This window comes from Thamnophis sirtalis, unplaced genomic scaffold (assembly GCF_051295495.1).
Source record: "Thamnophis sirtalis isolate CommonGarterSnake01/CBP01778 unplaced genomic scaffold, rThaSir2_p1.2 scaffold_2, whole genome shotgun sequence".
Taxonomy (NCBI): domain Eukaryota; kingdom Metazoa; phylum Chordata; class Lepidosauria; order Squamata; family Natricidae; genus Thamnophis; species Thamnophis sirtalis.
In genome coordinates this window covers 139,763,734-139,830,909 of record NW_028261382.1, presented here as the reverse complement: position 1 = coordinate 139,830,909, position 67,176 = coordinate 139,763,734, and the positions used below count along the sequence as shown (strand labels likewise).

General features: G+C 38.4%; 2 protein-coding genes and 1 pseudogene across 2 annotated transcripts in view; 1 reads left to right on the top strand and 2 right to left on the bottom strand.

Annotated features, from left to right (window-relative positions):
* Nucleotides 1-18,446: 18,446 nt before the first annotated feature.
* LOC106554954 (NADH dehydrogenase [ubiquinone] 1 beta subcomplex subunit 9 pseudogene) lies at nt 18,447-23,620 on the bottom strand (annotated as a pseudogene).
* Nucleotides 23,621-25,092: 1,472 nt separating this feature from the next.
* On the bottom strand, nt 25,093-30,679 carry LOC106554952 (DGAT1/2-independent enzyme synthesizing storage lipids-like). The gene is made up of 6 exons (XM_014073701.2): nt 30,424-30,679; nt 29,043-29,210; nt 27,756-27,949; nt 27,015-27,075; nt 25,281-25,420; nt 25,093-25,194 (listed from the first exon to the last, which is right to left on the bottom strand). The coding sequence occupies exons 1-6, from the start codon at nt 30,677-30,679 to the stop codon at nt 25,093-25,095; spliced, it is 921 nt and encodes a 306-aa protein (XP_013929176.2).
* Nucleotides 30,680-53,882: 23,203 nt separating this feature from the next.
* The window catches only part of LOC106538782 (DGAT1/2-independent enzyme synthesizing storage lipids-like), a 21,372-nt gene continuing 8,078 nt past the window's right edge, over nt 53,883-67,176 (top strand). Inside the window, exons 1-5 of the mRNA XM_087707054.1 lie at nt 53,883-53,906; nt 56,695-57,011; nt 59,877-60,041; nt 62,063-62,256; nt 66,736-66,796. Of these exons, the coding sequence (XP_087563180.1) occupies nt 56,705-57,011; nt 59,877-60,041; nt 62,063-62,256; nt 66,736-66,796 (727 nt within the window). The 5' untranslated portion in view covers nt 53,883-53,906; nt 56,695-56,704. The remainder of the gene's footprint in view (nt 53,907-56,694; nt 57,012-59,876; nt 60,042-62,062; nt 62,257-66,735; nt 66,797-67,176) is intronic.

Here is a 67,176-nt window from a genome sequence, read left to right as displayed (position 1 = left end):
TGGGCCAGGTCCAATTTTGCAAAAATCTTGCCCTGGCCCAAGGAGTGCAGAACATGCTGCACCACAGGCACCGGGTAAGGATGTGCCTGAAGGGCCTTGTTCAGGGTCGCCTTGTAATCGGCCAGACCCTCAGGGACACATCTGCCTTTAAGGGCAGGATGATGGGGATTTCCCAGGGGGCATGGTCGATGGGTACCAGGATGCCCTGAGAGACCAGTTTGTCTAGCTCGGCGTCCACACGAGCCCGGAGGGTGAAATGAACCCGTCGTGCCTTCACCCGTGGCGCCACCATGGGGTCCAAATTTAGGGAGATTGGGTTGCCCTTGTAGCAACCCAGGGTGTCGGAGAAGACGTCACCGAACTCTGACAAGAGGGAATCTAGGGAGGAAACAAAACGGAGAGAGTTAATGCCGGCAATGCTGAGCCCAAAAGCCCTAAACCAGTCGAGCCCCAGGAGAGTAGCTAGGGGGCTTTGGACCACCACAAAGGGCAGGGAGCCGTGGAACTTGCGAAATTTGACAGGGAAGTACCCGCAACCCAGGATGGGGATCGGGTTGCCCTGGTAGTCACGAAGGAGGCAGTCAGCAGGGGCCAGCTGGCTAACAGTGAGGGTCGGTATTAATGACCTCAAGGTGTACCAAGACATAATTGTGCGGGCGGAGCCCGTGTCCAATTCCATTTTGCAGGGCGGCCGGCGAGTAAGATGCGAAGATGCATCTTACCTGGCCGCCATAGGAGGAAGAGGCAGCGGAGTCAGGCTGCCAGTCGGGGAGAGGAGGTTTGGGGTCGGAAACCGCGTAGCACCCCAGGCGGGTGGAAGCAGACCCCGGAGGCTGGCATCAGTAGGCAACAGGCAGAGCGGTAGAAGCTGGAGGAGGGGACCTCGGGTTTCGAGAGTCTCCCAGAGCAGAGCGGCAGACGTTGGAGATGTGGTCCTTCTTCCCACATCGGTGCAGAGGGCCGTACGGAAGCAGAAGGAGGCCCTGGGATGGCGACCGCCACAGCTGAGGCACATGCCACCATCCCGAGGGGGCATGGAGCGGAGGCAGTCAACAGAAGCAGTGGCATCGGCACACGGATCGAGCACCATCATCTGGCTATGCACAGCCGAGTTGGGCAGCGCCGGCAACGCTGACGGAGGAAACCGGCGGACATCCGGGGTGGACTGGCTGGCCATTTTGTAAGTCCAGGCTTCGTCCATCGCAATCTTCATCGACAGCTCGGTGCGGGACAGAATTTGCCGGTGAAGGTTGATATCAAGGAGCCCATAAATAAACTGTTCCAGGAGAGCGTCCTCAAGATCAGAGAATTCACAGTTTATTGCGGCAGCCCTCAGTTCAGCCACGTACTGGCTGATGGATTGTCTTTGGATACAGCGCCGGAAAAATTGCCGGCGCGAATACTTGGAAGGCGTCAGCTCATAGTGTAACTTGAGCTGAGCCATGAGGAGATCCAGTGGCATAGTGTGCACCGGGGTTGGTGCCGAAAGAGCCCGGGCAGTGGCAAACATTTCGGGCCCGCAGTAGTGCAAGAAGGTGCCCCGTCGTCTCCCCTCAGGGAGCTCGGAGAGGTCATGAGCTTGGAGGAAAACCTCGAACCTCTCTAAAAAAGCATCCCAAGATTCGGCCTCTGACCTGAAAGCGAAGACTGAGGAAGGAGCCAGGGCAGGGACAATGACGGGGTCCGTGTCGCTCATCCTCGTCGCCAGTTTAAAGTATGAGGCGTGAGGTAAAAGTTAATGTTTTTATTAACAGGCAACAGCAAGAACAACTTCAGAACACGGACAGCGCTCGGGCCGCCTGACAGCTATTTTTATATGACAGCTGTCAGGCGGCTGGCCAATTGGCGGCCAGTGATTGTCCCGCCAGCCGGCAGGCACGCCTGGGCCAATCAGGAGCCTGTGGCTCTGTCCCCGCCTGCTGGCTGCATCGAGAAGACGCAACACCCATCACTTACAATTCATATCAAATCACATATTTTAAAATCAAATATATTTATATATATTATTGTGATTGTACCTCAACCTTCATTTGACTATAATTGTTTTTACATCCTTTTATATGAAATATTCTAAGATCGCACATCATGACGTTATGACGTGATCCCCTACTTTCAACCTTTTTAGTATTTCCAGGAGTCTTCCCCAATATCAAAGTTCAAAGGCTTCCTATCATGCTTCTTTAATTTTCAACTTTAGCATCCATAGAGTGTCACAAAGAATACTTTGGCTTGCGCATTAAAAAAAAAAGCTTCAAATTATCAGTAATCTTGGTAAAATCTATATTTTGGAAAATGGGTCAGCTAATTATGTTAAGCAGTTTGCCATTAATTTTCAATATTGGTGAAATATTGATAGGAGGCCTGATGATTTCATTTTGAAAGGCACTTTGGAGTGTAAATGCAACACTTTTTTGTGACGCATGCAAACATCTGTATTTGTTTGCCAGATCTGATAGCAGATCTGGAATGAAATTCTCTTTATAATAACATCCTGCAGAACAACATGATTTGCATTCATGATTTGTACAGATAATCCTTGACTTATGACTAAAATTTAGGCAGAAATTTCTCTTGCTAAGCAAAACATTTCTTAAGTCAATTTTATCCCATTTTACGACCTTTCTTAGCTTGTTGTTCACTTAACAAGTAAATCACTGCAGATGTTACATTAATAACATGGTTGTTAAGTCAATTTGGCTTCTTCATTGACTTTGCTTATAAGAAGATCTCAAAAGTGGATCCAGGACACTGCAACCATCATAAATATGAATCATTTGTCATCTATCTGAATTTTATCATGTAACCAAGGGGACACTGAAATAGTCCTAAGTATGAAAAATGGTCATAAGCCACTTTTTTCAGTGATTTAGAATGGTCCCTAAATGAACTGTTGTAAGCCAAGGACTATCTGCTGCATTCATATTCCTCTTCTTCTGAATTAAATCTTACAAGAAAATCTACAAAAAAAACCAAATATACCAATATTCTTGAAACACTAAAAAGCTAATCAAAAGGCATAAACATTAAATAAACAGGCTGCTCATAAATCCTTAATAAAATCTAGATTTTTCTGGAATCTTTAGAGAGAGATATACCTTCTGTGGTTAATTGTAGTACTTATTGCTTTAAAGCCTTCTAATTTTATTTTATTGGTAAGTTAACTGTGTGCCAGAATAAAGATTTAATTTTATTTGATTTGACTGATTGTGAACTAATGTTCTTATTTTGTCATGGGGGGAGTATTGTTACATGATGACAACATTGAAAAAATATTTTAAAATAATGTACTTATTCATCTGTAATACAGACAATAATAATCTCCAAATTAGAAAATGAAGTAAATTCCATTTAATTTACTTCTGTTATTTCATCTTCAGTTTCTCCATTTCTATCATTTATATCTATGTTGTTTGTGCAGCTAGTCCTCATTTAGTGACTGCCTCGGTGACAGTTGTTCGCAGTGACGACAATGACTGAAAAATAACTTTGCAACCAGTTCTGGCATTTACAACCTTTGTAGATTTATAAAGGAAAGAAAACTGAAATAAGATCGTAGGCACAGTCACAATTTTACTTAGTGACCACTTTGCATAATAATTGAGTTGCCAGTCCTAACTGTGGTCATTAAACAAGGACAACTGGTATGTAGAAACTTTGAGTTCTAGTTCTGTCTGTATAGTACATTCCATACTTTTAAGGGATGTCTTTTAATCATTTTATGCTGTGCATTGTAATGAAAGTGAGGATACAGTCTCATTCTGTTCTCAAGTAATTTATTTCAGTAGAGCTAACTGTTAAATGGAAATAGATCGGGTTCTGTGACTTTTGCACCATTTCAACATTGTAAGATAGAAAGTAGAATGAATTCATTTTAAATTCAAGGAAAGAATACTTTCTAAATTCTACTCAATTAATTTTATAATTTTATGATAATTTTATACTATACAACCCATTACTCATGGATCATCATTTGGAGATGTTTTCTTTCCCAAACAGAAAAACAGATGTCAAGTTTCAATTCATTTTGTATTTGAAAAGGTTGGTTTCAGTTGCCAAGAATATGATAATGGAAGTTGATGTGTGAGGGGTCATTATTCTTCTCTCTCTTTTTATTTGATTTAATCCTCATTTGTAAAGGGGGTTGTGTTTTGTCAAATTTGTGCTTGTGTGTTCCTGTTTACTTTGTTCTGTTTTTATTCCCACCACTTCCTAAAGAACTAACAATTATATATCTTGCTCTTCACCTTTAGAAACCACAAATCATAATTGCAGAGTTAGTTTTGCACCTAATAAGTCAGAAGCAATTTCTCAACTCTTGAATTATGCAAAAGATTGTATGGGTTCTAGCCACTGAATGTCAACAGCTCATTTCCCACCTCCTACTGAAACAGATGCTCAAACACCATTCATTCTATTTGGCATGACCATAATACTTACTGTTCTGGATTACACTTCTTCATGTTATTTGATTATATAGATTAATAAAGGCTGGTTCTGATCATTAGTTGCCTCTTGACTTAGCTGAATACCTGATATCAAATTAGTTATCACAATGATTAAATGTTTACAGAGTTTAGTATACCAATTTAATGGAAGGTAAATAAAAGGTAAGGAAAGAAGTTCATAGTAAAATGTCTGTGAAAATGTACATAAGGTGGATTGCTGCCATTTCTGTATTCTAATGATCTAAGTGCCAGAGCCAACTGTAATAACATTGCCAAAAAGGTATTAAGGGTTGTTAACCTAATTTTGCGTAGCTTCTTCTCTGATAATATTGTACTGCTAACTAGAGCATACAAAACATTTGCTAGACTAATTCTCAAATGCAGGTCATCTGCCTGGAACCTGCACTGCATATTGGGCATTAATACAATCAAGCGAGTCCAGAGGTATTTCACGAGAACAGTTTTCCACTCCACTGCTCGCAACAGAATACCTTATGCCACCAGGCTTGAAATTTTGGCCTTAGACAATTTAGAACTATGCCACCTTCAGTCTGACCTAAGCATAGTACACAAAATTGTCTCCTACAACCACTGTTCCCTCTAAGGTGCGCGCCTGCGCGGCCACGCACGTCGCAAGAAAAGCCCGCGCAGCAGATTCTATCTGCCGCGCAGAGTTTTCTGTAAAGCAAATGTGGGGAAGTCCTTTGCAGGCAGCTAGAACTGGCCGCCTGCAAAGGACCTCCCCAGACTTGTTTTGAAGAGCATGGCTCTTCAAGTCCTTCCTGCGAGACCCCGCCCAGAAAATGCGGAGAGCGGCAGAGGAGAGTGAGTGGGTGGGTGGGGAACTGGTTGACGCTCTCGTTTCACCTTGTTTCTCCCCCCCCTTCCCTCCCAATCGTCAATGCATGAGTTGGCCTGTCTCCGTTCATTTGGGCTTCTGCTCGGCCGTCTTTCTCTACCCGCCTCTGCCTAATAATTGCTGCCTGGACTCGCTTTGCCAGCAAAGGCAGGATCGGGCCTCGCCGGCTGCTCCCGCCTGATTGGCTGGGCTGGATGTGGCCCACGGACCTAATTTCCTTTCCTGTCTTGAAGGAACGGGGGAGGGGGAGGAGGGGGAAACACGTTGGTGACGGCTTCATCCAACAGCCTCAGCTCAGCTGAGCTCCGGACTGGGTTTTTTGTTTTTTGGAAAAAAATATATGCTGGCTTGTTTCTTCGAAGCCTCTCCGTCGAACTCGGCCTGATGGACTCTTGGTTTGTGAGACAGGGTGTTATTGTGAGCTCAGGGAAGAGGGGAATCAAATTACGCCCAGGGTTGGGATCGTATCTTGTCGGTGGGCGCAAAAGGCAGATGCATCTCCACGCAGCTGCCCCACCTCCCCGGGGAGCAGCAGGAATGATAGGCAGCGCCAGAGTGGTCACCCTGGCCGGAATCTTCGGGCCCATCTGGGAGGCATCCGGGTGGAAATCTGGATTTGAACCTCTCCTCCTGTTTTCCCCCTCCCTCTTACATGCCCCCTTGGTGCAGCGGGCTACTGCCGGCGAAAGGAGTGGGGCGGGCGACATTGCACAACTGGGTAAATTATAAACCACAGATTTTAATCCTATTTAATTTTTAATGGTATCAAATTTAGCTATAAAGTGGCTTTACCTACTTTTTTTCCCTGGGCCTGCTAAATTCTGGTCCCTGGTGATACAATGAGTTAAATGCATTCTGGCCTGGATTTCCTATTGTGCAATTTGTGTCATGGACTTAATCATTTTAAATTCCATAAAATGCCAGTACACATCCTTTCTGCCAAGAGATCAGAAAAAATGCTCGAATCTTCTGATATTTAAATGATTTATAATGTTGTTTAGATATATAATTTGGATTACATTTGAAAGCTATGCATTCATTAAATACTACAGAATACAAGCAGTTCTTTCTTTTTTGGTTTTAGAAAAGGATAATTCCCCTTTTAGCCAGGCTTTTTGAATTAGATTATGGTGATGTTAACACCAGTTTTTAAGTAGATTTCAAATTTTTTAAAAAAATCTTTTAGCTGCTTTGAATACCTTGGAGATGAAAAGATGGGGTACAAACTTAAATAACAAAAAAACAGTACATTCATTTTGAAAAATAAATGCAAGACTTGATTAATTTCATATCTTTATTTAAAATAGTTTTGGCATGGCCTATGGTTTTATCGATTCAGTTGGAAATGATGTGGATGTTGTATCTGATTCTGAGGTATATATATTCTTAAGTAACATAACATATAGCATATAGTCCAAACTTGCTAGACTATTTAATTGATCTTACTACTTTAAAGGGGGAGAGTTTCATGATAAATTATTTTATTACATTTATGTTGCATTTATATATTATATTTATTACATTTATATTTCACATTATATATTTGTATTGTTATTTTAGTGTTTATTGTCAATTTTGATAGATATTATATTGATATATCAATACTGATTTTAATCATACTAAATAACAATTACTGCTATTATTTATCAGCATTAAATATTTACAGTTTTTAATATTGAGTTAGTTGTATTTTAGAATAATAGGATTATCTTTTAATAGGATAATTGGCAAAATCTAATTCAAATGTGATGGGTTGCATTCCAAAGGAATGTGAGAGGACAGGTTGCCTGCAAAATGCCAGGACCCAGGACCCTGTTGGTGCCATGTCTCTCTCTAGCCAGTCTAACAATGTAAAAGCTGAGCAGAAGTCTTTTTTTTTTCAGGGTGAGCGGAAAAGTATAGTGTTTGAGTGGCACTTTTCATGCCTGGCATTCATCGGGCTGAAACCTCGCTAGCAATCGGCGCTTGACACTTGGTATGTTGCGCAAATGTCCAGCAGACGTGACAGCAGTTCAAACTGTTGCTCTCTTAGGTGCTCAGGCATGAAACTGTGCCGCTCAAACACTATACTTTCCCGCTCACACTGAAAAAAAATTAGAGGGAACATTGCCTACAACATCCTACCTGTCAATGACTACTTCAGCTTTAACAATAACAATACACAAGCACACAATAGATGCAAACTTAAGGTAAACCACTCCAAATTCGATTGCAGAAAATATGACTTGGAATGCATTACCTGAGTGTGGTTTCTTCACAAACCCCCAAAACTTTAACCTTAGATAAGGTGACCAGACGTCCCGATTTCAGCGTGACGGTCACGCTTTATAACAATTTGTCCCGTGTCCCGGGCCGTTTTAAAAAAGTCCTGATTTTCTGGCTTCATGTTGAAAGCCCAGTGGATTTGCTTAAGAAATCCTAACCGGGGCAAGACAAAAGACACCCTGTCTAATCCCTCTCTCTGTCTCAGTACTTTCATTGAGGATATTAAAACGTTAAAGCAACAAAACGGACCCACCCCGCGCCCCTTTTACTCACTTTTATAAGAAAAAATGACCAAGTACCATAGAGCTGCAGGAAACAGAGCTGCCTAGAGTAGTAACAACTGTTCCTTCCTGGATTTCCCGGATGGGAGGGGCACGGAAGTTGGAGGTCGGCTCATGTGGGAAAAAATGGTGGCTCCTATTTTTCTTTGAAAAATATTTCCCTGGGACTATTTCACCATTTTAATTTGCTCAGTTCTTTGTATTAACATCTATATCATTCTGGATTGACTTGGAGTTCCTGCCTACTGGTAAGTGGTTTTTTCTTTTATTTTTTTAATGTATTTTAAAATAATGTAGGTTTTTAAAAATGTGCAGCTGCTGTTTTTTTATTCAAAACAATATGTGTAACACTATGATGTGCCATGGAAAAATCATTGAATTGATATTTACCAAGAAAGCAAATATGAAGCCTTCCTGTGGAGCAATTGTCTCAAATATCTGTAGTAGCAAGAATGATTGTTGTTCCCAAAGTAAGGTTAAAAAAAAAAACCCTGAAAGAACAAAAGGTTTTTTTTAGGGTATTTTCCTGATCAAAACTATAATTGTTTCTGCATGACACCCTTAATCACAAATAGCCAACTACACTTCATTCTAAATAGTTTTATTTCCTTTATTGTATGTGATTACTCAAGTCCAAAAACTGAGTTAATTGGATAAACTCAGCTCCACAATTTACTAAATATACAGTTACAGGATTTTCATGTATAGTATGCTGTCTCTTAGGGTTTATTGAACATAGGAGAATAATATGAGAGGGATTTGATGTAAAATAAGCTCTTTTAATGAATTCAAAATCAACGCAGCAGACAAGACATGGGAGTAAACATAATACACACTTTAACAATATTTTTTTTTCTTTTAGCCATCAAATACTGCAGCAAGTGTGTCAGTAATAATAGCAAGACAGGCATAGGATTTTCCAGCCAGGTTAATTTTACTTTTTTATGGTTTTGATGTTGTATTTAATTTTATCTGTATTAGAAACTTATGAAGGCTGTGCAACATTTTGAGGTGATATAGAGTATGTAAAGGCATGAATACAGTAGAACCTCTGGTCAAAACCATAATTTGTTCCATAACTTTGGTCGCAATACTGATTTGGTCATGAATCAAACCTAATTTTGGAAATTTGGCACTTACAAAAAAAATGGTGCAGAAGGGGAAATCGGGGGGGGGGGATATTTTGGTCAGAAGCGTTCGTGACCAGAGGTTCTACTGTATAACATTTTCACTTAAGACTTAAGATTCACTTAAGATATAACATCTTCACTTAAGATTCACTTAAGTGACCAAAGTTACAATGGCATTGAAAAAAGTGACTGATGACCATTTTTCACACTTAGCGACCATTTTCACACTTAGCGACCGTTGCAGCATCCTCATGGTCACGCGATCAAAATTTTGATGTTTGGCAACAGATTCGTATTTATGATGGTTTCAGTGTCCTGGGGTCATATAATCACCTTTTGACAAAGTCAAATGGGGAAACCAGATTCACTTGTGTTACTAACTTATCAGCTGCAGTTATTCACTTAAGAACTGTGGCAAGAAAGGTGGTATAGTGACCAAAGTTACAATGGCATTGAAAAATGTTGCTGATGACCATTTTTCACACTTAGCGACCATTTTTCACACTTAGCGACCATTTTCACACTTAGCGACCGTTGCAGCATCCTCATGGTCACATGATCAAAATTTTGATGTTTGGCAACAGTTAAAATTTATATTTGTAAATTGTAGTTATGTTGAAATAAAAAAATTACAATACTATTTTTGCGTTGTATGAAAATTTTTGTTGCTCCGTATAAAATTTTTAATCAAGCCCCCCCTCCCCATCCCCGGTCAAAAGTGTCCCTCTTTACCAATCTGAAAATCTGGTCACCTTAACCTTAGACTGTCTACTGTTGATCTCACCCCATTCCTAAGAGGTCTGTAGGGGCGTGCATAAGCCACCAATGTGCCTACCATTCCTGTCCTAATGTTCCCTTTTATTTGTATCCATTTCATGTATTCAAAATCATGTTTATACTTATATATATTATCTAATACATGCTTGATGAAATAAATAAATAAACAAAAAGTTCTCATTTCATACTGCAAAATCATCAACATCTCAGGTAGGCAAGATCAGGTAGATTAGAAGTTCTGCAGAAACTAGTGGGCTGGCTTGTTACAATTGGCAAACTGCAGACTCATCATGTTCCTTTTTTCCTTCTGTGCCTCTTCCCTTTTGTTTGTAGAGACTAAGGGAGATGACATTGATAGAAATATGTAAGAGCTATTATCTAAACAAAGAGAGATGAAATATTCTTTAAGATTGGGGAAACAATAATAGTTGGAAGGCAAATGCCTCCCTGAGTCACTAGGATAAAAGAAAAGGAAAAATAGTACAATCAGACTTGTAATATTTTATTATTATAGCCAATCTCAATAAAGTGTAGTTTTAGACTTCCATTGGAACTGATTTTCTGGTCTGATCTGCCTGTTGGGTCTGATACCGTTTAAAGCTGATTATTATTATTATACAATTGTATCACAGCGGCCAGTTGTTTCGCCGGATTTGGCATTGGTTACTAGTCGGGCCTCACCCAGGGGCCTAGGACGTCATAACGTATTTTCGTAATATTCGTGCAGATCCAAGCAGTGCGGCTTTTTGCATTTGACTGATGGTGATTTTGTCAATTTTTAACTGTTTTAAATGTAATTCCAGTGCTTTTGGAATAGCATCCAGTGTGCCAATTACCACTGGAATTAGTCCTTTGCATTTTCCCACAATTCTTTCCAGAATTCAACTGTGGCCTGCTTTTCTGTTTTTTCACTTTTGGTGTCACCATTCACATTAAAACTTTGATAAAAACGCCGTTGGTCTGATCGAAATTGCTGATTTTGTTTATATTGGATGATTCATGCCTCATATCTTTCAATTTTTCTAGCTGTTGCTGTTATCTGCTGTTTTACAATCACTACAGCTTCATTGATGTTTCTTGTATCCAATCTATATCTTCTGATTAGCCAATCTATGATTTTTTGTTTTTAAGCTGTTGCTCATTCCTTAAGTTACTAGCATCTGCTCTTAATTTTTTGACTTTTTGTTCTAATTGGATTTTCCACTTTGGCTTTGATGCTTTTTCTGTTGTGTGACTAGGTACTTTGATTTTAATGCCTAGTTCATTAGTGACTATTACAGCTGCACTGTACATTAACTGGTTCGTTTCCAAGATGGATCCCAATTCAATTGTTGAAAACACTGCATTAAACATTGTTTTTTTGGTTTTGCAATTTGCCTGAATTTCCTCAAGTTCAACTTCACTAAACACTTTATTCCGTATAATAAATCACCTTTGATCTGCTAGTCGTTGTTCACCAACATTTGAATCTGAATATTGTTGTTCCCATAATTCATACATTCGCTTTAAATAACCTCTTTTTTCTGGCTATGCGTGTAGATCCAAGCAGTGCGGCTTTTTGCATTTGACTGATGGTGATTTTGTTAATTTTTAACTGTTTTAACTGTAATTCCAGTGCTTTTGGAATAGCACCCAGTGTGCCAATTACCACTGGAATTACCACTGCTGATTTGTGCCATAGTCGTTGAATTTTGATTTTTAAGTCCTGGTATTTTGCAATTTTTTCACGTTCTTTCTCGGCGACCCTGCTATCACCTGATATTGCGATGTCTATGATTGTGACCTTATTTTTCTCAACCAGAGTGATGTCTGGTGTATTATGCGCCAGTATTTTGTCCGTTTGTATACGGAAATCCCATAAGATCTTGACTGTCTGATTTTCGGTGACTTTTTCAGTCTGATGTTCCCACCAGTTTGTTGCTGTTTTAATATTATAATTTTTGCACAAATTCCAATGGATCATTTGTGCTACTGAATTGTGCCGCAATTTATAATCAGTCTGTGTGATTTTTTTACAGCAGCTGAGGATGTGATCAACAGCTTCATCAGCTTCTTTGCAAAGTCTGCATTTGGCATCATTAGAGGATTTTTCAATTTTGGCCTTAATGGCATTTGTGCGGATAGCTTGTTCTTGCGCAGCCAGGATTAGTGACTCTGTTTCTTTCTTTAATGTACCTGTTGTTAACCATAACCAAGTTTGTTCACTGTCCACTTTATCTTTTATTTTTTCCAGAAATTGGCCATGCGGTGCTTTGTTCTGCCAACTCTCCATTCTTGATTTTATCACATCTTTTCTGTATTCTTGTTTCATCTCTTTGGCCTTCAGTAGATTTTTGTTCTTTACTTCGATTAATAGATGTTCTTGACTTTCTTTTAAATAATCAGCCAGTCCATGTTTTTCTTCTTCAACTGTTTGCTTCACTTGTAATAATCCTCTGCCACCTGATTTTCGGGGCAGGTACAGTCTATCAGTATTACCACGTGGATGTAAACTGTAGTGCATTGTCATTAGTTTCCTGGTTTTTCGGTCCAAAAGGTCCAAATCAGCTTGTGTCCAGTTAACTATACCAGCTGTGTATCTTATAACTGGTATTGCCCAGGTATTTATGGCCTTGATTGTATTTCCACCATTCAATTTAGATTTCAAAATTTTCCTAACTCTGTTGGTGTACTCTCACCTGACAATAGTTTTTACTTCTCCATGCTTGATGTTATCCAACTGCAGAATGCCTAAGTATTTGTAGGCTTCATTTTCATTGCATTTAATTAATTGGCCATTGGGCATTTCAATTCCCTCAGATGCAGTGATTTCCCCCCTTTTTATGGATACAGAGGCACATTTTTCCATGCCAAACTACAATGAAATATCGGTGCTGAATACTCGGACTGTGTTTGTCAATGATTGGATTTCTATTTCTGACTTTCCATAGAGTTTCAAATCATCCATATATAGTAAATGCGAAATTTTTTCAGCTTCTTTGGCTGTTTGGTAGCCTAATTTCATTTTTTTAAAAATTACTGATAGTGGGATCATTGCGATGATGAAGAGAAGAGGTGAAAGTGAATAACCCTGGAAAATTCCTCGCTTGATATTAACCATTCCGTAGATCTCATTCCCTACTGCCAACTCAGTTCTCCATTGTTTCATTGCCTTTTCAGTAAAGGATGTAATATTTTTGGTAATGCCAGTTTTTTCTAAGCATTTTATGATCCAACTATGTGGCAGTGAGTCAAATGCCTTTTTGTAATCAATCCAGACCATATTCAAGTTCGTTTTTCTGTTCTTACAATTTTCTAATATCATTTTATCAATTAGGAGCTGATCTTTTATGCCCCTGCTCCTTCTTTTGTTGCCTTTTTGCTCTACTGGCAAGATGTTGTTTGTTTCCAAATAATCCATCATGTTATCTGCAATAATGCCTGTGAGTAATTTGAAGGTTGTTGGCAAGCATGTTATTGGTCTGTAGTTTTCAGGTGTTGTTCCTTTAGTTGCATCTTTCTGAATCAAGTATTTTTTCCAGTTGTCAACCATTCATCAATTTGGCCCTTTTGTAAAATTTCATTCAGTTGCCTGGCCAATATTGCATGTAAACTGGTCAGATATTTGAGCCAGAAACCATGTAATTGGTCCTTTCCAGGTGATGTCCAATTCTTTACCTTTTTTACTTGATTTTTGACCATCTCAGTTGTTATTTCTAATACTTGCATTTGTTTGTTGCCAATGCTTTTCTCAAAGTCATGTATCCACTTTGCTTCCTTATTGTAGTCCTTTGCATTTTCCCACAATTCTTTCCAGAATTCAACTGTGGCCTGCTTTTCTGGTTTTTCACTTTTGGTGTCACCATTCACATTAAGACTTTGATAAAAATGTTGTTCATCTGATCGAAATTGCTGATTTTGTTTATATTGGATGATTCGTGCCTCATATCTTTCAATTTTTCTAGCTGTTGCTGTTATCTGCTGTTTTACAATCTCTACAGCTTCATTGATGTTTCTTGTATCCAATCTATATCTTCTGATTAGCCGATCTATGATTTTGTTGTTTTTAAGCCGTTGCTCATGCATGTTCTTTAAGTTACTAGCATCTGCCCTTAATTTTTTGATTTTTTGTTCTAGACGGATTTTCCACTTTGGCTTTGATGCTTTTTCTGTTGTGTGACTAGGTACTTTGATTTTAATGCCTAGTTCATTAGTGACTATTACAGCTGCACTGTACATTAACTGGTTCGTTTCCAAGATGGATCCCAATTCAATTGTTGAAAACACTGCATTAACCATTTTCATGATAGGGGCCAAAATTTTCTTAGGCACAGTTTTTAGTGATGGTAAACGTTGCCTTTCCTCATTAAGCAGAAAATGCTCCATGATCTTATCCTTCAATTCTTTTTGTTTTTGAGTTAGTTCGTCAGTTGGTTCAGTGATACCTGGTTCTAGTGGTGGTGGTGTTATTTCCTCCCCGAGAGCTTCTTCTGGGAGTTCTACTATAATGTCTTTAGTTGTGTCTTGAATATCAGTTATTTCCGCTTGTGATATTGTTTTTTGGGTTTTGCAATTTGCCTGAATTTCCTCATGTTCAACTTCACTAAACACTTTATTCCATATAATAAATCGCCTTTGATCTGCTAGTCGTTGTTCACTAACATTTGAATCTGGATATTGTTCTTTCCATAATTCATACATTCGCTTTAAATAGCCTCTTTTTTCTGGCTCTGAGTTGTAGTAACAGGCCATTATGGCACGGTTTTCATCTGCACTATATTTTTGTCGTTTTGTTGGCTGGTCCACTTGTAGCCCACTTGTCGATGGATGTCCAGGGACCCCAACATCCGCCGCGGCCCTTGTTAACTCGCGCGACGACTGATGCGGTATGGAATTCTTATTCGTTTTTTTCACCATATTGTATGGGTTGCCGGGGTTTTTTTTACGGGACCAGATGCCAACCTGACCCCAACCCTCCTCCTTTCTCATCCGGGCTTGGGACCGGCAACGGCGGAGTTGTTGTTGTTGTTGTTGTTGTTGTTGTTGTTGTTAATATTGTTGATGTTGTTGTTGTTGTACAATTGTATCACAGCGGCCAGTTGTTTCGCCGGATTTGGCATTGGTTACTAGTCGGGCCCCACCCAGGGGCCTAGGACGTCGTAACGTATTTTCGTAATATGCGTGCAGATCCAAGCAGTGCGGCTTTTTGCATTTGACTGATGGTGATTTTGTCAATTTTTAACTGTTTTAAATGTAATTCCAGTGCTTTTGGAATAGCACCCAGTGTGCCAATTACCACTGGAATTACCACTGCTGGTTTGTGCCATAGTCGTTGAATTTCGATTTTTAAGTCCTGGTATCTTGCGATTTTTTCATGTTCCTTCTCGGCGACCCTGCTATCACCTGGTATTGCGATGTCTATGATTGTGACCTTATTTTTCTCAACCAGTGTGATGTCTGGTGTTTGTATACGGAAATCCCACAAGATCTTGACCATCTGATTTTCGGTGACTTTTTCAGGCTGATGTTCCCACCAGTTTGTTGCTGTTTTAATATTATAATTTTTGCACAAATTCCAATGGATCATTTGTGCTACTGAATTGTGCCGCAATTTATAATCAGTCTGCGCGATTTTTTTACAGCAGCTGAGTATGTGATCACATCTGATTTTCGTGGCAGGTACAGTCTATCAGTATCACCACGTGGATGTAAACTGTAGTGCATCTGCACTATATTTTTGTCGTTTTGTTGGCTGGTCCACTTGTAGCCCACTTGTCGACGGATGTCCAGGGACCCCAACATCCGCCGCGGCGCTTGTTAACCCGCGCGACGACCGATGCGGTATGGAATTCTTATTCGTTTTTTTCACCATATTGTATGGGTTGGCGGGGTTTTTTTTATGGGACCAGATGCCAACCTGATCCCAACCTTCCTCCTTTCTCATCCGGGCTTGGGACCGGCAACGGCGGAGTTGTTGTTGTTGTTGTTGTTGTTGTTGTTGTTATTATTATTATTATTATTATTATTATTACTATTATTATTTTATTACATAATCATTACAACACAATGATTAATATTCATCCCTCTTGATCATACCCCTCTCTTCCATATATGGAGCAACCATTTATCTTTTTTTCAAAATGTCATCTTCTATATATGTCTCTAGTTAGGTACTAAGTTTCTTCTTTAGTTTGCACTATGTTATCTAAAACAAAACATGAAGTAGACATTGACATAGTATCTATACATAATTCCAATCATCAAGCAATTAATTCCTTATGTTTCCTATGATTCTTCCAACTCTCTTTACACTTTAGATCCTAACCCCACCCCCATCATGGAAAGTCTATATTATTTCCATTGATTAAAACATTCTAACTCTGTAGTTTTCAACCTTTGTCATCTCACAACACCCATCTTACAATTGGGACTTCTGGATCTTAAAGCCAGATGTCCCATGACGTCCGACACATGTTGTATTCTGTTGTCTGGGTTAATAGACAGCAGGTCTTCTATTTTCTTTCCCAGTCTTGGCACCTTTAACATGTGTGGTCTTCAGCTCCAGAATTCCCCATCCAGCATCTTAAAAGTTGCCAACACTATACTATATAATGCCCTTCCAAAGTATCTTTTGAATATTATATTTTTCAGTTCATAGTTTTGTTTATAATAATTATTTGCTTTACCTCAAATCAGTATGTAGGCAGAAGAATACACTATCAGAGAAGAAATATCTATATTATTATTTCTCCCACTTCTTGAAGGTGTGTGCTGATGTTTTTCTTCATAACAGCTATTAAAGATAAAGACAAAATTGCTACTTTATGAGTCAGAGCATACTTTTCATACAATGACATGACAAGCAATTATCTTCAGTTACATCACTTCTATTATCATTAATATGATAGGAAAAGGAAAGAGAACCTTTTAAAATGATTAGTTAGATTAGATTCCATTCTCATTTTGAACAGCATCATATTTTAAAGTAATTTGTGAAAAAAATAAAATAAAACGTCTGGCTATATAATAAATGGCTTACCTGAAATAAATGACTTGCATTGAAGTTTTCTGAGTCTTCTGGAGAGAGAAGATTCTATAATTAATTATTTACTTGGAGGCAGATAATCAAACCTTCCAATCTAATAAGCTGTTAGCTTGGCTTTTTCTCCCTGAATTGAGAATAAGATATTTCTTTGAGCTGTGTTGCATGGTTGAGGGACTTCAAGAACATCATACACTTTTAAAAAATGAATAGGGAATAGTCAACAAGTAGTGTTATTGGTTGAACATCATTGATCTCACAATAAAATATTTCACAGCTACCCCTGCATGCGATACTGGGAGGGGTGCTGACTCCCATCACTGACCAGTTCCAGGTACAGCATCAGGTGGGCAGTTTGACTGGGGGGGTGCACCTGTCAAACCGTAACACAGGTGTCCTAAGGCGAGCTCAGGGAGGACAGAAACTTCCCACGGAGCAGAAGGGTGAAAGCTTGCTTGATCTTGATTTTCAGCACAAATACAGACCGTGAAAGCAGGACCTCACGATCCTTCTGACTTTTTGGGTTTAAGCAGTGGGGGTCAGAAAAGTTACCATGGGGATAATTGGCTTGTGGTGGCCAAGCGTTCATAGCAATGTCGCTCTGGCGAACCCTGACACAAACCTTGAGAGTCATAGAACTCTGGTGAAGGAACTCCTAAGCTATAAAGTTTGAGGTCTAATATTGAAGGTCAGATAGTGGTAAAGCTTCACATAATGCTGCAATCTGCAGAAATGTTCTTTCTGATGAAACATTAGCAAATACTTTTCAAACAACTGAATCATGCTAAAACCTAGATATGATAATGAGAAACTGGAAAACAGAAGAAGTTAGTAGGAACAATTGACTGGGATCAAAATCAATGATACCTGGTTTGAACAAAATTTGCTAAAAAACAAGAAAGAATCTTACTTAACTAACCACATTTAGCCTAAAATCCGAATGTATAGGCATTCCCTTCTTTCACTGAAAAAATATGTGTTTGTGAGTTTCAGGACTGATTGGATAAAATATAGACTACAAGAGCCTTCTTATGTACCCTCTCAATTGTTTTCCTTTAGTAGCAAAACAAGGATACAAAAATATCAATTTTCATAAAAGGTGTACTTTTGTAGTTAACAAGACAAATGGAATTCCGCTGGTGCATATAAACTTTCAGCTCTTCAAGGTAACCAATGTCAGGAAGCAGCCTAGTGATTGCAACTTTATTGTTGCAAGGTACAGTAACAGACTCTTGAAAGCCCGCCAGAGTTTCCCTGTGTCCTTCTTACACCTGAAAGAATCAAGGCGGAGTTATTTTGAATTTCTTTCTGACGCCTTCTTCTTTCCCAGGACCAACTTATCTTTAATTTTCCATTACTTGCTTCTGCACGCCTTCTTAAAGGTTATCTCTTTCTTCCTCTAAAGAAAGAAGATCTATAGTCCTCCCACTTCTCTTTCCTCAGGTTGTATCTTCAAAGACGTTTTGCACTACCATTCTGAAATTAAGTAACCCTGGGCAATAATAACCCTTCTAGTTAAAGGACATTATCCCTGTCCTAAAATGCAATTACCATTAAGTTTTCAAAGAATTATTCAAAGATTGTACTTAAAATTTAGCTGCCTGTTTCTCATAACTAACAATATCTTCTTGAATTTCCCTTGGAATTTGCATCTGTTCATCAGCTTCCTCACAACTGATCTCCTGTCAGCTTCTTAGTCCATTTCACCTGCCCTTTCCTAACAGGAACCATGCTACAGTACAGACCTTCTAAAAGGTTTCTAGAATCTTCTGTAAAGTCTTTTTGAGAATTTTGTTACAAAAATGTAAGAGTCATTCATTGCCTTAATCCCTTTTTTAATGATAGTATATAAGATCGCTCCACATTTTCCCATGGCCTTGAAAGTAGTCTACAGTATATGATAAAAAAGATGATTATTATCTGACAATGTATAAAGAAAATTATGTATACAGTATAAGTGAATAAGTAAATCTATAAATAAAGCATAAACTTCTTTATAAGCATATAAAGAAATTTAACTGAGAAATTAAAAAAAAGAATCTTTCTTGAACTCAAATAATCTGTTCAGAAGTATGATTCAGTTCCTAAAGTAACTCAGAAGGACCAAAAGGGACACTAATGAGAATCAAATGTCTATGAAATGTGTTGACTTCTGGAGAGGAAGACAGAGTTACGTATTGAGAAATTTATGGATGCTGTGGACAGAAGCAAGAATAATAGCAGAAGATATCAAGATCACGTGAAGTGTTAATACCACTTTATAATGCCTTGGTAAGGCCACACTTGGAATACTGCATTCAGTTTTGGTCGCCACGATGTAGAAAAGAAGTGGAGACTTTAGAAAGAGTGCAGAGAAGAGCAACAAAGATGATTAGGGGACTGGAAACTAAAACATATGAACGGTTGCAGGAACTGGGTATGTCTAGTTTAATGAAAAGAAGGACTAGGGGAGACATGGTAGCAGTGTTCCAATATCTCAAGGGTTGCCACAAAGAAGAGGGAGTCAAACTATTTTCCAAAGCACCTGAGGGTAGAACAAGAAGCAATGGGTGGAAACTAATCAAGGAGAGAAGCAACTTAGAACTGAGGAGAATTTCTCCCCCATCTCCTTTAGTCATTTCCGTATCATGTTTGTAACTGTCTTGCCTACTAATGTGTATGGTTGTACTATTCATGCAATACTCTGCCTTGCCATGTCTCTTCATTGGTCTTTCATGTAGGTCAATTTGTTCAATCCAGTAATTGTCAATAAAGATTCTCAATCATCCAGATCATGGTTGTCTTGGACTTTCTTGGGGATTTTTTATATTGCTTCTTATCTAAGAAGTTTCTTCAGCCCTAACTGACAACTGCAAAAGCTTCTTGGATGAGAAGCAAAATGTTTTCAAAAAGAAAAAAACAACAAGAAGACAGTCTAGTTGTTTTTTTTAAAAAAAGCACCTTTATAATCGGTAAACTTTCATGGTACACTAGCTTCAATGCATTTTCTTCACTGTCCATCAGTGAAGGGCATTCTTCCAATGCCCCTTTTTCTTGGTGTACAGGTAGTCCTTGACTTATGACCACATCTGAGCCCAAAATTTCTGTTGCTAAGCAAGACAGATTTTAAATGAGTTTTGCCCCCATTTTATGCCCTCTCTTGCCACAATTGTTAGGTGAATCACTACAGTTGTTAAGTGAATCTTGTTTTCCCATTGACTTTGCTTGTCAGAAGGTCACAAAAGGGGAGTACAAGGTCTGGAAACAACCATCATCAATATGAATCAGTTGCCAACCACCTGAACTTTGACATATGACCATTGGGATGCTGCAAAGGTTGTATGTGTGAAAAATAGTCATAAATCACTTTTTTCAGTGCTTTTATAATCTTGAATGGTCACTAAATGAACTGTTGCAAGTCAAGGACTTTCTATATTTACAACATTTCATGCCTACCTATGCTCTTTGGTAAGTTGAGTTTCTCACTGCTGCATGGATGAAGAACACAATTCATTCTAAACCATTTTTTCAATCCAAGGCTTTTAGTTCTGCTTGAGCCCATTCCATTATTCTAATTGTGTATTTAATGACTGGAAATGTACAGATGTTAATTGCCTTGATGGTATTCAACCAACTTTTATTTTATTGGTCCTATAGAACTATGGCTCTGGTTGTTCAGCCAAGACCCGAAGTGGACATATGTGTAGCCATTTTTAATTGTAGTCATTTCTTATGCATATTTTTTTCAATATGCTGTATGGGGATTAACGGTGCTTCAAGCTCACCACATCTGGTAGCAAGAAGGGAGGTAGGAGAGATAAAGGGATTGTTATGGCTAGGTGGCATTCTTTCCCGTGAGAAAAGTGGAAGTGCCTGCAGTTGGCGTAAGGTGTAGTTTGGAGACACCAGACTGATGGACTATGAACTAATTAGAAAACGTGACTCTGGGAAGGATATTTCTAACTTTTAATATACAGTATACATTGGGTGTAATTCCAGAGGCTGGCCAGATTTAGAATTACACTGAGACCTTGCCAATTTGATATATTCCTAATAAAAAGACTTCGTTTGAATATGACTGCTTTGGTCTATTCTTATTTGGGACATGTTACTTGTTAGCTTGACACCTGAGTCCTAGCCCATTTTTCACCAGATGTCCAAAACTTCAACACCTAGAGTGTACCTTGTTGTCCTGAGTGATGACCAATCTGGTAAGAATTTCTGAAAATTACTTCTCATTATATTGATTATTATTACTGTGAACTTCTCTGTCAACATCTGACATATCTATTGATATCTGAGCCAGGCCAAATATTAGTGCTTTCAGATCAAGGGAAGGTTTTCTAGTATTGGATTTGGTATAGAATTACTCAGCCAAGAAAGTAAGAGTAAGAAATATTAATAATTATAGAAATAGAGCAGAATGAAGAAGTCCTTGAAGCTGAACGCTTGTTCATCTATTTCCAGTCCAGTCTGCTGCATTACCAGTTCTATTGTTTCTTGCCATCTAAGTCCAATTTGAGAATAGATTAATATATATTATAAAATTACTGCTAATATACTCAAGAAAGTTAAGTACTTTCTTCAGTAACTTATAACTCCTCCAGCTATATATATTAGATATGACTGGAATACAATATTGCACTAGTGAATTTATCAACATTTCATTGTGCAACTAAATTGAAGAATTATAATATGCACATCAGAGCGCTTTTAAAAAGTTTAACTTCTGGAAAACCTATATATAGTATCATTCCCAGAACATTAATTTTTCTGGATGTTGCTGAGAAAGGGAAAGTTCTGGAGCATTAGGACTTCCACATCCATTGTTAATAACAGTGTAATTTGTTTAATAAAAACCATTCTAAATCTAATGTGTTGTATGGTGGCACTTTTGCATAATATCATTATGAAAGAAACTTCTTTTCAAATTTAATGAGTGGAATTTGGTAATCCAAGAATAGATTGGTAATGAGTGATACCATAATTGTATGCATAAAATTAGAATTGGGAACCATTGTTCTTTATCTGAATTTTTTTTTAGTATGTTCAATTTTTCTGGACATTTTGTAGTCATGTTACATTATATTATTAAATATTCATTATTTTCCATTGTGTATTTCTGTACAGTATGTAAAAAATTTTTGGGGGGAGGGTCTCATTTGTTTAGAAAAAATGAAGCCTTGGATGTGCTTGGTTAGAAGCAGGAAAACATTTTGAATGTGGGATAATAGTTAGTGTCCTATTATAATACTAGGACTTCAGTGCTAAAATATTCTTGTTGTTATTTACAGTACACTTGTTAGATACATATATAATCTGTGGATTACCAAGCAACTAAAATAAACATTTTCAGTTTATTTCACTTAGTCATTTAAAAATTGATGTGGATTTTAGTATTATTTTAACTATAGTTAAAATAAGAGAATTAACATTCTCAGTTAATCTCTCAATCTAGCAATATAACATAGAATTTACATTTCTATATTTATTTTGGTGTTCTTTCAAACCCAAAAATCTCACCTCCTGTGAGAAAGTAGGTAACAGTAATGAAACAACATGGAATAGCTAAGTACACTGTGGTAGAAGCTACAGTAAGCTTTTTCTTTTTAATTCTTTTTTCTTCTTTAAATTCTTCTTGAAAAAGAATCTGTTATTATGGCACATTATTGTATTGGAGTAATGTTATATAATACTAAGTTAAAGGTTCTCCGCGCACATTTGTGCTAGTTGTTCCCAACTTTAGGGGGCGGTGTTTATCTCCATTTCAAAGCCAAAGAGCCAGCACTGTCTGAAGACATCTCGGTGGTCATATGGCTGGCATGACTTAATGCCAAAGGCGCATGGAACTCTGTTACCTTCCCACTAAAGGTGGTTCCTATTTTTCTACTTGCATTTTTCATGCTTTCAAACTGCTAGGTTGGCAGAACCTGGGACAAGTAATGGGAGTTCACTCCATTACGTGGTGCTAGGGATTTGAACCACCAAATTGCTGACCTTTCTGATCGACAAGCTCAGCATCTTAGCCATTGAGCCACCACGTCCCTTATATAATACTAATGTAATAATAAAATAAATAACCCCTTAACACATACCTTGGAGAATGAAAGTTTCAATTTTTTAAATTGCCCTTTTATATTTAATAAATATTGCAAAGGATAGACAATGAAAATTCAATGATGTAATATGTGAACCAAGCTAGACCATTGACTGTTAGCTTAGATAAAATGAAATATTACTTTTTTTTAGGCTAATATTAGAATTTTATTGTGTTTTCTAGTACAGTAATACAGGAAACTCACAGAACTATTTCGTGGGATTAGATAGACCTTTAAGAAAGGAGCATTTTGCAATGGGTATCTGTGAGGCTTAGTTATGTACTGCCAGCAGAAAGGAGGCAGGTGTCCCTTTTACAAGTGGGAGGTAAGTCTTCAGTAGTAGGACCACCGGGTGGAGTTTCTTCCTGAAGCTGCTGGACCTCCTTGTCACAACTTTCCAAGCACCGCTTCTTCCATTGTTCTCTCTTAGTAAAGTAATCTGGGTACATTGCTTTCTCAGATGGATGCCATATTTCTAGGATCCATTCAGGTGACTTATAGCACTTGTATCTCTCATAGCCTGTGCCACCTGGAAAGTCGGGAAAGATGTACAGCTGAGGATGTTGCCTTTCCCAAAATTCTTCGGCGGCCATCAAGAACTTGGTTGCTTTAACCATGTCTTTTTCATCCTTGTGCTCATCAAATCTTGCTCTCATCAGACAGGTGTAGTATCTATACCTATCCCGGTAGACACACCAGGATTCAAGGTGCCGCATGGCTTGCTTGTAGCAGCACCTTCTGCTGATACGACAGGTAGCCCACCATTGAAATATGACTTTTCAAAGGAGGAAAAAAAGGGAAGAGATTGCTGAAGTGATGGGCATCAGGAGAAGTTACCTGAACTTCAGGTACAAAAGTTTATGGGGGTCCATCTGACTATTTAAGGGAGATAAGAGTTTTGAATGATTTTAGTAAACCTCTTAATTATTTGAGTATATATCCACCTGTGTTTTGAGATAGTTGTACAACACTGAGCAGTAATATCTGATTGTAATTGATTGCATTAGACTATGTACTGGATTTTCTGTAAAAATATGTCTATTATCCATCAAATTTATTTATATGCCAAGAACCCAGTCCTAAAGTTAAACTTGATAATACAAGTGCCCTGGAGAGAATATTTTTTTCTGAGTCTTGTATGTGAAATAGCTTGGTTGTCTTATAATACTTATATTTTGACCCTGCTAGATAGGTACACATGCCCCTTCATTTCAGGTAGCAAAATATTTAAGGACAATCATGAACTAACATTAAAATCAAGGTTTCCCTTAATATGAACAAAATAATAAAAATAATTATCACTCACAAAAATTGTCTATTTATTTATTTATTGAACAATACTGGCAGATTCAAAGACTCTATTATTACCAATTTATTATTGCCATCAGTAATAATAAAACATCAGCATAATGAAACAATCCCCAGCATAAATTTTACAATCACAATAAATTTCTAAAATTAAAGAAATTATTATTTAACAATTTTAATAGTTTTAACATCATTTTATTTAAACAAATATTTTTTTTCAAATTGCTTTTTTGACTGGACTCTTTCATCTGAACATTGCCTTGGTAGCAGTTTTTTTGTCTTTCAAGGCCATTCACTCTCTCCTCTACAAATGCCTACCTTCTTGAAGAAAAATTCTCAATAAACCTTAAAAAATGTCAAGTCTTCCATCAGGCACATGGGATATGACTTCCTAACCAGCCACCACTCTTGTAGAGTTTAAATATGGCAGCAATGTGTACATGAACAAAATAACGACTCCACTATGTACTAATGTCAATGTACACCATCTTCAGATGAATGTCTCATCTGCTTCAAGGGAAATACAAGATGTGATATGTTATTATTAATAACTATTATTAATATTATTAATATTTTAATATATAATAATAGATTATTATATCTATTATATGTGTTGGTCCAAAATCATGGGCAACAAGCCCATGTTTGCCATAGATGCTGTGAGATTCCAAGCCCAAATGAATTAGTCACCTAAGTCATGGAGAATGAAATCCTTCAGCATTGTTGCCTGGAAGACTTCAAAACCAGCTGAACTATGAATTCCAGGAACCCATTTAGTTAAATGTGTATGTAACACATATAACAACATCAAAAGGCTTCATTTTAACTGTTTACAAGTGTATAAGAGTAGCAATATTTCAATAATGCATTAGGATATAGAATTACAATAAGGATAAGGCTGTCATTGTTCCATTGTATTTTCATTGGAATTATTCATTTTTCTTGTTACGAAACCGTGCCAACAGACCACTTCTTATACATCCTGGTTGTTTTTGGTTTTTTTCTATTAAAGTCTGTAAACCATTTTGTGCCTATTAGAAGAAGAAAACACAGATGTAAATTTCTCTTGATTCCTGAATGCTTTTGCTTAATGATAATCACATATAGATCAGTTTACCTTTTTCACCAGCTCATCAACAGTTGTGTTTGGATCATATGGTATGGGCTTTCCAATATGTGTGCGCCATTTCACTGGAAACCCGCCATACAAAATGATTATTGGCCATCGAAGATATTCATATAAGATTTTAAGTAGTTCTATATGATGAGAAAATTGCATGGTAAGTAAATAAGAGGTTAGGTTCAGATGAACAGCATTCTGAAGTTAAACTATATGATTTTATGGTTTTATTGTCTTTTATGGTTTCTACTTTGTTAAAATTTTCTTCAATAAAAATATTTTAAAAGGTGATGTAAAATTACAAAGGTTCCTAAATTATCAATGCCTATTATATCCTTGATAACAACTATTAAATCATCATTCTATATCATTCTATGTTCAGCATACAATATAACTGTGTATATGAAAGCATCTCTTTTTGTTTTTATTATTTTTTTTCATCTGGAATGTCGGAAACAAATACAGAGAGACTTAAGGCTATCTGTCTACTACTGATACATTAATTCTCAAAACAGAAGAGAATAAAACCAAATTTATGATGGTGGCCAAGTAGCAAAAGAGAGTTTTGCTATTTGGCCCAGATTCAGAGACTATCCTTTTTTTGGGAGAGTTTCGAGAAAAAAATCCACCAGTGAGGTCCTTGCAAATAAGCAGTTAAGTGACTCCTTGGTAGTGCTACTGATTGCTCCAGTTTAAACTTCCGTATTTCCTTTCTCCTGATCACATGACCAGGGTGAAATTCTATGCTTCACAGTGCTACATTTACAAAAAAAATTACATAAGGAGAGAGCAAAAACAGACACAATCATAAAAGCATCCCCCTTATACACACAGACATATTTCTGCAATGGAGTTTGTTCTGCGCATGCACAGAACCAAAAATCAAGATGGCGTCACTGACAATAGAACTGATTCAGGTGTGTGGGGGGCCGAGTTACTACCTATTCACCCGAACCGGTCCGAACCAGTAGAAACCCACCTTTGACCCAGCCTAAATTACATCTTCACGCAAACACACAGACACAGAAGCAAAATATGCACTTAATACAACCATAGCTACCAGCACATCTTGTTAGTTTACTACACAGATAACTTCAGTAGCTATGTTTCTAAAGAATTAGAAAAATTTCCAAGGATGTTCTTCAGGCTTCCCCTGCCTTGTTTAGTGAGCATATTTCAAATAATAAGCTATTTAAAATTTGGGTTCTTAGACTGCATACAATACAAATAGCAACATAATCTAGAAATACGCAGTTTTCCAGTAAAACAAGTTCAAGCAGAAAAAAAATGTTGGTTGTGGAATAATATCAGAAATATTATGTATATGCTTCATTGTACTAGTCAGCTTTAACCTCAGAGGATGGGTGAACTTGTGAGATAGTTCTACTATTACTAACATCCCTTTGTTTGTCATTTATTTGTTTTATGTTTTATAACTTTTAATTTTTATATTATAATTGCATGAGTCAGTTGCTTGTGAGATGAAGGGTTAAATTAGAAAAAAAATAACTGGATACTAATGTTTTAATTTTTGTTACTGATAATAAGGAAAGTGTATTTATAATGATTTTAGATATTTATTGTTCCAGTCTTGGGGTACACCACCCAGACTTACTTGCATTTGAGATGGGTGGCTAAAATAAATATTTGAGTGTTTAGGAACATTGACGTAGTTTATTTTTTAGAAAAACAGATTATAAATTTAGAAAACATGTAGTATGTTTAACTTACTTATTCTTCCAAATGTCCTATACCCCTCACGACCATTCTCTGTAAACATTGGAATTATGGGCTAGGGAAAAAGAAGCAAATAAGCAAATATCAACTTCATTTACTGAAAATATTTCATTTTAATAACTGGTAATTTAAAAAACATCATTTGATTCTAAATATATAGCCTTTCCTTAATTACTGTAGCAGCTTCCTCATGTTCTTTATTTACAAAATTATTAAATGTATATCTCATCTTCCTGCCAGGAACCTAAAGTGACCTACATATAGAATCCCCTCCTTTGATTCTCTCCTTGTTTTTTGGGCCACTCAAATTCTCTTAGCCCAACCCACCTCACAGGATTGTGGTTGAGGGGAGAAGGTATGTTGGATATGTTGCCTTGAGTTATTTGTAAAAATAATAAGGGTGGGATACAAATTAAATAATAAAGCAACTGTCAGGGAATTAATAAAAATACAATCTGATGGATGTTGTGGAATATACAGTGTGATTTCTCCATGTACAAGCATGGTGGGCAGTGGTTAGAATGGAGTACTGCAGGCTAACTCTGCCCAAAGCCAGGACTTAGATTCTGATTGACTCAGTCTTCTATTCTTCCACGATCAATAAAATGAGAATCCAGATTGTTGGGGGCAAATATGCTGAATCTGTAAACCACTTATAGAGTTCTGTAAATGAACTATGATACAGTATGTAAGTCTATATGTCATTCCTATTGCTAGGTATTTGATAAGACTTACCACTCTTGCTTCTAAAGCAACTTTGGCAAAACCTTGGCGTTTACCCCATAAAATGTTATAGGTTTCATCACTAAAGATGGCTTCTCGTGTTCCTCCTGGTGAAATAGCCACCCAATATCCACTCTTCAGGGCACGAAGACATTCTTCCTTTGAACCAGTTATCATTTTCAAATTATTGCCAAGCATTTTCAAGCCTGAAGGAAAGAAATAAAATGAATTAAAAAATAAAATTAAAAACCTTTTTGAGAGCAGAATGCTGAACAATGTAATAAGAAAGTACATTTTTTGAAAGACTAAATTGCTTTATTTCTGAAATAAAGCAATCAGCAATACTAATTTATTTTCTTAACTTTGTCAGTGATGGTCAACATGTTTTAGCTGGGAAGTAAATGAGAAACCATCTAGCTGGCATACAAGAAATAAGATCTAAGAATTGTTTTATTTCAAATTGAATTGTTTTCATTTTGAACAGTAAGTCATTTAGCAATGACAATAGCAATAGCAACATGCTATTTATTTGGAAAAATAAATAAATAAAAAACTTTTAAAAAAATAAATAGCAACAAGCATTATATTTTAGTTTCTGATAACATGAGCTATTTTGCTGAATTGTATTTTAAAGTAACTCTGTAACATATATATTTAGAAGACATAATGATTAGAAGGTAGAACTCTTCAGTTGTAATCTATTGTGAAATTTCCTCTACTCTAAAGTTTTCAAACCATTATGTTATAGAAAAGTATAACCACATATACATATAGTAATATATCATGTGTTATAATATAATTATATGTGTGTATGGAATGGATGTGTATATAGATCTTTTCAGACAGCTAAAAAGAGACTTCTCTCTTAGTACTGGCCTATGCATGCTGAAAGTCTTCCAGAAGACATGGCTTCATGAAGGTGGCTGAAGCAACATATCTTGGGGGCAATTCCCTAGCTCTCAGGGAGAAGGTTGAGAGGAACCCTAACCCCAACCTTTAGCATTTACCTCCAATTAATTTCACGCCACCTAAATTGTTTTATCAAGGCAAATTTGATATCGCCTTTCTTTCAAGATAACAAATAAAATCATTTTCATAGCCTCAGTTGCTTGCTCAGTGTGAAAATATATTACAGAATATACCAAATCCCCAAAATACTTTAAGCCTGAACTACCTCAAATAAGTTTTAGAATAAAATAAAGCAGAAGGACAATATATTGTCAACTTCTTAGGCAGACCATATATCTATAAATGCAATGATACAAATAAGTTTTGCATTTTATTGCTTAAATTGCTTACCTGGCAACTTAAAGACAAAATGATCGACCACTGTATAGCAACACAATTTGTTCTTCAGGAAAAAGATCCTTGCTAGAAAGAAAATATAATCTATAGGAAGTGTAGCATGATAATAAATAATAAGGCCTGGTCCATCTGGTAGATTTTCTACTCCATGTAATTCATACCCTGTTTTTAATACAAAACAGAACAGAATATTGTCATTCATATAATCAAATGTATCATAAGACTTTATTATACCAAGAGGTTCCAAAATATCTATAGATAATGATTATGCTTGATGTATTATTAGATCACAGTTGTCTCTACTTCTATTAAAATAGCATATTATATTGTCTGATAGAATTATTAAATTGTGTATCACGATTTTTATGGAGAACAGGGAATTGGATAATTTAATGACCTAAACTACTTCCGCTTGCCAAATAAGTAACTCTAAGTATCTCTACTGTTTTTGTTTTTTTAATTAAAAACACACAAATAAGTTATTAGACTTTTGCTGATTAATAAGGACAATTCAAAATTTTGACATTTATTAATAGGAAAAGCTTCACTTGTTTGCATGGCATGCTTGCTGGCATGCCATGGCCCAGTGCTGGTCCATGGAGGTGGGTTGGGGACAGGGGTGGGTTCTGGCTGCTGCTACTGCCAGTTCGCCCAGGAATGCACTGCAAGCATACACACGCACATGCACTTGATATGTGCGATGCACGCATGCACAGTAATAAAAAAAGCTTCTGCACATGTGCAGAATCACATGTGCATGCGTGGCAGGCCAAGTTACTACCTACTTGGCTGAACTGGTCCAAACTGGTAGGAACCCACCCCTGGTTGGGGACCCCTGCTCTAATGCAAGAATAATTAATTCTGCAGTTTCAGTTTGATCAGTGACAGAAGAGCAAGCTGCTCATATGAGTATTTCTTTTATAAAAAACCATGTCCATGTTGTATTATATATTGTATAGATAATAGAAATATGTACATTTTTACTCTAAATAAACAAGCCAGTACCTCGTTATTACCATTCAATTAAATCACAGTATCCAGACTAAGATCTCCTGAATAACATGTAATTAATACCAGAATATGTTGTGCTAAATATTTTTAGTAATGATTATAGCTTTGCTGAAGTTGTAGCTCAGGACAGTAGAAACTAGTTAATGCAGTAGATCATCTAATTAGTAAGTCATTTAAATGTAATATTTAAATACGGGTAGTGAACATGTAGACATATTGCAGAACTTAAAGCAGAATTCTCTGAATTCAAATCCCAGTATTCATATTTCAGTGAATTTAAGAAATGGCTGATGGCAAATACAAATATCAGAAATAGGACCCTTTTCCCAGAACAAACAAACTCAAAACAATAAACATTTCTTACCATGCCATATTCTTCCAAAGTAGTCCCAGAGATATCCCAAAATAAAATAGTAGCTTCTTTGGGCATCTTCTTTAGCTTTACCAGACATCTCATAGACCAGGACAATGAAAACAGATAGATAGATATAGAAAATAATCCAAAGTGGAACTGCAAATAATGCCACTACAGGCCATAAGACTGTGGGAATAAAATATTTCTCCAAGCTCAAGAGAAGCCATTCTTCATATATGTATGGCAGACTTATTGTGGAGTTCATAAGTACTGGTGTGAAATGTGAAGTTTATTCTCTGATGAGAAAGGGAAAAAATATCAAAGAACAATATTAGAATAACAATACTCAACATAAATATTGAGCTGCCACAAATCTTGCAATATGAAGTTTAGGAATATTATGTCATGTGTTGCCTTCCTTCCTGGAAAATGAAAGCAATTATCTGTGAGAATGGTTGAAATCTTGCAAGTGCAATTTCTCAAGATCTCAGTGCTTCTTTATATAATTTCAAATTTTCATTATTTTGCAAGCTTTCAATTAAATTGGACAGTACATAGGGATAAAAAAATAGTAATAGTGATCTAAGCTGAGCTACTCCAAAAACACTCACAACTATGGGCCAGATACCTACTACTATATATTTGGTCCCTGTCCTAAAGGGCTAATTAAATTAATCTAGAGAATAAAGTGGCTTGCATTTTACGGGATTGTATCTGAAAGTTAGGAGTAGATTTTGGGAGATTTGACTATAATTTTAGATAAGTACTGTGCTAATACATATGCATATTAAGACAATTTTTAAAAATCTAATGCTGGTTATGAAATATATTAGGACAGTCAGACATGGACTTCAAAGTATAAATTGATTTGCTTTCATTTTATTTCCTTAAATAGTAAGCACTGAAAAATCATTAATTCATACTCATATATCATGTTTCAATTTTCTTGTTAATTACTTATGTTACATTACATTATACAATTAAAGAGCATTAAACAACATTAACTTGATCTTAGATAACTGAGGAGGAAAATACTCAGGATAACATGCACAAAACCTTAAATCCATAAGTGTTAGCAATCAGGTATTTGATTAGTTTGTATTTATAAATATGTAGCCAAGAGCGAAAGCTAAATATTGATGTTTCTTTAATTAGCAATTAATTTCTGCTATCATATTTGTTCATAATTGGTTCAATAATATTAAGATCAGAATACATTAAACTATGTAGCTGAACTTTGAATTATATGCTACAAACAAAAGATATCAGTTTTTTTCATGGCAACTCAAAATATAAACTTACAGTATATGGGAAAATAATACTGTGTATAACAGCTTTCTTCCACTCATTGAAGACCTTTATTGAAGTCAGAATGGAGAAAGAGGCAAATTCCTAACTGGAATGCTGTTGTCAGACTTTAAAAAAGCTGAATGAGAAATTGTCCAATGAAATAAGTCACATGTTGATGGTGAAAACATTTCCCCATTTTTCTCCATACATTTTAACTACATCAGTAATTCTGAAAACACACTTGCAAATTATTTACTTAAAAAAAAACTTTCCCAGGTTCACCATAATGTTTACAATCCTTTCCACCAAATTGTACAATTTTATCCACTTTTGTAAAATGCAAGAGGGACAATACCAATTGATATATATTTCATTAAGGATGGAATAATTGTTGTTATATTTACTAGCTATACACTTACTTACTTACTTACTTACTTACTTACTTACTTACTTACTTACTTACTTACTGGACTAGCAGTGATAATGTTACCTAGTTTGGGTAATGAAACATCTGCAAGAATATTAGAATTTTAGCAATCTCATTACTTTGTTCATTTTAAGATTACTTATTTATTGCTTATTATAATCTTGTTATCTTAAACACTATTATGGTTCAAAACTTCAACATAACAATTTAAAAATATTACCAAAATCTGGGTAGGTGATTATTGTCCTCTTCTTTTTCAAAGCCTTTTAAGTGGATTAACTTGTAAGAGCTGTCCGAGCTTGAAATCTTTTATTTGTTAATGGGTTTACACTTTTGTTTCTTCTTTTGTTCATCTGTCATATGTTGAGATATTTCTGCTGACTGTATCTTTTGAGTTTAAAACTATCTGGCTGTAGGTGTGGTTTACGCCTCTAATTATTGTTTAACAACCATATCACTTCCCTTGGCTGCAAGAAGATAGTTATCTATTAATGGTCTCCCACAATTCCTTGGATTGTTGCTCTTTTTGTGCTGTGACTTCATTCTTCTGTATACAGATTACGAACATTTTATGTAATTTCTGAAATATCATATACAAAGAAATATTTACATAAATATGCATTTTCTATAAACTCCTCCAAAGAGAGTGAATTTTGGAACTTCAATTTATTTGCAATTTCAAAATTTAATTTTATTTCTATAAGGTTTTCAAATTCACTTTAATAGACCATTTTGTAGAAAGGGTTAGTGGTTACACTAAGGTGACCAGATTTTCAGATTGGTAAAGAGGGACACCTTTGACGGGGGGGGGGGGGGGGGGCTTGATTAAAAATTTTATACTGAGCAACAAAATTTTTCATACAATGCAAAAATAGTATTGTAATATTTTTTTATTATTTCAACATAACTACAATTTACAAATATAAATTGCAACTGTTGCCAAATGTCAAAATTTTGATCGCGTGACCATGAGGATGCTGCAACGGTCGCTAAGTGTGAAAGTGATCGCTAAGTGTGAAAAATGGTCATCCGTCACTTTTTTCAATGCCATTGTAACTTTGGTCACTATACCACCTTTCTTGCCACAGTTCTTAAGTGAATAACTGCAGCTGATAAGTTAGTAACATAAGTGAATCTGGTTTCCCCATTTGACTTTGTCAAAAGGTGATTACATGACCCCAGAACACTGAAACCATCATAAATACAAATCTGTTACCAAACATCAAAATTTTGATCACATGACCACGAGGATGCTGCAACGGTTGCTAAGTGTGAAAATGGTCGCTAAGTGTGAAAAATGGTCATCAGTCCCTTTTTTCAATGCCATTGTAACTTTGGTCACTAAACCTATACTTATACTTGCTTTCTCATACATGCTTGACAAACCAAAATCAATAAAGAAATAAATAGCCCTGCATTTGGTCTCTATCCAGAAGTCATTCAGTTTAGCTTAGTTTAATCCAAACCTGCCAGCAGAGCCCATATTGCTAGTGTCTGGACGGTATGATTAATAAAAGGAGCGTACCACCTACAAGCCAGAGCACGTTGAACACTTTTGCGAATCTCTCAGCATTTCCTTTGCCAATAAGGACCAAGGAACCATGGAACAAAGTTTCCTTGCTAGCCATCCCCGCACATGCTTGGTGCAAAATGGTTAGGCAAGCTGCCGCCTGAGCCCGGGAGCCCACGCCCTGGAGGTTTCCCTTTTAAAGGGATGGTGAAACCCAAACCGCTCATCCTGGAAGGGCGACGCGTCCGCACTTTGCCCTGCCGTGCGCCTAGGAGGATATTGCAAAGACGGGTAAGCGGAAAGGGAGGAAGCTCATAGCAAGGCAATGTCTGGACCAATCGTGCTCCGGCCTTCTGCAGATTGCAAAGTTAGTTTTAAAGAAAAGAAAAGGACTCTAGGCATCCCAAAAGCAAAAAAAAAAAAAAAAAAACCGCTTTCACCCGCTGTTTGGAATTCAGAACTGCAGGGAAAGCCCAAGAGGCTGTGTCGGGTTGCTTTGCAGCCTTGGATTGAAACGAGGCGTGGATCGGTGGTTTGCAGCAGCGAAGGGAGGTTGTGAGTATTTTGCAGGGCTTCTCCCAGGAAGTTGAGCGGCTTTCCCACGCCTGGATTCCTCTGCTGACCATTCTCCTTCCCCGCCTCCTTGGAGGGACCAAGGAGTTTCCAACCCGCCCGCCTCCTTGGAGGGGCCGAGCACAGTTAGGTGGTGGATTCAATGCAGGCTGGGAAGAAACTCAACATTAAACCTTTTGCTTCTCTCCGGATTTCTTGCAGTTGCGCCGGCGTTTCTCCCCAGCCAGACGTCTCTAGTAAAGCTGCTAGCAGCCCAAAGTACTACCTGCCTTCCCCCAGATAGGGCCATTGCATGTTTTACTTAAGGTGGCCAGATTATAACACGGGGCAACTGACGATAGTTTGAGCGGGCGTGGCCGGCGCAAACTACCGTCAGTCGCCCCGCGCTCATCAAAACAAGTCCGGGGAGAGTAGGTGTTGGGCAGGAAGGCTTCTGGCGGCTCCTGGGCGGCGATCCCATGCTACCCCGCCCATGCTCGTCACTTACTCTGGGTGAGTTCAGAGAAGCAGTGGCCCCGGGAGTCAGGAAAGCCGGGAGAGGCTGGGAAGCGGATGGAGCCAGAAGGGGTCCCACGGAGGAGTCTCTGGCTGCTGCGCTCGCCTCGCCCGTTGGCCCCGAAGTGCGCGAGGGATGCTTTGGCGGAAAGGTGCCGCTTCCAGACCCCGGCGAGGGCCATACACACAGGTGGCTCTTTTCGGAGAGGCGAAGGCTTTCTCACGGCTTGTCCGGGTGGAAGTGGGGCTGGAAAGGCGAGCTCGCTCCCCCACCCATCCGCCCGCTCACTCGCTACACTACCCCGCCCATGCGAGCGGCAGTGGATGGGTGGGGGAGCGAGCAATCGAAGAAGGTGCCAAAATTAAAAAGCGGGATCTTTTGAGAACGGCCCAGGACGCAGGAAAAATTATGAAAAAGCATGCCTGTCCCGCCAAATGCGGGACATATGGTCACCTTAGGCTACACTGAAATACTAATTACATTCACATAAATTAATATATAATATAATGTAAAGATTTGTTCATGATATACATGTATCTTGCATCATTTGTATATGATTCTGTGGGCGTGGCTTGGTGGGCATGGCAGGGGAAGGATAATGCAAAATCTCCATTCCTACCCCATTCCAGGGGGAAGGATATTCCAAAATCTCCATTCCCACTACACTCTAGGTCCAGCCAGAGATGGCATTTGCAGTTCTCCAAACTACTCAAAATTTACACTACCTGTTCTCCAGAACCTGTCATAACCCGCTGAATTTCACCCCTGTTTATGTGGTGATTCAACAGAACTCTCGCGCAGGCACTACTGTTAAACCAGACATTCCTATCCTGTACCTGTCCATTTGGTTTTTCCACATTTTACTGGACAGGGCCCAATTCAAGACTGTCAAGAGCCTTCTGAATTTTTAGTCTATCTTCCAAAGTAGTAGCAGTTTCCCTCAGCTTTGTATCATTTGTAAATTTGATGAGAACCTCTTTAATCCCCACATTCAGATCCTTTATGAAGATGTGGAAGACCACAGGACTCAAATGAGGTACAGCACCTCACTACATGCTTTGCTTCAGATGTAGTCCCATTGAGGACTACATGCAGAATGTGGTTGATCAGTCAACTGCAAATCCATCGGGTGGTGGTATTGCCTATCCCATATTTTTCTCTATTTTTCTATCTTACTAAGAGATAAGCTGTGGTCTAATTTATTAAATGCTTTACTGAAGTCTACGTGACTATATCCACAAGGTTTCCTTGATCCACTAATTTAGTCACTTTATCAAAGAAGGCAAAAAAAATGTTTGGCATGACCTGTTTTTATCAAACACATCCTGGCTTCTAGCAATCAGCTTGTTCATTTGTAGATGCTGAAAAATCCACTGCTTGATTATCTTTTCTATTTTTTTCCTCTGGTATTGCTATCAAACTGAGTAGTCTGTAGTTTCCTGGGTTGTCTTTTTTCCTGTTTATAAAGATAGGAACCACATAAACTTTTTTTCCAGTTTTCAGCAGGTCCCCTATGCTCCAGGAGCTCTGAAAAGATTTCATCCAGTGGTTCTGAGATTACACCTGCCAGTTCCTTCAGTATCCTGGCATGTAAACCATCTTGTCCACGAAATTTGAATTCATCCAAAGCAGACAGGTGTTCTATTACCAATTCATTGTCTATCTTAATCTGCATTTCTACTCTGTTTAACACAGTGCTGCTTTTAATAGGTTGGGCTATTTTGCCTTTTGCTTGAGCACAGATTCAAAGGAGGAGTTGAGAAGTTCTGCTTGCTCTTTTCTGCCTGCACCTTTCTGGCATCTTCTCCCATTAGTGGACTGACTATTTACTTGACTTTCATCTTGCTTCCTGCAGAAATCCTTTTTGCTACTTTTGGCATTTGTTGAAAGTCTTAGTTCATTCTCAGCCTGCCTCTGTCCTTGAAGATTGGAGCTATTTGCTGGTTCTTTTCTAGTTATATGTCCCTCTTTCTATTTTTTTATTGTCCTTTTTGTCTCTCAGTTTACTGGATAGCTCTTTGGACAACCATGCTGGTCTCATCTTCTTGTTCTTTCTCTGCAATATTGTTTTTATTTGGGCTTTTAGTATCTCAGACTTTTTAAAAATCTTATTGACAGTTGTTAAGTTTGGGGTGTTATGTGGCAGGTGCCTGTCTGTTTGAATGCTAAAGTCCCAGACTTTATCTTTTAAATTTTCTATTACTGTGTCTATAACTGTGTCCCCTGGTTCTGTGTTTTATGGTTCTCATCAGTTCTTGCTTGTAGGTAAATATTTCTTGTATTGCAATGCACCATTGTTACTACTTTGTCACAATGTTGTTTGTATTCTATCTGTGTGATTATTGCTTTTTTTGATCTGCCAATCTAAGACTTGTAGTTCAGTTTGGGTCCAGGCCGCTATTCCAGATGTTATTCTATTCCATTATTGTTCCAAGATAAAGTTGAGAGATAGGTTGGGCAGATGCCTTCCTAATTCACCAATGTATAAGAAGGAAGAGGAGAAAGCACCATTAGATTTACAAAATTCCGTAATTATAGCCAATCTCAATAAAGCTAATGTTAACCTTCCTATAAAGTCTGTCTACCAAGTGGGATTGATAATAGCTGGCTACCTAGTGAAATGGAATGGCATCGCCTTCACTATTTATGTGATTCTGGGCAACACAGGAGAGACCCAGAACCTGAGAGGAAAGTATACTCCTGCCGCAACTTCAAACAATTTGCAATCACGAGATTCCATCAGGAATTACATAGAAGCAAATGCTTTAGATTTTATATATCTTAAAACTACCTCCAGTTAATACCATATCAAGAAAAAATGCAACTTTTAAAACTGAAGAGTTAAAGTAGTATTAACCATAAATTTTTTTTTTGAGAACAGAATTTTCTTTTTGAATATGTGACAGTGTGTACACAGAAAAAAGTGACAATAAATCTACTCCTCTCCTCCTCATCCCATCCGATCCCCTTTCCCATCGCATCTCATCTCAAGTTTAATCATATTAACCTTTGTAAAGTACAAAATAATTTCCCATTATGTTTTTGACTCTTGAGACATCAGCTACTTGCACAGTAGAAAATGAGGGGTGATAAATAATTGTACTGAAGTTTTAATATACACAGCAAAAACTAATACAAACTAAATCCAAAGAAAAAGAAAATAAAAGTTCAGAAAGGGAAGAAAAAAGAAAAAAGCAACAAAAGCAATAATTAAATGGCTTCCAATCTTTATCACACAAAGCTTGTCAGAGTGCGCATAGCATGACTACTATTTTGAAGCAACCCAGGAGCAAAATACAGGACACAGATTTGTCTTACAAACAGTGGTTTATATACAAGACTTCTATATACAAGGCATACAGGACATACAGGACACACACACACACACACACACACACACACACACACACACACACACACACACACACACACCAGGGGTAGGTTTCAAATTTTTTTACTACCAGTTTGGTGGGCATGGCTACATGGGGGCATGTTACTGAGTGGGCATGGCCAACTTGACATCACTTATGCATAAGGTGACCAGATTTTCAGATTGGAAAAGAGGGACGCCCTTGACCGGGGGGGCGGGGGGGGGCTTGATTAAAAAAAATTTTTTTGTCAAAAGGTCACCCCAGGACACTGAAACCAGCATAAATACGAATCTGTTGCCAAACAAAATTTTGATCACGTGACCATGAGGATGCTGCAACAGTCGCTAAGTGTGAAAAATGGTCGCAACGGTCACTAAGTGTGAAAAATGGTCATCAGTCACTTTTTTCAATGCCATTGTAACTTTGGTCACTAAATGTTTTCCCCCTCCTCGAGACTCCTCACTTAGCGACCATCAGAAATACGAATCTGTTGCCAAACATCAACATTTTGATCGCATAACCATGAGGATGCCACAACAGTCGCTGTGTGAAAATGGTCGCTAAGTGTGAAAAATGGTCATCAGTCACTTTTTTCAATGCCATTGTATCTTCCTGATTATTAAAAGTGCAAATTCACTCAGTGTCAATCATGACTCCTGAGTCCATTTCAAAGTATTGTGCATAGAAATTTTAAAAATGGCTTGTTTCAATTTATTTTGGATAGAATCTTTTTTTAAATAGTCTAAGACAATTTAAAAAAAGAATCAACACAGAATACCACTATTTTAAAAAATCATATGCACAATAAATAAAATATTATTTTAAAATACATTAAAAAAATAAAAGAAAAAACCCGGCTCACTTACCAGCAGGCAGGCAGAGTCAGCAGATCTTCGTAGCGATGGATGGAAGCACACAGGGAGCCTATACTCCTTACAGTAAATGACTCATCTGGAAACAAGCCAATAGCATTTTTTGTGCTTTCAAATTTACAGATGTTCCAAAATCAGCTTAAAGTCCAAATATTTAAAGACCACCCCCCTCAAAGCTATCTTACCAGAGCTTTAAATATCTTCTGGGGAGGCCCTGCTAGTAATCCCATTCATGACAAAGGTAGGGCTTTCTCAGGAGGAAGGTCTCAGCTGGTGCCCATCCTTTGGAAACCTCCTCCAGAGCAGGGAGCCCTAACCTGCTGTCCATTCAGGAAGGCTGTACAAATTATTTTGTCTTCTAGAGCCATTGGGATTTAATATGGTTTTATCACTGGATTTTCTTTTTATTGTTTTTGTGGAATTGTTACAATGATTTTATAATAATATAATTTTATTTGGCATTTTTGTTGCTGTAAACTGCTGAAAGCCCCTGATAGAATACAAATTATTTAATAATAAATTAGGAAATGTGTAGCTGTTGTCTACACATTGTTTTGTTTGAACAGCTGAAATCAAGCCTGTTCACCCAAGGCAATTCTAGAGTAACATGTGCTTCAGGACAACCTCCCTCTTAGACTGCTTTTTAAAAATGAATTATGCCTTGCTTTTTCTATATTATCTTCACTGACACTGTTAGTTTTATTGTTTTCTTGAAGAGATATTTTATTATTCTTTTGTAAATCCTTTTGGATTTTTTCATGAAGAATTCCAGTATAAAAATAAAAAAACAACACCATAGAGTAAGCTATCTTTTTCAAATACACTTGCAGTGGCAACCTATTACATATTACCTGGCAAAAGAAATCAGTGTTTCTTAAAATCTCTCCTTGGAGTCCAGAGGGTCAGACCCAATCAAGGGTACTCAAAATTCAAATTTGCCAGCCTATGTTGAAATCCCATCAAACAATTGTGAGAATCCACAGTAGCAGTGAATACTTAGATTTCAATATTTAATGCAATACATATTGATAAATATAACCCATACAAACAAACATCATTTTGAGATCCTGAGAGAAATTTTTTAAAACAAAGACAGTAATATAGAACACAATAGATTGTATTTGTTTCAAAAGTTCCTCTTTTTGGCTTGGTTCTTTAATCCAGAGATACGGAATTTGTGGGTCCTTGATATTCTCTGTGATTGGCTGTTTTCAGAGGGCAGCAAGACCACCCAGTTCAACCCTGAGCTACGCACATTTTTTTCTATCACACAATTTAATAGCCTAGGGCCACATGTGACTCATGGAAGCCTTCAGTTTGGTCCAGCACAGCTCCCTATAGGTCAGAAATTAAAAAGTTTGATGCGATACAAAAGGGAAATGATTCAATCCATTGGGATGAATATTATTTGCTATGTTTAATTAATTAGTATAAATTAATTCAATTAAAATTTATTTTTTGTCCTACATCTGTCCATCCTGGCTCTGCCTATTTTTTTGGAGAACGATCTCTGGAATCCCATTCAGTGCTCACTAGGAACCTCAAATTACTGCATGCTGCTGCTATAAACAATTGTAAACATGCATGTTATTTGATCTATATTTGACTACATGCCTACTCAAAAATAAAAAGTTATGAATATGAGTACTCTTTTTGATGGGGGGTACATCTTATAGAACAAGGAAAGTTCAAGTAAATATGTGTATAAACTGTATAAATAGATCTGTGCTGCAGGCTATTTAAAGCTGGATGCAAGATATGAAAACACTGCAAACTATTGTTCAAGATAATTTGAGAAAAGGGAATCATTCACCAAGAGTGCTAATAACTACTGCTAAGTAGGCATTCTACATGAACCTGCAATTTTATTGCTATAATATTTATTATTAATTTAAAAACTCAGCCAAGATTCAGGCGGCTAACACATACAAGTGTAATGTTTTGAACATATTTTTCTCTCTACACTATACAGCCTTCTGATGCATGAAATGAAACTTTTACTCTTAACTCAGACTATAGGCACACAATCTTTCCAGTAGTTCACATACTAGTTGGTAACATCTTAATTTGAGGCTTGATTGGAACATTATACAGAAGTTATTGAAAGACAGTAAAATGGACATCAACAATCTCACACCCTGCTCAAAGTTGTGACAGCAAGTTTAAATTTTTGACCTTAACTATCAAGAAAAAAACAATTTTAAAACTGGCATGTCAGTGACTTCTTAAAAGTCAGGATGCCTGGTCAAGATTAAATTGCAGGTAGATTTCTTATCACTTTCTAAAAAGAGAAAAATTCAGAACATAACAAATAAAAGGTTGTGAATTTCACAGATGAGACAGAAAACCACAAATGGGCAAATATGATCTAGAAAGGCATGACTCTCCCATATTATGGGAATCCCATAAGCCCTGCAGATGTTCATAATGAAATTATATTTAACTATTTGGGACAGAAAGACAACACAGACTATTTTTTTTTTTAAATTCACCAATATCACACCATAAGATTCTTTATCTTTTCTTTGCAACAATTCCTAATGGCACAAGAAATCTCCATCAATATCTATCCCCAAGAAGAAAACTCTTCTTTCACAGCAAAATAATGTAGAAAAATTACAAACAATAACTCTTTTCAGCTTTATGCACCACCCCAGTAAACACAAATGTTTGATCAGAAAAAATATGTCCAAGATAGGAGCAATAAGCTATAAACCATGATTTAGGAGTTTGATTTTTTTCAAAAATAAATGCTAAAATACTAAACTGTATATATGCACATTTAGGTAAATAGTGTTCTGTATACCCTCTCGGAGGCGGCGATCGATCCCAATCACGAACGGACGCCGCCCGCAGATAACTTCCACGCGGTTCAGGGGCTTCTGCCGGGCAGCGGGACCCCCGGAAGCAAGAGGCTGCGATCCCGCCGCCCAGCAGAAGCCCCAGCGATCGATCCCAATCACGAACGGACGCCGCGGCAGGGTGGGGGCAGCAGCGGCAGCCACCCGCAAATAACCTCCACGTGGTTCAGGGGCTTCTGCCGGGCGGCGGAGCCCCGGAAGCGAGAGGAAGTTGTCTGCGGGCGGCTGCCAGCGCCCCAACCTCTCCTCCTGCCGCGGCGATCCATTTTGATTCACGAACGGACTCCGCGGCAGGAGGAGAGCTGGGGGCGCTGGCAGCCGCCCGCAGACAACTTCCAAGCAGTTCAGGGGCTTCTGCCGGGCAGCGGGAGCCCCGGAAGCGAGAGGAAGCTGTCTGCGGGCGGCTGCCAGCGCCCCAACCTCTCCTCCTGCTGCAGCGATCCATTTTGATTCACGAACGGACTCCGCGGCAGGAGGAGAGCTGGGGGCGCTGGCAGCCGCCCGCAGACAACTTCCAAGCAGTTCAGGGGCTTCTGCCGGGCGGCGGGAGCCCCGGAAGCGAGAGGAAGTTGTCTGCGGGTGGCTGCCAGCGCCCCAACCTCTCCTCCTGCCGCAGCGATCCATTTTGATTCACGAACGGACTCCGCGGCAGGAGGAGAGGTTGGGGCGCTGGCAGCCGCCCGCAGACAACTTCCAAGCGGTTCAGGGGCTTCTGCCGGGCGGCGGGAGCCCCGGAAGCGAGAGGAAGTTGTCTGCGGGCGGCTGCCAGCGCCCCAACCTCTCCTCCTGCCGCGGCGAGCGGAAAATTCGATTAGAATTAGATTACTCACCAGTCAGCGCAGCTGCAACCTCTTTCGTCTTTTGGCGAAAGGAAATGGAGACTCACGCAGGCGTGCTGAAAATTTCCCATCCCAGCCAGCTCACTGATTGGCTGGAGTCCAGGCCAATCAATCAGTGAGCGGCAGGCTGGGCTGGCTTAAATTTGTAGGAGGTAAAAGGCTAAAAGCATGCTTTTTTTGGCGCTCGCCGCTCCCACCCATCAGCTGCTAGCTTGCTGGGCTGGCTCATCTGGTAGGATAGAGAACAGAATGATGAGCCAGCCCAGCAACCTAGCAGCTGATGGGCGGGAGCTGCGAGCGCCAAAAAAAGTGTGCTTTTTAAAAAAGCGTGCGGGACGCGGGAAATGCATTGGAAAGCGGGGGTGTCCCGCCAAAAGTGGGACGTCTGGTCACCTTACTCATGCATACTCAGTCACATGGCCTTCTCACCAAGCCATGCCCACTGAAATGCTGGCAAAAAGTTTTGATGGGGGGGGGGGGAACCTCCAGCCTCACCAGAGCTAAGGGAGCGCTTGCAAACTACCCAGTAAGAAAAAAAAAGTTTTTGTCCTTCCCAGCCCCCAGGAATACTCTGCAGGCTTCAGCAGGACTAGGAGAAGGAAAAAAAGCCTCTGTTTTTGCAAAAAATGGCCCATTTTTTTCAAAAACGAGGGCATTTCTTCCTTTCCCCAGCCCTGCTGAAGCCTGCAGAGTGCTTCTGGAGGCTGGGAGAAGGGAAAAATGCTGTCACCCACCCCTCACTTAACCTGCTGCTCAACTTCCCTCCCGCCTTCACCCAAAGTCTCGCGCCTAATTTCTAATCCCATAAAGAGTGATTATCTAGAATTTCTTGTCAATTGCCCATATTGATTTGTCTTTTGTATTTCCATTTTGGTAATCAAATTTTCTTATCTTCCATGCCTCCAAACTATCTGTAATATCTATGTCAGGTTAAAGTTTTTTGAAGTTTTTCTTATGATCTTTGAAAAGTTTAATCATAGCAATTGCATCCTTTCTGGAATATTAATTGTTAATACTTCAGTTCATGTTTCAAAAAACTCTTTAAGAAAAAGTTATAGTGGACTTAGGTATTGTAAAGGTATTGTAAGCCTGGTTCGTTAGTTCCCTCTAGTGTCCATTTGCATCTTTATCAAGCCTTTGTTCCTGAGATGGGTTTAGTTCCATTTCTGTAATTTTCCATGAACATAATATTTTTAATTAGATACCAGTTCATCAAATCTTACACATAAAATAACAAATATTTCAAATCTCTTTGGTCTCCTAAGGCATTTACATTTTTCTTTAAATCTTTTTTTTTTGCCTTATTGTACATTGAATGTTATTTTAATTTTTTAAAGTTTCTGTTTAGACCATGCACCAATGCTGAACTTATTTGAGTGGGACTGATCAGTGCCCAAGTCTTCTTGCTGAAAGTTTAATACATTACTATTTCATAGTGTTGGAAGAAATATCCTTCTGGGTTTGGCTCCAAGTGGGGACAAAGACACTGGAGACATGGAGGCTGCTTGGAAAGATGGTTTATTGGTGGACAGGATCACATGGCTTGAGTCCTGAACAGAAAATGTGATCACATGCTTCAATGTTGGTGGAAAAAACAGAAGAGAAGGGCGGAAGAGAAGCTGAGTCCCTGGTTTTATGCCCTCTCTGGCCTTTGATCTTGAGCTTGCGTTCTGATTGGTTGTCAGACTCCCATTGGGCCATACAGGGGCAACTCTCTAGGCTGTGTTTTGAATCCAGGTTTGGTTGAGTTCTCAGATGCCATGTGGTGAGTTGGGTAAAGGCCAATATTATCATGCCTTAATCCCATCCCCTGGAGCTGAAGGGGAGAACTCTTTATTATGTAAAGGGACTGGCTTGGCCACCTTAATGGCCCATTGATAAAGTGGGTGGAGGCAGGAAGCTACAGGGAGCTATTCTCTCTTTATAAAACATGTTTCTTCCTTTTCACATCCAGAGAAATATTCTGGCTTTTCAATATTTCCTAGGATATTTCATTTTTACGGGAGAGGGCTGGGTGATAACTTCCTACAGTAGTACAAATTTTTTAAAGTAAAACTAAAGAGGCACTGACATTTATTTTAGACTAATTTAAATAAAACAGAATCTAGCATAATGATCTCTTAAAGGGAAAAAAACAATGGTGGGTTGCTCTCGGTTCGGCCCAGTTCGACCGAACAGGTAGTGGAATTCAGGCCTGGGTTGCAGAACTGGCAGCGACCCAGGCCTGCCACACCCCCAAACTGGTTTCTTCACTGCTGCTGGGCTGCTGCATTTTGAATTTTAGTGATTGCACATACACAGTACATTGTAAATTGTTCTGCACATGTGCGAAGAACAATTTACATTGAATAGTGCATGCATGTGGGTTGCAAACCAGTAGTAAAACCGGCAGCAATCCACCCCTGGAGAGAACATTTACAAAGGAGTTGTTTTTGAGAAAACTGTACCAGAGCAAAGATAATGGCTGTTCAAAATGATGATTTTTAAAAGAAATTTCAGATGTGCAGAATAAATGCAAGTACATTGTAGTAACAAAAGCTATAAGCAATTGCTACAAAAAAAGACATTACAGCTTAGCTATATGTAAAATTTATCTTAGTTTTCAATTATCAAACTTATGTGATAGTCTTGACATGACCAAATGAATGAATTCTACTATATTGTAAAGCTACATTAACATAATCTTGTAAGCCTAAAAATACAATGCAATTCTCCATTGACCCCATTTTATAGTCTAAGAAACTGGGGGGCGGGTTTTTTTAACCTCTTGCCTTGCCCACTAGGTGGTGGTGGTGAGCTATATTTTCTCTTATCTTACTGTTTCCTTGGCAGTTTTCTTTGCTTAATCTCCCAAGGTGTTTCTCATATATTCCATCTATATTCTAAAGGAATTGTTTGTAAGGTCCTGTTTCATTATGTATTATTTTAACTATATCTGGAGAAAAAACATGAGTGATGCAAATCTAATGTGTACTCTAATGTACTCTAGTTTGGTTGTTCTAGTAATAGTAGTTACTACTTTGATTCTATTAGAATATAATTATTCTAATTATAGCATAAATGTTCTAACATTGGAAATCTTTGCAAAGAAAATGGAAAATTTATTACAAGAAACATTTTATGCTTCTCTATTCCTATGTTACATTTTTCATTCATATATTTCTATTTTTCTATTTTCATTTCTAGTGGTAAGAAAAGCAATAGCAGTTATTTGAACAACATGCTTGGAGAAAAATAGTTTCCTACCCAATCATCACCACTAGGGAGCACCCATAGTCTTCATATTGATAGGCAGGAAATGTTTTCCCTTGTCATCAGCATATACTAGTGTTCTAAATTATTGGCCAAAGCCATAAATCAAAGCAATGGCTTATTTTAGCAACATAAAGCATGCTTCTTCATCATTCATAGAGAAAGTATAGAAGTTCAGAAATCTTCTACCTATGATTTCATCTTATTAATCAAATGGAAGTCCTTGCAAAGGTTCTTATGGTGAAGAATATTATCAGTGAAATTAATGGAAGTCCAAGCCTGATCAAGCATGGAAGGATGGACATGAAGATGAGAACAGACACTGACAATTGCCTTAGGGATTTCTGGCAGGAAAATTCTTGAAGCAAACACTGAAATGATACAACTGGCTTAATCATTTGAAGAGTATTGGATTTCTTATTCTTAAATATAATTAATATAAATACATTCTTAAAAATATGTCTACATCCCATGGAAGTCTGGTCTATTAGTATAATTAAGTTTACTATTTTCAAAGACACTTCATCAAACAAAAATATTTCTTCAATTAAATTTTAAGATTTTAAAAATCACTCTCCTCTTTTTCCATTTGAAACCCTAATATTACAATCTTGTCAGCTTTTGTCCTGTAACTTAAAATCCTTTAAGATAGTCCCCACTCTTAATTTCATAAAGAAAATACTCATCCTTTAATTTTCACTAGTGTTCAGAATATCTCTCTTAGATTGCAAAGTAATTAGAAAGAAGGTGAATCTTTTGCCAGTGATAAAAAGGTTGCATAGTGATTTAGGGCATGCTGTAAATCTTTGACTCTCAAGCTATTTAATTTTTTAAAAAGTCCTTCAGTTTTTTTCCAAGATTCTGGCTGTTTCTATCTCTCTATGTTGGGTGTGCTATGTCACACTGTTGTCATGGATTCCTTCTCCCTCATTTCTGAGTCTATGGATGGAAAGAGCATTGTGACATAAAATGAAACCATAATTTCATCTTTATCTCTGGTCAGGTCTTTGGTTCTTTGGAGGCACTATAGTGGGAGAGTTGATGAAATATTTGCTTCCCTCTGTGAGATATCCAAGCGTTTTTGTCAGTTCTTTAGCAATGTTATAGATTGGAATCTCTGGTAATAATACAATTTGACAAAGAAGCCTGTCTGGCTTGCGTGTTTTGGAACATCTACCGAAAACGTGGGAGGACAAAGTAGAAATTCATGTCTGATGTTCGTACTACTGTTGTTCTTGGATGTGGCAAAACCTGAACTTCTGCCACTTGTGCCAGATTTAGCACCAGGAGTTCACTTTTAATGTTTGCTTTTTCTTGCTGGAGTTCTGATCGACAGAAAATACTGATGAGAACATCACTTGGACCCCATCCTACTCCCCAAAGCCATTAAGTCACGATGGATATTTTGGAGAACATGCCTCATGGTTCACTTTGCCTCACATATTGGCAAGTAGAAAGGCTTGTGATTGGCAACTCCAATGAGCCTCGTCAGTCTTTCTGGCACATTTTAGATGCACACATCTGGAAGACAGTGTGGGTAGTCCTCAACTTACAACATTTCATTTAGTGATCATTCAAAGTTACAATGGCCCTCAAAAAAAGTGACTTATGTCTGTTTTTCACACTTATGTCCATTATAACATCCTGATGGTCATGTGATCAAAATTCAGATGCTTGGCAACTGACACATATTTATGATAGTTGCAGTGTCCCAGTGTCACCCTTTGGACTTTCTGAAAAGCAAAGTCAAGCAAAGACAAGAATCTGAGGAAGTCAGATTCACTTAACAACCATGTTACTAAGTTAATAACGGACAGTGGCTGTGTCCCAGTGTCATCCTTTGTGACCTTCTGAAAAGCAAAGTCAAGCAAAGACAAGAATCTGAGGAAGTCAGATTCACTTAACAACCATGTTACTAACTTTTATTAGTGATACACTTAACAATGGTGGCAAGAAAGGTAAAAAAATGGGACAAAATTCACAACCACTGTCTTGCTTAGCAACATAAATTTTAGGGTTGTGGTTGTAAGTCAAGAACCACCTGTATTGAGATAAAATATTTGGATGACCAATGTTATATTCTTTCATTGGAAACCAATTGCAATTTTCCTTTTTTATATAAAATCATATATTCAAATTTCCTCATCAAAAATAACTACATCAATTTTCAAAACTCTACTCCATACTTCACAATGCAATCTACCCAGCATTTGCCAAAAATCTTTTGGTTCTCCACCAATGCATAGAACATACAATAATATGGTTGGAAGCAACCTTGAAAGTCTTCTAATCTAATCCCCTGCTCAAACAGGAGAATTTACATCATTCTGACAAATGGGTCTTCTTAAAAACTCCAGTAATAGAACAGCCACAACTTTGGGAAGCAAACTGTTTGAATGATTAATTGTTCTCACAGTCAGGAAATTTATCCTTAATTCTAGATTAGATCTCTCTTTAATGATATCTCCACCTGTTACTTCATGTTCTGCCTGCAGGTGCTTTGGAGAATAGGTCAACTCCATCTTGTCTTTGACAGCCTCTCAGGCATCAGATTTAAAAAGAAATGATTCTCATTCTCAATTTAAAATAATTTTAGTTTCATCAGTAGAGCGCTGTGTATTTATTTACATTGAACAAGTTAATACTTGTGACCTCCTGGATAGTTCCCTGAAATTTTCTTGGCAAGTTTTTGTTTTTAAAAAAATGTTTAATATTGGCTGTTTCCTAGGGTTGAAAGAAAATTACTGACCCAAGATCATGGGGTTGACTTTATGCTTAACTCATGGCAGCCTTGTTTCTAGCCTAGTGCCAACATTGCTTAATCACTAACTAAAATTGATCTCATTCATTTATTTACACTTAATAAGCTAATCGTACCATAGTTTTTGTATTTTCCCACTACCTTTTATATAGGGAATAATAACACCATGCTTATATTGGTGCTATTCTAATAATATCACATTTCTAACATCTCTCAGACATTAATGCAACCTTAAGTGCACATTAAACAATTCACAAAAACTGAGTTCACTCAAATTCAGAACCACTCATCAATCTTGAAGCCCTCATTAATCCTTCACTAATTCTAAGTCAATCTTTCATGATAAGCAATCTGGTTAATCATCCTTAATATGCAAGTGTATCAGTGATGGGATTCAAATAATTTAACAACCGGTTCTCTGCCCTAATGACCAGCTGAGTAGGTGTGGCTCAGTGGTTGTGACATGGTGGGTGTGGCCAATGCAACATCACTCATGTCAATGGGCACTTCACCTTAGTTGTTGCGATGTAATAAGGGTTAACTGGAGAGGCAGTTTCGGTAAGCAGGGCAATAAAGATTAGGCTAGAAACAACACCACATTGCTTCCTTCCTGCCTTCCTTACAAGATTAGCCCTGTAAAGTGGAAAAAACCAAAAGGAGATTTCTTCCAACAACCTGTTCTCCGAACTACTTAGAAAGTTAACAACCGGTTCTCCCAAATAGCCGCGAGCTGGATGAATCCCATCACTGAAGTATACCATGAATAGATTTATGCTGAAACTATGTGTTCAAAACAAACATCTGTTTTTATAAGGAGATTCTCTCCATTCTCATTTTATTTATTTATTTATTTGTTTGTTTGTTTGTTTGTTTGTTTGTTTGTTTGTCTTGTATGCCGCCCACTCCCGGAGGACTCCGGGCGGCTCACAAAAAACAAGGGAAAGGGGGGAACAAGACAAAGACAACATATTAAAAACAAAACCAACATTCACAATTTCTATGGGGGTAGATGCTTCTCAGCTCCCCCCAGCCTGGGGGAAACAGCCAGGACTTGGTGGCTTTGCGGAAGGCTGGGAGGGTAGTAAGGATCCGGATCTCAACAGGGAGCTCGTTCCAGAGGGCCGGAGCTGCAACAGAGAAGGTTCTCCCCCGGGGAGTCGCCAGCCGACATTGGCTGGCAGATGGAATCCGGAGGAGACCCAACCTGTGCGATCTAATTGGTCTGAGAGAGGTAATCGGCAGGAGGCGGTCTCTCAGGTACCCAGGTCCGATGCCATGTAGGGCTTTATAGGTAGTGACCAGCACCTTGAAGCAGATTCGGAGACTAATAGGTAGCCAGTGCAGCTCGTGGAGAATAGGTGTAACGTGGGTGTACCTTGGTGCACCCACAATCGCTCGCGCGGCTGCATTCTGGACTAATTGGAGTCTTCGAACACTCTTCAAGGGCAGCCCCATGTAGAGCGCATTACAATAATCCAGTCTTGAGGTCACAAGGGCGTGAGTGACTGTCTGAAGGGCCTCCCGATCCAGGTAAGGGTCGCAATTGGTGCACCAGGTGAACCTGGGCAAAGGTCCCCCTGGTCACAGCTGACAGATGGTGTTCTAGAGTCAGCTGTGGGTCCAGGAGGACTCCCAAATTGCGAATCCTCTCTGAGGGGCGTATAATTTCGCCCCCCAGCCTGAGAGATGGAACAGTTGGACAATCTTTGGGAGGGAACATCAGAAGCCACTCGGTCTTGTCTGGATTGAGTGCCAACTTGTTTGCTCCCATCCAGACTCTAACAGCCTCCAGGCACTGGCACATCACTTCTACTGCTTCGCTGAGTTGGCACGGGGCAGACAGATACAGCTGCGTATCACCTGCATATTGGTGATACTTAATCCCGTGCCGGCGTATGATCTCACCCAGCGGCTTCATGTAGATGTTAAATAGGAGGGGGGACAGGACCGAACCCTGCGGCACCCCATACTTGAGGGGCCTTGGGGTCGATCTCTGCCCTCCGACCAACACCGACTGCGACCTGTCCGAGAGGTAGGAGGAGAACCACCGCAAAACAGTGCCTCCCACCCCCACCTCTCGCAACCGTCGCAGAAGGATACCATGGTCAATGGTATCGAAGGCCGCTGAGAGGTCAAGAAGCACAAGGATAGAGGGGTGACCCCTATCCCTGGCCCGCCAGAGATCATCGATCAGCGCGACCAAAGCAGTTTCCGTGCTGTAACCAGGCCTGAAACCCGACTGAAAAGAGTCTAGATAATCGGCTTCATCCAAGGACCATCGGAGTTGCGAGGCCACCACTTTCTCAACAACCTTCCTTACAAAAGGAAGGTTGGAGACTGGACGATAGTTGCTCAAAATGGCTGGGTCCAAAGACGATTTCTTCAGGAGGGGTCTCACCACCGCATCCTTTAGGAGGGGTGGGAAGATTCCCTCCCGGAGAGAGGTGTTCACAATCGTCTGGATCCAGCCGCGTGTCACCTCCCTGCTGGTCGAGACCAGCCAGGAGGGACACGGGTCCAGTATACAAGTGGAGGCACTCACCGCTCCCATGGCCTTGTCCACTTCATCAGGAGAAGCCCGTTGAAACTCAATCCATAAAGCATGCTCAAGACCCTCCCCCGGTACCTCGGCTGGTATTGTGCAGCTCTGTCCGAATCCGAGCGACTTTATCCGTCAAATACTGAACAAATTCCTCAGCTCTACCCTGTAGAGGGTCACCCGCATCCCTCCCTTTCAAGAGGGAGCGGGTTATTCTAAACAAGGCGGCTGGGTACGATTCGGCGGATACAATAAGGGCGGCAAAATGCGAACATTTCGCCGCCCGTATTGCCACGAGATAGGCTCTAATAAAGGCTCTCATCAGTGCTCGGTCTGACTCAGATTTACTGGCCCTCCAGTGGCGCTCTAGGCGTCTCTTTTGGCATTTCATCTCCCGGAGTTCCTCGGTGAACCAAGGAGCCCTCCTGGATCCGCCGCCTCGGAGAGGTCGCAAAGGCGCAATCTGGTTTAGAGCCCCCGCTGCCGCTATATTCCAAGCAGCGACCAAGGACTCCACCGGATTGTGGACGATAGTGTGAGGTTTGTCTCCAAGCGCCGTCTGAAACCCCATTGGGTCCATCAGGCGCCTGGGGCGGAACCACCTAATCGGTTCCTCCTCCCTACAGTGGGGGATTGGCCTCCGAAAGTCAAGCCTCAGCAAGAAGTGATCAGACCATGACAAGGGCAAGATTTCAACTCTAGATTTTCAGGACTCCAAAAGTTTCAATTGCTCCTGGGTACTCCTTCCTACTTTCACTTATCCAAAACATATTTCCACCCTATGCTGAATTTCAGTCATTTCAAGTATTGCGAAGTGTACTTCTGATTCTTCCATAAACACTATTCAATGCCGCAAAATGTGCAGTTAGGACCAGCCATTGAATATGCAATGACTTTGGTTGCACCGATTTGTGTAGTCTGACAAGCATTTAGTTAAACCCACATCTCCATTGTATATACAGGTATATATTAATCCACTTCACACTACAAGATGAGGCCACTTCATTTAGATCTTTCAATATTTTTTCCCAGTTTTATGGATACACAAATTCCCTACTTTTTTCTTTTTCTTTGTGTTGGTAAATTCATTCTCTTTAGTGTTTTCTCTGATTTGCTCCAAATCTCAATATTCAATATACTGAGGGCATCATAGATATGGATCTCTACTATCTATCATGCTTTTTGGTTAATATAAGATACTCTTATAGGCACTCAACGCATATACAACATTGCTTGCCATGTATTAGCAAGGACAATACCAGTCACTGTTGATGCTTTGGGGCAGAATTCTATAAGTACAACCAAAGTCCACTTCTACCCAAGGGAGCTTATGTGATTTTGTGCAAATTCAGGTCACTGATTCATAGGGTGCCTTGCAAATCAATCAGTGTTTATCCATAAGTGCAACTAAGAAGTACAAGTTTTGATTGAACCCAAATTTCCATTGCTAAGCAAGGCAGTTGTGAGTTTTGTCCCATTTTATGGCCTTTCTTGCCACAACTGTTAAGCAATCATTGCAGTTGTTAAGTGAATCATGCAGTCGTTAAGCAAATCTTGCTTCCCCATTCACATTGTCGAAAGCTAGCTGAGATGACCCTGTAACAGTGCAACTGTCATCATACCAGTTGCCAAGCTCAAATTTTGATCATGTGAATACTGTAACAGTATTAAGTATGAAAAATGGTCATAAATCATTTCTTGCAGTGCTATTGTAACTTTGAATGGTCACTAAACAATTGGTGTAAGTCAAGAACTACCTGTATTAAAAGCCAGATTGCTGTAGTGGCTCAGGTGCTGGGCTAGAAATTGGGAGATTGTGATTTCCAACTGTCTCTTAGACAAGAAAGCAGGATGGGTGATTTGGGGCCAATCATTCTCTCTTAGGCAAGCTCATTTTATTACTTTCTTTTCTTTCCTTTCTTTCCTTTTGTTATATTTTTATTTTATTTTATTATTTTGTTCTGCTTTATTGTTTTGTTTTTTAATTTTTACATGACTCTGGGACACTAACGATTAAATACAAAATAGAAACAATAAAAAGTATAAATAATATAAATAGCAGCCAAGCAACTAACCGGTAGCAACATTAACAATCAACCAGGTGAACATACCAAGAAACGGGTTCACCCACATCCTAAGGGCCTAGGTTCAATGTTGTTGTTGTTATGAGGAAAAGATTAGGTATATAAGTTATCCTGAGATGACCAAAAATAAAGCTAAGATAAAAAGAGGTAGGAAGAACTAAACTGTATTGACATATGGTACAATCCTTAATGAAAATCACCCTATACTAATTCTATCCCTGGCAAAAGAGACTTACATAAAATAATGAATAGAGCATGGATTAAAGAGGCATTGTTTTATCCAGTGTAGAGAACTGACTAGAAATAAAGCTGGGATAAGCAGGGAGGAATGTTGACTTTTTATGACCCATCATAATCTTCTGCAATGGTGCAATAAGAAAAATGGGCTCCACTGTGGGTGTAATAGCTTTAATACAACCATGAACAATGATACTCTACCATAATTTTCAGCTAGTTTAGGCAGGTACCTTAAGCTTGTCTCCACCTTCTAGTGTGGAAATAATCTCTAGGTGGGCAGGAAATAGATACAAGAATATAAATGACATCATAAATCAAAAGAAAAAGCTGCTGTTAGCTGAATGAAGTGACTGAAGGCAAAAGACGCTTTTCAAAAAATAGTAAGCAAAAAGAAATATGGTGTGTGTGTGTGTGTGTGTGTGTATGTGTCTGTATGTGCGTGCCTTGCATGCGTGAAAGGTGGAGAGCAAATGGGAATTGCTTGTCCATACTTTTATTATTGTCATTATTCTGCTGAGATCAAGGCATCTTAGAAAAACAAATGCTCTTGCTTGGATAACTGGTGGTGAGCTTCCAGATATTGGTGAATTGCCACATCCATTATTACATCACTGGATTGTGGTTCGATTTTTTTTTCAGCTGGGTTGTTGCAGTCCTTTTATCAGAGATTGTCTTAACATGTGCAAATGCTTTATGAGTTGACAGTAAGATGGTAAGACATCTGACTTTTTCCGTCATCACCATCTGCAAAGAAGGCCATGTTATACAACGATATATGATATGTTCAGATTGTTCACATTTCAAGATTTCTTTTTTATTTTTAATTTAGCGTTATTATAGTAAGATTTTTAAAAACAGAAAAAATAAATGAAAAACAATTTTAATTTTATGAACAATATAAGATTGAAGAAATATTTCAAAGTAACATTAACATTGATGCTGATAAAATATCTTGTATTATTTTAAGACTTTAGAACATTATTAAATATGAACACTATACAATAATTAACATCAAACATCACTATAATGTGATAGAAATTTTTAAAAATAACAAAAAAGCCTGTGTAATACAAACATTATTTTCCTCTTTAAAGAATCAAACAATAATTTAGATATTAAAACCTTATATTCAAAGATACCCAAACTTTGAATAGAGGCAAGGTCCATGTGTTATAATCTACAAATAGTTTGTAGAATTAAAGAATGGGATTAAACTCTGTATCAAATTTATTTTTAAAGATAAAATTATTGTTTATGTTGATGTATAATCCCACAATTTAATTTGCCATTTTTCTACAAAGGAAATTATTTCTGATTTTCAATATAAAAACTTATCATAGTATATTTCATGAAAATATAAATTGGTTATGCTGAGCAGAAAAAATGGATGTTTGAAACAGAATTAAATCTTTGATTAATAAAAAAAACCACATACACAAGCCCAACCTATCTGTGGAGCGACGTTCCTTGAGAACATCTACTTGCCCTAACAGGTTAGGTATATCAATTCATGTTAACCTATATACCGTATTTTCACGACCAAAAGCCGCACCAGATTATAAGCCGCAGTATCAATTAACGTTAATTTTTCAAACTTTTTCCATATATAAAGCACACCGGGTTATAAGCCGCACGTTTCCCGATGCTTCTGGACATCTGTTGCAGTCGTGAGGAGCGGAGAAGAGCGCGAAGGTTCTTGGCGCTCCAGGAAGCCGCGAAAGCAGCTGGGAGAGGCACACGGCTTGGTTTATCCTCCCTGGACGTCGCAGCAGCAGCCCCAAGCGCACCGATCTCTGTGTTTTTCGCATCGGGGCATGCTCTTGCAGCACACCCCGATGCGAAAAACACTGAGATCAGTGAGTTTGGGGCTGCTACTGCGACATCCAGGGAGGAGAAACCAAACCGCGCGCCTCTCCCGCTTCCCGGAGCGCCAAGAACCTTCACGCTCTTCTCCACACTCTCCTCGGCTCCTCACAACTGCAATAGACGTCCAGAAGCGGCAGGGGCTATCGAGCTGGAAATCCAATCCCCATTAGCCCCAAAAGCCGCTTCTGGACATCTATTGCAGTTGCGAGGAGCGGAGAAGAGCGCGAAGGTTCTTGGCGCTCCAGGAAGCCGCGAAAGCAGCTGGGAGATCTTTTTCCATATATAAAGCGCACCGGGTTATAAGCCGCACTGCCGGTTTTGGATCAAATTTTAGGGTTTTCAGTGCGGCTTATAGTCATGAAAATACGGTACTCACGAAGATATACTGTAGGTGTAACTTTTTATGTAGCTAATAGACAACAGTATATTTGGATAATCTAGTATTTAGTAATTGCAGCACTGGAGCAGAAAAAAAATAGATAAAGCAAATACAGTAGAACATTTGGTCACGACCATAATTTGTTCCATAACTTTGGTCACAACCCAATTTGGTCATGACCCAAACCTAACCAAAATTAATGCAAAATTAATGTAGCGGCCATGTGAGGTCAGTGCTGTTTGGTGCTTACAAAAAAAGTGGCACAGAAGGGGAAATCAGCCATGGTTGTGTTTGATCACCACCCGAGTATGTGTTTGTGACTAGATTAAAAAGTTTTGTGAATTTTTTGGTCAGAATCCAATTTGGTCGTGGTCAGAAGCGTTAGTCACCAGAGATTCTACTGTAGTTGTCTTCCTAATAAGAAATGGAAAGACAGGAGATCATAAAGTCAATCATGTTGTTTGTAGCACAAATCAATAATATTAAGAAGATTACAATAAGTGTGAAATATAATATGGAGATAATCTCAATAGCTTTTCAAAGTATTCCAGAAGAAGGATCTCAGGGTAATTATCATATTTTTCACTCCATAAGATGCACTTCCCCCACCCCCAAAAATCATGGTGCTGTTTTTGGGTGAATAGTAGCAGTACTGTAGTGGTGGAGTCCTTTTGCAGTGGATTTATGCATTTTTACAGTGGATTTTTTTCATGGATTTATGAAAGAGGAGGGTTAAACAGAACCTATAAAAATAAAGTGCAATAAAATGGTTTAAAAATTATGAATTTAATTTGACAGGAATAATGATGAGTTTGTCTCTGTTTGTAACACAAGCTGATAAATAACACCATTTTCCTTCCACAAAATAAATCAGAATTTTCTCTCTTTCTCTCCCCCCCCCCCCCGTTTGACATGAATGAAAGGAAAGCTACTATGTTGAATACATCTGAATATGAATCTATGACATGGTTTCTTCACATGCTAAAAGACTGGATTGGTTTTGGTTACTTGGAGGACTTTCTGAACACTGTACTTCAGCCTCTACTGCTATTACTAGTATTTTTTCTGCTTATTTATTATGTAATTGCAGGCATTGTTTTAATTTGCTATGCATGCACATTTTGTTTATATATTTGGAAGAAAAAGTATAACATAAAAGGAGACTTTTCCGATGAGATATGGAAAAAACCAAAGCTTTGCATAGCAAATTTGGTGATTTTATGCGGAAAGATATGGCACGGTAAGTAGTTACTTAAATAGTCTCAAGATAATCAAGAAGGTAGACAATATATTCCAGTCAGAGTCTTCACTTGTATGTGGCCCACAGATTGTCTAATATTTCTTGAAACAATGTGCTGTGTGAAACTCGCATTGTATATTTTATATTTGCATCAAAATGATACAGCATAAATATAGTCATAAGTGGTAATATAATAAAGTCAGCCCCAAAGCAGTCAGAGAACCTAAATAAATTTAAAACAATAACTCCATTTTGCTGGGATTTAATCTCCTTGTTCCATCAAAATCTCAATGAAGTTCAGATACTTGATCAAGTGGGAGGAGGTGAGAGAGATATTCTTACAATTTTTCAAGAAAGTAAATTAATAATATTAATACAGATATAAGTTTAAACAATGGAAAAACAGATTGCAAAGATAATCACAGTGATTATAATAGTCAAATGAAAAGCCAAATTAAACAGTAAGGTAAGGAGGAATAACCAATGAATCTCAGATACATCATTAGGAATTTAGAGTACTGCAAAATATTTCATGCCCAATTTCTAATCAAAATGTTTCTGTATTAAAGTTTAAAAATATTTAATTAACACAATTAAAACCAATAAAAAAGAAATGAAGTTATAACTGGTGAAAAATATAGCAGTTAGCAGTTAGACTTATATACCACTTCATAGGACTTTCAGCCCACTCTAAGCGGTTTACAAAGTCAGCATATTGCCCCCAACAACAATCCGGGTCCTCATTTTACCCACCTCGGAAGGATGGAAGGCTGAGTCAACCCTGAGCCGGTGAGATTTGAACAGCCGAACTGCAGAACTACAGTCAGCTGAAGTAGCCTGCAGTGCTGCATTTAACCACTGCGCCACCTCGGCTTAATATATTAGGACAACTTTAGTTAACACAAACACTGTGTCAAATTTAAGTTTAAATTCTAGAGCCAACATTTCAGATATTGAATATTTCTATCCATGAAAGTTTAACCTAACAACAGTAACTTCAACTTGCTGGAGTTCAATGTCACTCAATTTTGTACCATCCACATCCTAACTAAGTCCTGATAGTGAGTCAATATACAGGTAACCTTCCAGATTCACAACTGGAGATTTAGCAACAATTCAAAGTTACAACAAATCCACTAAAAGTTACTTACAAACCAATTCCAGCATTTGGGATGGATTTTTTTTTTGGCTGAAGTTTACTTCCATTTTCTGGCAAAAAATGCTCATTGGATAAAATGGATTTGTTTAACAACTGTCAGAAAAAAAGTGTTAAATTCGGATGTGGTCACATGGCAGCCCCTTAATGAACACTATGACTTATGATCATAATTCCAGGCTCAATTATGATTATGACGGCTGCCTAATAGTAGAGTCTTCTGCACAGCTTCTAAGTACAATTGGGTTTCATAACAATGTTAATGATACATGACTCAAAACGGACAGATGACCTCCAGAATTAGTTTTATATTCTTTCCCCCTTACTGACCTGAATTGCCCATGAAGGAAGGTAGAAGTGGAATCTCTTCAGTACAATACCTTCAATCTCCAACCAGCCAAGAAGGATATAAATAGTTATTAAAGGTCTGGGAGGGGTGTACTATCTCCTTCCAGCCCTACATAAGGGTTATTCACAAGAGCAAACATTAAATGTTGACCCTGACTAGTTGAGAGTCAGTAGTATAGACAATCTGTTTCTACTAGAGTGCTATATAGCTGGGCCTACAATCACATTTTCAACATTTTCTTTTTAAATGTAGGTCCAGGGATGGGTTCTAGCCAGTGTTTCTACCGGTTTGCTTGTGTGCATGCTTTGCACGCATGCGCTGGGTGCACATGCACAGGTCAATAGAAATTTATGGCGGCAGCAACTACGGGGACCAGAGAGGCATGGCCAGCCTGGGTTGCTGCCGGTTTTGTGACCCAAGCCGGCATACCACTACCAGTTCAATTGAACCGGGTCGAACTGGTAGGAACCCACCTCTGGGTAGGTTCAATGCTGGGAGATAGTTGAAAAGAATGATTGGATTGAGAATGGAGTATATCCAAACTTCCTTCAAGATTCCATGTACCACCCCTTCTTATGATGAGGCACCTCAGAGAATAAGCCCCTATACATATCCATGTTTTAGGTAAGAGCCAGAAGTACACAAATTAAATTATCAGATGCCAAACAACATACCAGAGAACAATCTGTCTACTTCATCAAAATCAAAGACAGTTTCACAGTCAGGACTTTGCTTGTGAATAATCATGGGATTATTGAATCTGAGTTACTGGTAAAGTGCTGTACAGACCAATCATACACCTAGCCCATCTCACTTATTACTTTCTTCCAAAATTGAATAAAGCTGCAGAACAACAGAAGCATGTTACAAGAAATAATAAAAGTTTTGCCACACTTTTCATAATAATACAAGTTCAGTTTGGAGCTTGTGGCCATTTTGGGCAGAGTTGAGAGAAGAAAAATCTAACTCTGTGGGACTTGATAAGGAATGGCTGCAAGGTGGCTTCTACCCTCTCCCCACTTGTCAGAATTGCCCATGATTGTCAGACACTGGCATCACATAGAAAAGTGATTTAAAAAAAAAAGGTTTAGAGTAACCTGCTATTATCTACAGCAATTGCCTCTTGCAGCAACCATTCAGTGTTACAATTTAGCATTTTTAAAAATCTGCCAGATATGTTTAGAACCTGATTCCCAGTATTCTTAGAAAGATTTTGGTTATGCTGCCTGAAATTGCTGGTAGAGGTCGCAAAATATCTGGTTAAGAAAATATCCTACCCTGCACTATGTATTTTCTCTGTTATAAATGAATTTACTTTATCTCCATGAATCCTCTACAAACAAAAAATTACTCTGTTCAGGTTATGAGGTTATCGGTATGGAGAATCTACCCCAAGGACCTGGACTGATTGTTTATTACCATGGAGCCGTAGTTTTTGACTATATCATGCTTATAGCTAAAGTCTATGCAAAGACTGGAAGAACAATCCAATCTGTGGTTCATTGTTTCTTTTATTTAATACCAGGTAAGGTATTTAAAATTAAAGATGGTTCTCTTTTAGTTACTACAATTAGGACTAGCAACTTGGTTAGCTAAAAGGGTAGCTAAATTACTGTATTTATTATCTGTATTTATAATCTTACTTCAGCTTTCTTTTGCTTTACAAATCTGTAAGGACTGGTTGCAAAATTACTTTTTCATTGCTGTTGTAACTGTGAATGGTTGCTGCAAGAAGCAGTTACTGTAGATAATAGCAAATTACTCTAAATCTTTTTAAAAAATCATTTTTCTAGTGTGATGCCAGCATATGACAATTGGCATGTCTTCAAAGATATGCAAAATGTTTTAAAGGGACTATTAAAAGTTTGCAACTTGTGATCCAGAAAATCAGCTATAATCCACTAGCTTTAGTTTGTTATCTTTTAAATATCATTTAAAACTTCGTAAGTTGTATTCAGCATGCCAGGCAGCTCTAACCTATCATCTGGTTAGGTCCTAGATTGTAAGATTGAGAATAGCTAAGATATTCTTTATCCAAGAATGGTGTGGTCCAAAGAGCAAAATCCTGCAGTGACCTTATTAAGATTTGGATTGGCAACTTGTTCTCTTTTGTAATCTGCAAGCTATTTAGAACATGTGGTATTCAATAGTACTGTAGCTATAGTAGTTTAAAAAGTCTCTTTGAATGTCTCCAAATAGCTTGCCCAATGACTGGCAGTTCAGTTTTCTTCTTTGGGGATCAAATGGGGATTTGTTATTTAAACTATTGTTTAGACAAGATTAGGTGAACTAAGGGTTTTTGCCCCATTGGAAAACAAATTACTTCCAAGAAGGAAAAGCCAAATTGAAATTTCATATTTTTCTTCCATTAAAAGAAGTACTGGATGGCAATAGTCATCTCACCCCTGACCACAGGGACCAGTTCAGCTATCAGAAGATTTCCTTTATGAGAAAAAGGCACTTCAAAATAATGTGTTCACTTCATCTCCAAAGGTGCAAGAAGAAATAATAAAGAGAATGCTTCTTTTTTCAAGAAATTCTGATTTTGTCCTAGAAAGTTTGATTTCAACTGCTGGTTTAAATAAATCTAAATATGTTCTTATACAGTGGTATGTTGGTATTCATCATTAATTGGTTTTGGGACACACAAAGAGTACCAAAAACAATGAGTATCAAACAATTTTTTTCATGAGACATAATATAATAGTCATAAGGCAAACAACATCAACAATTTCTAGCTTGAGTGTCAAGTATCCAACGAAAAACAAATACGGGTACAAAATTTTCACATCAAAATGTGTTGTGTACCAAATTTGATGAGTTTCAAAACAGTTGAATAACAAGGTACCACTGTAATTGCATACGAAGATACATACATTATAGAAACTGAATGAATTCACCATATTATAAATGGGATAGAGAAAGAGAGAAAAAGTCACTGAAAAAAATCTGCTGCTCTCCAAAAAGAATTTGACTTTGCTTGACCTGTAGTTAACCATATGTCAGGAGAGCACTTTGGTGTAGTGCTTATGTTACTAGGCTAGAAACTGGGAGACGATGAGTTCTAGTCCCATCTTTGACACAAAATGACAAGCATGATCTTGAACCAGTCACTTCATCTGAGCCCTAGGAAACAGGTGATGACAAACCACTTCTGAAATTTTGCCAACAAAACTGCTGAGATTTGTCCAGGAACTTGTCAGAAGTCAACTTCTATGTCAAGAAAAATATATTACAAAGAAGATTTCTATATCTCTCTAACCATTGTTTGGTTTGGTTTCCATTGAACAGAAAATGTAAGGAGTATCCTTCATTATGTCTTGCTCCCGAATCCCTGAGTAAAACTGGGGAAAGAAGCATTAACAATGAATTCCACTGAAAACAACTCCAACAATCACACTGTTGTCCAAGTTGAAACAAGGACAGACATTGTCATTCTGTATCTCACCCTTTATCTACCCCCAATTCTATTTTGAGATATTTGGATAATATATTTGGTATAAATTATATTCATATACAATAGTTTATTTCCTCCATTTTTTACAGGTATAAAACTATGTCTTGATATAGTAGGTTGCATCGAAGGCAAGCAAACATTCTGTGCTGATGTTCTGAATAGGGGCTACTTATTAGGAATAGCACCTGGTGGATTGAGAGAGCAAAATTTTAGTAATGAAAACTACAATCTGGAGTGGAGTACCCGTACGGGATTTGCTAAAGTGGCTTTAAAAAACAAAGTGGTAAGTGATCATGTACTATGTTGGTCATGTTGATCTATAAATGCACTTTACTAATATGTGCAGTATTCTCTAAGAGTTCTAGATGGAGCTGCCTTGGCTTGGAAGCTAAAGATGGTCTAGAACAGGGATCTTCAACCTTGGCAACTTTAAGCCTGGCGAACTTCAACTGCCAGAATTCTGCAGCCAGCAAAGTAAAGGTGTCCTCCAAGCTTAAAGTTGTCAAGGTTGGAGACCCTGATCTAGAATGTGGCTCAACAAGCACCTTGTTATACCCTTCTAACTCCTTGGCTCTAGGAGTTGCACATTGGCTTCTGAATGCAAACCATGCTGCTTGTACTCTGTAAAGCCATAGATAATGGGTCATAGATCAAACTTGCCAGGTCACGTTGCCATCACGTGACATTTTCCCATTTGCATGTGACACACAGCTGGTCCATGGGCTGCCAGTTTGACACCCCTGGCATAGATGGTTTAAATCTATTTTTTTACACTGCCTTTCTGCAATTATCTTTACCTGTCCTATGAGAGCAAAGAGGTGATTACCCAGTGCCACCTTGTGGGATCTCAAAGCCATGCTCTCTCTGTTGTCATCTGCAATATCATCCTCTTGAAGGTTTTTCTGGCCCAACCTTAACATGTTTTAGAAAAGGTGTAACAAATTGGCTTTTGAAACAGAATGCAATGTAATTTGTAAACCCATCATGTGAAAAATGTTTGATTGGTGTTTTTTCTGTCCAGTGCTCTGTAATTTATGGAACTTTTTGCTATTATGGAACTTTTATTGTTTTTCACTGTTTCAATGCTACAGATAGCTCTTGTTTAACCATTCATCACTTTATCACTGTTCAAAGTTGTGACAGTCATGGTATGGGTGCTTTCTAGCCTGTAAAGCATATCTTCCAATGTAAATAGTCACATTTCTCTCTGAAGTTATGTGATGGCCTGATGACCTGTTTAGGACTCAGCACATCATTCCACAGTCACATGAATCCAGTTTATAAAGGTTTTTTTTTTGCTGTTTTCTGACATTTTTTACTAGTTTTGAGCAAAAACAGTAATCCTTTAATGACTGCAGCATTTGTTAACAACTGCGGTGTTTGTTTAATGATTGCCATGAAAGTCCCAAAGGTGTTTTTCAAGACGCAACTGACATTCTTTGTTTTTCCTTGAAGACATTTCACTTCTCATCCAACAAGCTTCTTCAGTCCTTGGGACAACCATGAACTGGATGACTGACAATCTCCATAGACTGCATAGAAAAAGCCATAAATGTATTTCTGGTCACATGGGTGCCTCATTTACAACTATAACAACTTATAACTGTAATTTAGGACTCTGTTATGGCCATAAATCAAGGACTACCTAAATGCATTTATCTTTTGATTTGGCAGCTTATATATCTAAATATAAGGGACCCAGTGGCTCAGTGGCTAAGACACTGGGCCTGTTGATGAATTCCTGTTACTTGTCCCAGCTTTTTGCAACCTAGCAGTTCGAAAGCATGTAAAAATGCAAGTAGAAAAAATAGGAAACACCTTTGGTAGGAAGGTAACAGTGTTCCGTGTGACTTCGGTGTTTAGTCATGCTGGTCACATAACCACAGAGATGTCTTTGAACAGCATTGGCTCTTCACCTTTGAAATGGAGATGAGCACCAACCCCTAGAGTCGGGAATGACTAGCATAAGGTGACCAGACGTCCTGCATTTGGCGGGACAGGCACGCTTTTTCATAATTTGCCCCGCGTTCCGGGCCATTCTCAAAAGATCCCGCTTTTTAATTTTGGCGCTTTCTTCGATCGATCGCTCCCCCGCCCATCCGCTGCCGCTCGCATGGGTGGGGTAGCATAGCGAGTGAGCGGGTGGATGGGCAGGGAAATGAGCTCACCATTCCCTCAACTCAGAGTATGGAGCGCACGCAAAACCCTGCCATGCAGGACTCCCTGGAAACCTCTCGCATATTCCCCCCACCCCCTGCTCGCTCGCCTTACCAGATTTCGGGGGGTATCTGTAGAGGGAATTGGACGGGACTTGACATCCACCTCTTCCACTCCAGCGTTCTGCCGGCTGGTGAGCGCTCCCATGCTTCAGGCGCAGCAGCAGTGGGCATCTGGGGCTGTGGAGGGGGTGGGCAGAGAGGAGGGGAGTGCGTCGAGCCCTTGGTAAATTCTTGCCTGTCCTGTGCCACTTGGCATGCCTGCCTTTTTAGTTGTATACTCTTGTTAGCTGATTACATTCTAAAATACCCCATCAATCTTCCGATGTAACATTTAACCATCCCTGCTGCTAATGAGATGAACTCTTGTATTGATGGGAGGGGGAATTTAATTTCTAAAACAACAAGTGCTATGTATTGGATGCAGACAAGACCCTCATATTAATGGTCTTGTCTGCATCCAATACTCAATCTTACATGGGAAAAGACCCAAATACAACAAGATTAGCATGCATGCATGCATGCATGCATGCATACATACATACATACATACATCATACATACTACACACACACACACACACATACACACACACACACACACACACATTTTCATTCATAGGCATATTGTTTTCCAAAGGTGGAGCTTGTCTTTTTCTGGTTAAGCTTGGAAAAGCACTTTTTTTAAAATTATCAGATGCAAAGAAATAGTGAGATATGGATTAGCAGCTGATATTATGTATATATTCTGCAGTGATGTATGACATTCCTGTTTTCTTTAGCCTCTGGTCATCCTGGAAATGCATAGCAGAAGCGCCTGTGGGAGCAAACAGGGGAGAAATTGTCCACAGTATGCTAGCCTTGTAACATTCTCATGGCTGATAGGAATAGCTCTGTTTGCCACAATATAGAATATGAATTCTATACTCTGTATTCCAAATTCATGAGTTTTCTTAGTAGGACTAATCTTCTGCTCACTTAGTTAAAACAATTCCCATTGACTCCATTGAGGTTTATTTTTCTTTATTAGTATATCATACATTTCTGCCTTGGTTGATTAGTTGGGGATCATTTCAATTTCAAAAAATATGAAATAAAGTTTTCATATTGCTATGAAACTACAGCTATGGGTACCTTAGTGTTGATAAACAGTTTATAAAGAGATTTTCAGGAGCAATATATTTTTCTATCTTTAGAAAAGTACTTAAAATCCTATTTCTGTTCATTATATTTAATTACATGTTTTGAAGACTATTTCCCATCAGGATAGCATAATTCAAAACAAAAGGAAACTGGCAGAACATTCAAACCTTTTGCGATTAATCCCAAGAGGTTATCTTTTAGACTCAAGGTACTTTTCTCCTCTTGAAAATGCTTGTTTAATTGCTTTTTGCGCTTATCTATAGATAGGTATGATAAGTCAATGAGTATTATTTATTTATTTATTAAATTTATATGCCACTCATCTTACTATCCAAAGTGATACTGAGAAGCTTACAATACAATAAAACAGCAATATAAAACCATTAAAATTAACAGGAATTTTAGATAAAATTAGGAACCCAGTATATGAGTGACCATAGGTGGAAATTTCACTTTTACAATGCTATATGTATATGATATACTGTGTACGTATGTATATACACACACAGACACACACAGACACACACACACAAACGATTGTAAGTCAATTTGAATTCAATATGTAATTGTATCCACCTAATTTCTTTATATTAACATGAAGTAGGGTTGTTGGGAGTCAGAATAGTCAAGATGCTGGTTCCAGCCTATAATTGAAAACTATCTTTTTTGATCTCCTATTGCAGATGTCCCCATCTTGAAGGCTGTGATATATGTTACAAGGGCTGATCAGACTAATGGTTATGGGGATATATGGTTACAGATTTTTTGTTTAGAACAGTACAGGTAGTCCTTGACTTACAACAGTTCATTTAATGACTAATCAATTTACAATAGCACTAAAAAAAAAATGACTTAGGGCCAGTGGTGAATCTTACAGGTTCACAAATGTGAGCATGCACATGTGAACAATTTGTCTCGCATCCCACAACATTTTTAAAAAGTCCCAATTTTTAAAATTTTTTAAATCAAGAACAGCCCCCCCCCCCGTCAATGGTGTCCCTCTTTACCAGTGTTAAAATCTGGTCACCTTAGACTAGCACATATGTGCGAGGAGAACCTTTACCTTTATATCTAAATATATAAATACAATTTCTAGTTGCAGAGCTCATCAGAACATACAAACCATAATGAAGTTGGCCATTTTAAAATGAACATTTTATAATATAGCATTGTCAGTAAATATTATCTTATGGAAATCTTGTCAACAACTTGTACATGTTTCAACATATTATAATACCTATTCCATTAATATATAACATTGGCATTTATTCTAGAAGAGCAGGAATAAACAAAACCAATTTGTCTTAAAACTGGTTTTCCTTAACAGCTCCAATCTAAACCAAAATGCTTTCTCATATCAGTTTTTATTCTTGGGGGTTTTCCCCCCTGTATTTTTCTTTCTAGCCAATCATCCCTATGTTTACAGAAAATCTCCGTGAAGCCTACAGGACAGTTGGAAACACAAGTGAGTTTTCGGATGCCTTCCTATATAATTAATTATTTAACCCTCAATCATTGTATTTGCTTTCCCCCCCTCTGTGTGTGTGTGTGTGTCTGTGTGTGTGTGTGTAAATGCCTGTGAATCAGTTGAGAGATGAAGTAGGTCAAAGCTGAATCAGGTAAAGGTGTTAAGATCAGCTATCCATAAAGGCAAAATGACTTGATGGTCTAAAGAGAAAGGAAACAGTCAGTGGTGGGTTTCAAATATTTTTAGAACTGATTCTGTAGGTGTGGCCTGTTTTGTGGGAGTGGCTGGGTGATCATGTGATTGGGTAGGAGTGGCTTGGTGGTCGTGTGACTGGGTGAGTACGGCCAAGTTGGAAAATGTGGTGAAACTCACTTAAC

Excerpts from the sequence above, each read along its gene's own strand:
- LOC106554952 (XM_014073701.2), bottom strand. The coding sequence starts at position 30,679 with ATGAACTCCACAATAAGTCTGCCATACATATATGAAGAATGGCTTCTC. Across the intron at positions 29,211-30,423 it reads CTTTGGAAGAATATGGCATG|GGTATGAATTACATGGAGTA; the intron begins GTAAGAAATGTT and ends TATTAAAAACAG. Across the intron at positions 25,195-25,280 it reads TTGATGAGCTGGTGAAAAAG|GCACAAAATGGTTTACAGAC; the intron begins GTAAACTGATCT and ends TTCTTCTAATAG.